At 41.2% G+C, this 72,089-nt stretch overlaps 2 protein-coding genes across 2 annotated transcripts in view; both read right to left on the reverse strand.

Moving 5' to 3' along the window:
- Positions 1 to 204: 204 nt before the first annotated feature.
- Asah1 (N-acylsphingosine amidohydrolase 1) lies at positions 205 to 36,096 on the reverse strand. The gene is made up of 14 exons (XM_052752118.1): positions 35,644 to 36,096; positions 20,034 to 20,080; positions 15,428 to 15,518; positions 14,416 to 14,502; positions 11,119 to 11,197; positions 8,624 to 8,698; positions 7,777 to 7,822; positions 6,611 to 6,755; positions 5,550 to 5,604; positions 5,359 to 5,440; positions 2,988 to 3,119; positions 2,777 to 2,900; positions 2,298 to 2,354; positions 205 to 1,276 (listed from the first exon to the last, which is right to left on the reverse strand). Exons 1-14 carry the CDS (start codon positions 35,944 to 35,946, stop codon positions 1,187 to 1,189), a joined length of 1,413 nt encoding a protein of 470 aa, XP_052608078.1. The 5' UTR covers positions 35,947 to 36,096; the 3' UTR covers positions 205 to 1,186.
- A 29,004-nt stretch (positions 36,097 to 65,100) lies between these two features.
- Frg1 (FSHD region gene 1) overlaps positions 65,101 to 72,089 on the reverse strand; it is a 21,437-nt gene continuing 14,448 nt past the window's right edge. The window contains exons 6-9 of the mRNA XM_052752119.1: positions 68,233 to 68,337; positions 66,947 to 67,038; positions 66,382 to 66,492; positions 65,101 to 65,229 (exon numbers count right to left, since the gene is read on the reverse strand). Coding sequence (XP_052608079.1) covers positions 65,193 to 65,229; positions 66,382 to 66,492; positions 66,947 to 67,038; positions 68,233 to 68,337 — 345 coding nt within the window. The 3' untranslated portion in view covers positions 65,101 to 65,192. The remainder of the gene's footprint in view (positions 65,230 to 66,381; positions 66,493 to 66,946; positions 67,039 to 68,232; positions 68,338 to 72,089) is intronic.

Consider the following 72,089-nt stretch of genomic DNA (forward strand, 5'->3'; position numbering starts at 1 on the left):
GAAAAGGTGCCTTTGCATACCTGCAAACTGGGTCGACACTACTAGGTTAAGAGGTAAATATTAGTCATGACAGATTGTGACCATTTAAGTCATATGTTTAGTAACCTCCTTGCATCACCCTTGTTGTTTAATCTAGATATCATGCTCTGCTTGTATCTCTTGATAATGACCCCCACCCTCAAAGCAACACAGGCACACACCCTGTCAGCATGCATGAGTGCTGACCTGACTGCCAGCCATTGTTTATTGAGCGTCATGATACAACTGACAGGGTACAAAATTAAATGGCTACCGTCTGGTACCAACCGCATACATTTCACTATCAATTGTTAGAAAGGTGAGTAAAAAAAAAAAGTTAGAAAGGTGAGTAAGTTCTGTTAGTATTTTTTATAAATAGATTGATTTCTGAAAAATATTGTTAATGACTATATTTACTGTATGAAAAGTTAAAAAAATATGTTGATTAGAAGGAAAAATGAAAAAAAACCCTATTAAATGGATTATACATACAAGAATTTAAAATGATGAGTTTGTGCTGAGTTCTTGAACTCAAGGTTTTGAAGCTAGAAACTTCCTGGGGTTACTGGAAGGTAGACTAATTAGGAAAAAGAGAACACTTCTATTCTTTAAAAAAACACTGTTTATATAATAATTATTTTGTAACCATCCCAAATACTATTTCCAGAGTCAAAGGTCTGTCTATTAAAATAAGTATCAATTGTTCATCTCAGAAACCCCAGCCAAGCACAGTGAAATCACACTGCTGTCACTAACAGCAAAGGTGAATAGCATGCTGATTCCAATCAAGGACCAGGAGAAAAATACTGGTAGACAGACAAATATAAACATGTCTATCAAAAAGAAAAGGTGAATGAACGCATATATTAATCACACAGGGCACTGGATTTAACACCAGCAAAGAACCTTGATATATTCCATAGAGGTCAGGGTTACCCCTTCCAGAATGTCCAAGTGAAATGAACTGGCAAATTCTACATGGCGTGCGTCCCGTAAAGAATTTACCCGCAAAGAGCAGTGGTAACGATCAAAACAAGAGAACAGTCTGTGAACTTCGGACACACTGAGGACAATCTCATGACGGAAAGACAACAATTCTGTGGAAGGAGAGTAGCCACGCCAGAGGAAACATCTCCAGGTCTCAGTATGTCCTGTAGGCCATGCCTGCTCACCAGCCTATACAAGGGTCTGGACAGTCCCGCAGGTAACTTTCATATTGACCTTTGGCGACATCAATCAAGGTTGTGAATACAGTCAGCTGAAAAGAAAAAGTTATTTTCATTTTAACGATACTTTCAAGTCTAAGATCTTGTACATTTAGCATCTGTATCCCCCAAAGAATTGGCTTTTCTAGTGATATTTAATAGTAATCAATGAACCTTTATGACTCACTTAACCCTCTCCTGTGTATAAGTGGCACACATACAAAGCCCAAGGGTACACTATGGCACAGAACAGCTTGGCTTTGGCCGTGCTTCCCCTCAATTCAGTCCCATTGCAGTAAGGAAACTGTAGGCACACAGAGGACCGAGCACACACCCAAACAAACCCTCCAGAGCATGCAGACCGTGTCATGCACCCCACCGTGAAGCCACAAGGAGATACTGTGCCAAGGAGAAAGATGGTAGTTGGACTGAGACAAGCCAAGGAGGGCCGTCCCTGGTGAGTTCCAAACGCTAAAGGGAAGGAGGACTGTTCTGGCACAGGTGATGCAGGCTGTTTATTTTAGGGAGGCTGGACAAAACCAAAGAAATGGGCAATAGATCCAGAATGCACCTCTGTACATAAAATGACTACGCAAATGGGACGGGTAGGTTTCTTGGTTGCGGTGCAGGGTGAGGGTGAGGGGAGCTAAAGCTGAAACAACTTTGACGGTGCTGCCAAGTGAGCAGCGTCCTTCATTCTTAAAGTTGTGGTTTCCGGCACACAACAATAGTTTTCAAAAATCAGAACTTAAAGATGATTGGGCAGTGCCTGTCTGTAATCCCAGAACTCAGGGGGCTAAGGCAGAAGGACTGTGCACACCTGACGCCAGCCTGGGCTACAAAGTGAGTTCCAGGCTAGCCTGGGACACAGACAGACACTGCTCAAAAAAATGAATGAATAATAAACCTGAAGTTGGACATAACTAACATACTCAAAATGATGTAAGGTAACAGAGAAAGACAAAACACAGAAGCACATTCTTCCCCGAAAGCAGTACGTGTGTGTGTGTGTGTGTGTGTGTGTGTGTGTGTGTGTGTGTGTGTGTGTGTGTGTGTGTGTGTGTCTATAAATACCTTGTTGAGGACGGGTTTTGTTGATAGGACATCATATATGGTTGCAAACGAGAGATTCTAGACACAAAAACAATTGTATTCAGTAGATGAAATACAGGCCTTCAGTTGCATTTACCCATACAAATGGGCCATCAAAAACTATTTGTCAGTCTTCCTAAGGCATCTTCCTTTGAGTCACCACTAGAAACAAAGGTGACAATTCTCACGTATCACTTTTTTCTCTCTCCTCCTCCCCTTTTGTAATTTATTATTTCAAAATTTGTTTTTGAATTTGTTATTTAACTTTACAGGATTAGTGGAAGGAAGGAAAATTACAGCAAGAATTTGTTCCTTAAGTTCAACAGCAAAAGCTCCAAGAGGTGTGTCTAGAGATACTCAGTAGTAGGTTTACAAATTCTTCAAGGTCAAAGGAAAACACCAGAACTAAGATCACCCACAACGGGGTCAGTGTCTTTCTGTGAGTGACAACGCAAATGTACCTTCTGTGTCGTGCGATTTAGACACGTCTTGGCAGGTGTTCTGCGGTCATCAAGGAACAAGGTGTTTTTCCACCGGTCATAGTTGGTTTGGACCACATACCATCTGCCATGCTGAGGATCGAGTCTAGATACAAAAAGAAAGCTTCCCTCTTAGGGTTCCTGTTTGCTGGGCTCCTGTTTTTACTTACTTTGCTCCATCAAATGTACTCACTCGTATACGTCCAAAGACCCTTTTCTCTCTCGTGTTATCACACAGCCTTCTCCAGACTGGTTGCCTCCCAGGATAAAATACGCTGGGGCCATTATCTTGGTCTTGGTCAGTGTGTTCTTGGCTTCTTCATAACTATATAGAAACATTTTTAAAGATTTATTTATTTATTATGTATACAGTATTCTGCCTGCATGTGTCCCTGCAGGCCAGAAGAGGGCACCAGATCTCATTATAGATGGTTGTGAGCCACCATGTGGTTGCTGGGAATTGAACTCAGGACCTCTGGAAGAGCAGTCGGTGCTCTTAACCACTGAGCCATCTCTCCAGCCCATAGAAACATTTTTAAAAGTAAGAATTTTCAGTTGACTTGGAATGATGTGTTTCAGTTGTGGGAACTAAAGGGAAACAGGTCTCTTAATGGAGTTACTTAACTGAAAGTGGACACACAGTTGGCAACAGTGAAAGCTTTCTGAATGTGCAGTGACCAAGCATTCATTCTAAATCCCATAAATGTGAACTGAGGCCGAGGCGTTGCTGGAGGTGCTCTCTGGAGCTGCAGGTGCAACTTCCCTGCAGCCCTGCTTCTGAATGTGCGCTTCGCACTGCTCCAACTGCCCCACCACACAAGGCCAATGGGTGCTGCCTCAAATACCTCCGCTCACACCCAGGGCAGCAGCTGCAAGTAAAGCCCTGTTACAAACTGAAGTGTTTTACTACCCATCCTAGGTTTTCTGCTCACACAGAAATAATGGTTTAATTAAGGGAACAAAACCTTTTAATAATCTTCTGCTATTATTCCTCAGCTTTAAGTATAAAACTAATTTATTTTGGGGTGGAATTGTGTTAGATTGTTTAGTTTTTTAAAATATTTATTATCATGTGTGTGTGCCTGAGTGTGTGTATGTGCACCACATGTGTGCAGCAGCCATGAAAGAGGGCATCAGAGCCCACAGAACTGGAGTGCCAAATGGTTGTGAGCTGCCATGTGGGCGGTGGGAACCAAAGTCAGGACCTCTGCAAGAACAGCAAGTTCTCTTAACCACTGAGCCATCTCTCCAGCCTTGAGAACAACTCATTTTAAATGCCCCTAAATATATTTCTGCCTTTTTATACAATGTCAAGTGGCATTCTGAATGCTGACAATCAACTCTGAAAAATGAAGATGCTTTATGTCCTGTGGTAACAAATATTCATCTTCATATAAACAAGTACATCCCATGTAGTTAGTATGTACATTTGCTTGTCTTTAATGAATGGTAAAATCCTATCTATACCAAAGAATTGTTTTAAAGTTAATTTATATATAGTAAATGTTTGATTTTTATACTACAGTAAAGGTTTGATCTGTATACATATTTTATATACCTATATCCTTGGCATCAAATAAGGCATTTTTAGACAAAAAGGAGCTGAATGGGAAAAGGTGAGGAAGCCTCCAGTTAAGGAGCATGCTGTCTTGACATGGGTGGTGAGCAACCATCCTGGAGGACCAATGATCTTTACGTGGGAATTTTAGGAGAACCCCAAATCTGAAGGAGCTCTCAAGCTCTATGCCTTTTGTTCAACAAAAGAAAGGGAACTATAACCACAGTGCTGGGAAGAGGCAGAGTCCTGGGCAGCATGCACTCACAGCACCATAGAAACTGGGCACAGTGGTGCCTGTCACTCCTAGCACCAGAAAGTAGAGGCCAGAGCACCAGGAGTCCAAGGTCATCATTCGTTACATAGTGAGTTTGAGACCAGCTCAGAATAATTAGACTCTGCCTCAAGAAAACAGCAAAAGCACACATACACACAAAACCCTACCAGACTTGGGGAATAGAAAGCAACTTTGACAATGAGGACTATTAAGAATGGGAGTTGATAATCAAGAAAGACAACCAACTTCTCTTCCCTGGAGAGTGTTAAATGGAAGATCGATGCTCATTTTCTCCAAGTCATGTGGACAGAGTATGTGCTAAAGACAATTTGGTATTATTTTACCACTACAACAGACCATAACTTCTAGGTTAATATGTATTACAACTTATGTATTTTTCCTGTGGCTAGAAACTGAATGTATTGCCATTTAGATAAAGATTTTACTGTCTAGCATTGCCTATACCCATGGTATGATTTTTTTTTATATAACAAAAACTTAGATATCTTTCCTAGTGTCAATATCTCTAATACTGATACTAATAATTGAATTCATTGCTTTGTATGACAGCACAGAACACACAGAAAACAGGAATAATTCCACGAGAATGTCAAAGAATCACCTAAGAAATACAACAACAGTTCCTCAGTGGCTGTAAAGCTGGGGCTTGGCAAACATTTCTATATTTTAATATGAGTTATTTAACAGATATTTGATAATAAAGCAACAAACCTTGTACTATTTTCTAGAACTGATCTAGTGATAAACCCCACCCATTCGGCATCTTTCCTTCCCAACATCCATTCTAGGATACCTGGAAGAGATGAAATGCAGACAGTGTCACGGGACCAAGAGGAGGTTGGATGACTGCCCTCCCTTCCAAAGACCGAGATCCCCATTGTATCTCCAGACAGTCCACTCACCCAGAAAACCACCATTCAGACTGAAACGTTCATTTAGTGTCAGACTAAACAGTCCCTGAGAAAAAGACAAAACAATACAGTCAGAAATATCATCGTGCTCTTTGAACGATGCTCTGAACTGGGTACTGGAAGAATGCAAAGAGAAATCAAAACCACAGTAACATTACCAAGACTCTTCTTTTTTTTTTTTTTGGTTTGTTTGTTTGGTTTGGTTTTTTCGAGATAGGGTTCCTCTGTGTAGTTTTGGTGCCTGTCCTGGATCTCACTCTGTAGACCAGACTGGTCTCGAACTCGCAGAGATCCACCTGGCTCTGCCTCCCGAGTGCTGGTATTAAAGGCGTGCGCCACCACCACCCGGCAACAAAAACTGTTCTAAGTTGAAAACATTTTCACATGCACTGTGTGAGGTGAGTTAGGTGGGAAATCACTGGCCACATGGTTTGTAAATGAAGAGCAAAGAGTCCATGCCTTGAACTCGTCAAGAGACCCAGGCCCGACCCCCACTTTTACTTGGAGACTTTGACAGTCAGCCACATGCTCTTTATGTTCAATGGGCACAGAGATCATCTCCTTTCTTTTTTTGTGCTGTGGAGTCTCGTACTGACAAAAGTGATAAGGACAGTCGGGCGGTGGTGGCGCAGGCCTTTAATCCCAGCACTCGGGAGGCAGAGGCAGGCGGATCTCTGTGAGTTCGAGGCCAGCCTGGGCTACAGCGCGAGATCCAGGAAAGGCGAAAAGCTACACAGAGAAACCCTGTCTCGAAAAACCAAAGGAAAAAAAAAAAAAAAGTGATAAGGACAAGGGACTAAAATAGGGCTTCACATTCTTTTTGTCTGTCTATCTGAGACAGGGTATCACTATGCGGTCAGTCCTCGCTGGCCTGGAATTTACTATATAGACCAGACTGGCCTTGAACTCACCAACATCTGCCTCCTTGGGATTGAAGGAGTGTGTCATCATGCCTACCTTCATATTCTTTATACGCCCTCAGTTTCTTAGACTCCCACACAGTAAAACCAGGACACAAAACTACTTAGAACATTGTATAACATGTTTCTTACTGGTTTGAATCCTGTCAACATGCCCACATAGCCGACAAAGCTTGTAGCCTTGAAAACAGTCTTATTGTTTCTTTGGAAGTCCAAATTCACTGATAAAGGCTTTAATTCTTCCGTAACGACCCAAGTGTTATTATTTATATTCCACCTAAAAAAGACAAATGTTGGTGACAGTAAAGATGGAGATGAAGGTGAGAGGCAGGCATTATTACATAGATGCTGTATGTTTGTGGCTGAGTCTTGCTTTGGAATCCAAGACAACTTCAAACTTGCAATCCTCCTGCCTCGACCTTCCAAGGGCTGGAATTACAGGCCTGAGATTCCATGTCTGGCTTACAGGTGCATTTTCTGCCTGATCACTGAGGATAAGCTTTAACAAGATCTCTATAATGAGTGTGCCATGGTTTGGATCTGAAGTGTCCCTCCAAGGCTTATGGGCTAACGGCCCCATCCCTAATAAACCGCTGTTCAGAGGTGAGGAGGCTTCGGGAAGTGATAAGAGTAATCCACTGATGGGGTAACAATCTGTGAGATTACTGGGAGATGATACAAACTTAGAAGGAAGCAGGGCCCCGGAGGTACACCCCTGGGGGCTATATTTTTTCTTTAATGCATTCCTCACTTTGGGAGGTGAGCAGCCTCCTCTGATATCTCCTCCCACCAAGAGGATACTCTGCCTTACCAGCCTTAAAAACAGAAGAGCCAGTTGACCAAGGATTGAAATTTCTGAACTGTGAGCCAGAATAAACATTTCTTCATCCAAAACAGGGCAGTTCCATTCCTTTTCCAGGTGGTAAAATGAGGCTCAGAAAAGTTGATTAACTCTAGTTACATAAATAGTGAGACCCAGACTCAAATGAAGACCTCTAATTACAAGGCCATTATTTTTTCATAAAGGTCAGGATGACAGATTTCTCTAAGCAATAAATGAAAACAAGCACCCGTGCCCTTCATGCACGGTCCCAACTTCTACTCACTCGATGCAATTTCTGAGATACAACCCCTAAGCAACTGAGAGGCCCCCCAGTGTGCCTGCCTTTCCACCACTAAGGAATCCAGTCATCTTCATTCATGGCCATCTTCTGCACAGACCAGGGGCTTACTTTTCATCAAGGTAAGACTACAGTCCACACTTCTTACAGAGTAAAAGTATGTCGTTACTTACTCACCCAAGAAATATTCCAAAATCCATGTTTCTTCCATGTAGTAAGTGACCTATTAGGAAGGAAGGAAGAGACACGTATCCAGTTAAAATACAACGGTGTCTTAATCACGGATGGACAGATAGATGTGAAGATTTGTTCGCAACTGTGCCACCTAGCAATATATAATAATTAAGAAGCCTGACAGTTAGAATAAGGCTTAACAAGTTCAAACTAGTATTTCTATCACATTGGGACATTATCTAACATCGGAGATCTGGGGCTCTGGATAAGATCAGCTATGGAAGCAAATCCTTATTTCTTGGACAACTACAGTTCTACCAGGACATAAATATCTTCACCTCTAGTAACGTGACTTACCTAATTCCTTAATTACCACTTATAGATGGCGATCTCAAGTATTAGATGTAGGTCAAAAGTCAGAGTGAATGAAGGGCAAGTCACCTTGTGCCATATATCTTAGGGACCAGCCAGGAAAACATTAGAAAAGTAAGGGTCCCATACACAGTGCTTGTTGGCTGGGAAATTATGAGAGGATGTTGGTTCTGGGTCTCCAGGAAAATATCTGTCACTGCCTGTGGTGGTGTGAATAAAAATGGCCCCCATAGGCCCATATATTTGGATGCTTAGTCTTTAGGGAGTGGCACATGTCTGATTTAAAGTTTAATACGCATTCTAGTTGTCTTAAGACTAATTTTCAGTGTGTTTATAAAAATTTACAGGATATGCTCAACTGTACACAACATACACATAATTTAAATAGCAAGCCCCATTAATAAAGGTTCTAATTCTCCTCTAAGAAAGCTTTATTTTATACTGTATTCTGCATGCCATGTTCCTTAGCAAAGGTTACCTTTATTGTCTTCAGTTATTATTGATGTACACATGGTGAACAATTCATAGAAGATGTTGAATGAAATAATCTCTCCTGTGAAAAAAAGGAAGTTTTTTGTTAAAAACCATGGCAGCATAAGGAAAATGCCATTCCACTTTTAGCCTAAAGATATGTAGCATGTTTTTCTCTGTCTTGTTAAATGCTGACATGCTGGGCTTAACATGCATTTTTACCCCAATATATTTTATTTTCAGTTAATTTATGTTAATACATTTTTCTTTAAAGATATTTACCCAGCACTCGGGAGGCAGAGCCAGGCGGATCTCTGTGAGTTCGAGGCCAGCCTGGACTACCAAGTGAGTTCCAGGAAAGGCACAAAGCTACACAGAGAAACCCTGTCTCGAAAAACCAAAAAAAAAAAAAAAAAAAAAAAAAAAAAGATATTTATATTTGTTAATTACTTGTGAGAGCTCTTTCTATATTAAGACTTTCTTATCATGTAAATGGCGAGTATATATTTCCAGTATGTTATCTTTTAAAATTATTTTTCAGTTAGAATTTTTTTTTTTGGAGACTTACTCTGTAGACCAGGCTGGTCTTGAACTCAGAGACCCACCTGCCTCTGCCTCCTGAGTGCTGGGATTAAAGACTTGCACCACCACTGCCTGATAAAATATTCTTATATTTATTTATATGTGCACTTATTTACGTGTGCATCTACATGATGTGTGCACAGGTTTGTCACTGTGTGCGTAAGTGTGCCGTGGTGCACGTGTGGAGATGAGAAAACAACATGGGAGTTGATTCTCTCCTTCCACCATGTCAACCCCAGGAATCCAGAACGCCGTCATCGGGTTCAACAACAAGCCCCTTTACTTGCCGATCAGTGTTACCGGCCCTTTAAAAATCACGTAGTGAAGGGAAGGAAACAAAAGCACGAGCCAGCTTCACTGAGGAACTACAGAGATGTTCAATCAATTCTCTTGTGAAGAGTACCACCGGTTACATAAAACGGTGACTCCGTACCTTTGATTGCTTCTAGGTTAGTGAGAAAAACCTTTTTCAATAAATGATACAAACTGAAAGCTGAAACTAAAAACTTCAGAAGCTGGACAAGGCTGCACATGCCCAGAATCCCATCACCCTTCAGGGGGAGAAGGAGGACCCTGAAACTGGGGCCAGCATGGCTACATAGCAGTGAATGTTTGTCTTAAAAAGGGAAAAACAAAAACAAGAAGACAGAAATTAGTTGCCCAAAATATCACTGCCTAAGAATAGTCTCATGAGTAATATATAAGACCTTTTCTCCCCAAAGTAAAAGGAAAAATGCCTTTGAGGAATCAATACCTAAACAAAGGCTAACGTTCAACTATATTCAAGGATATGTTAACTTCATTCGAGCCATCGATAGACTGTCAAGGTGGCAGGCTGATTATACAGCATATGGGGATGCAGAAGAACAACATGGATAAGACAGTGCTGGAGGAAGCCCGGGCAAGGATTACACTGTTAAAATGTACCTACTGTAAAGCTTTAGTAACTGAGACAGCATGAGACCGACACAAGACAAAGACAATGAAACAGGAGAAAGTTCACCAACAGAACCGGATACAGAGTCACCTGCCTTACATCCAAGACACCACTAGGATGTACAGAGGAAGAGAGCCTCAGTTTTAGTAAATGGTGCTTCATCTGGAGAAATGTCTGAAGAGACCTTGACTAGTGTTGTGCCTTTCCCCAAAATGGAGGAATAAAGAAAAGTCAAACTGAAAAAAAAAGTCAGTAACTCACCAGGGAAATGCAGTGTCAACAAGAGAAAACTAAATTTCTCATGCTATGCTTGTCAACAGGTCTGTTCATTGTAGGAATTGTCTTGCAGAATTTACAAGGCTAAGTACATTGGTAGCTACCCAATGACTCAAAAGTTCAGTTAAAGAGAAATTAGTGTATATATCCATTAAAAAATATATGCAAGAATGCATGCAAACACATACATCAAATCTGAAAACAACCCAGATGGTCAACAACCTATATTGACAGGATTAAGAAAGAACAGCAAGCCGGGCGGTGGTGGCGCACGCCTTTAATTCCAGCACTCGGGAGGCAGAGGCAGGCGGATCTCTGTGAGTTTGAGGCCAGACTGGTCTCCAAAGCGAGTTCCAGGAAAGACGCAAAGCTACACAGGGAAACCCTGTCTCAAAAAACCAAAAAAAAAAAAAAAAAAAAAGAAAGAAAGAAAGAAAGAACAGCAATTCAAATGCTCAATTCTATTTTTAAAATAAAGGTGAAGGCAGAACAGGGCTATTGTATGTAAAGGGGCAGATGAAACATTTTGAAGGACTAGAATTCCTTCACCTTTTATGAGTGAGATGTGCATTCCTGGATACTTATGTAAACCTTCCATGAGCTGCTTAAACCTAGGATTTGTGCGTTTCGTTGTATATAGCACATCAGACTTCAAATACGTCGCAGTGTTTTATCAAATGTTGTAAGCATTGCAAGGTGAAATTTACCTAAAGGAATCCCAGTAACATCTGCAATTCCCTTCATTTCCTCTTCAAAAGGGCCAGGCATCTTGCCAAGTAAACCAGGCTGAAAAGAAAGAAACTAATGATCATTGAACTTAAACCCATGCTTTGCGATCTGATTTTCTGACTACAGCTCTTTCAGATACTGTTATTGCAATAGGAGGTATGTTATTTTTAAAGCATTTAATATCATGCATTTCTAAAAGATTAGAATCTAATACAATGCTTGATGTTGGACTCCTATGGAAACTGTGATTCTCAGATTCTGTTTTCTTACTGATATCTTTGGCCCAGTCCCAGAGAGAAGGGCACTGGAATCAGTTTACCTACATGACTTAAAGTGACCCACTATCTAGATCAACAGGAGCAAAACTCTGCTCATTCCTTCTTTAGAGACTGGCAATCCTTAGCAACTAACACATAGTTTTACCACTTCCCAAAACTGTCTGTCAGGGTTAACGGCTGGTCCTGACCTAAACTGCATCAATGGCATTCAATTAGCAAACAACAGCTACACAATTCAGTGACGGACATCATATCTTATTCTCAACCTCAGCTAAGCATAAATACAGAGAGCACGGCTTATATTCCCCGGCTAAGACAGTGTGTTTAAAGTTCACAAGTCCTGTATTTACTTTTTTTGTTTTACAATTGCTTATTTATTTTGTGTACAGGGTATGTGCACACACATGCCACAAGGCACATGTGGAGGTCAAAGGACAACTTGCAGGTGTTGGTTTGCTCCTTCAACTGTGAAGGTTCTGGTGATGGAACTCAGGTCATCAGGCTTGGCCATCTCCCTGCCCCAGCATCCAATTTTCACCATCTGCATAAGATGACCTAACTAAGCATAGTATTTGTTTCCCTGTGAGTTCAAGGCATTGGGAATGAAATGTCCCAGCTAATTTAACCAAGACGACTTAATGAATACGTGTTGAGCATGACACTGTACATAGAGTGATACGCCATTTAGTCCTTACAGTCACCATATGAAATATGTACTGTTAGTAAATGCTATCCTTCCAAATCAGAAAACTAAAGTTTCATAGGTGCATGACAGCCTTAAAAGGCATAACACTGGACTCCAAACCATGGCATCGATGCTGCCTCCCTACGGACATTCAGAACAGAGGCAGGAATTAGGTACTGGGGCATGTGAGGACTCATTCTGCTTTTGTTTCTACCAACTTTTATTCTGGGTACATCTGGTACGTTTACTATATGATAACCCTGGTGAAGAGGTGAGAACATACGTGACCCTACAGGCTTGCTGGCTGGCGAGTTCAAGGGTCATATGGAAGGAGGAAGCGCTTTGATCATCCAGTCCCTAGGACTAGGGCAGTTCTGTCCTGGAGGAGATGACAATGTCTCCTTAAAGTTTTGGTTGTTACAACTGAAGAAGAAAGCGGTGGGTAGCTGGGTGTGGTGACTCACACCCTTAATCCCAGCACCCAGGAGGCAGAGACAGGTGGGTCTCTGTGAGTTTGAAGCCAGTCTGGTCTACACAGTGAGTTCCAGGACAGCCAGAGCTACATAGTGAGACCCTGTTTCAAACAACAACAAAGAAAGCAGTGGATAGAGGCCAGACTTGCAACTTAATACCCTAAAATACCAGGCCAGCCCCCACGGCAAAAAGTATTTGATCCTAAAGTCATTAGTTCCCCAAATCTGCTCTAGAACCTTCCAGCTTCGCCATGACCTGCACTTTGCAGCAGCATCTGAAAAATGATAAGGATACCTTAAGGGTCTGGGGGTTCCAGTCGCTAAATGATGAGGATCCCTGGTTTGAGGGCCAGTCCCTAGATGATGAGGATACCTTGAGGATTTGAGGGCCAGTACCTAGATGATGAGGATCCCTGGTTTGAGGGCCAGTCCCTAGATGATGAGGATACCTTGAGGATTTGGGGGGCCAGTCCCTAGATGATGAGGATCCCTGGTTTGAGGGCCAGTCTCTAGATGATGAGGATACCTTGGGGATTTGGGGGGCCAGTCCCTAGATGATGAGGATCCCTGGTTTGAGGGCCAGTCCCTAAAAGATGAGGATACCTTGGGGGTTTGGGGGGCCAGTCCCTAGATGATGAGGATCCCTGGTTTGAGGGCCAGTCCCTAAAAGATGAGGATACCTTGGGGGTTTGGGGGGCTAGTCCCTAGATGATGAGGATACCTTAGGGGTTCTGGGGATCAGTCCCTAGATGATGTTTCATTGGCACCACCTAAATTTAAAAGTATTGTGAAATCTTCCTGCATGGCTGGAGGTCAGGGAAGGAAATAGTTCGGTGATTGCCTAGCCACAAGAAACATTCAATACAATGGAGTTTCAAGGGTCACAGGTACCAGTGGACTCCATAGAATACACAGTTAGGATGAACATGGCATTTTATCTTTATTTAGAGAAATCTCTTGAGTTTCTTGTAGAAAGTGCTTCTAAAACATGAACTTTTTCTTTCTCATTTTGGGATCAAATCTGGGGCTTCCAACATGCTACCCATGGTGCTCTACCACTGAGCTGTTCTTGGGGGTAGAGGGGGAGTTTAACTAGGTTTTCAGTAGTATACTTGTATACCTAACTATAAAAACAAGAAATCCCATACTCCTGATGAAATCTGTGTATTTTCCTATATGCTTCCTAACTGCCCACAAATCAAGGAGCCATTAAGTACTAAAACCTGCCATGCTTTGTATCCTGTGACTCTAATAATCCAATCTCAAGTTGGACAGTGCTTAAAAATAAATATAAATATCCCTAAAGTTCTTGAGAAAAGGTCAGTGAATTATTTCTTATTTATACAAATCTCATGCACAATTTTTTTCTTTTATTGACAATTGATTCTTTTTTTTATACAATATATCCTGATTACAGTTTCCCCTCCCTCTACTCCTCCCAGTTCCTCCCCACCTCTCCTCTCATCCAGATCCATTCCCTTCTGTCTCTCCTTACAAAAGAACAGGCTTCTAAGAGCTAACAACCAAAGATGACAGGAGAAAATATGGTAAGATGGAGCAAAAACTACTGTACTGAAGTTGGACACGGCAGCTCAACAGGAAGAAAAGAGCCCCAAGAGCAGAAACAAGAGTAAGAGACCCACTCATTCTCACAGTCAGGAGTTCCCTAAAAATACTGAGCTAATAGCTATACTATATACACAGAGGACCTGGCGCAGACCCTTGTAGGCCCCGTGCTTGCTGCTTCAGTCTCTCTGCACCCAAGCATAACTTTTTAACTCTCTGTGTATGTGTGTTTATATGTATGTCCTTAAAATTAACTACAGGAAATATTCTTACCAACTTTTGGTCCACCATCTGCATTATTTTTCCACTCGGCACAAAAGCGTTTACTAAATTCTTGAGGGAATTCACTATAGTCTTCACCTGAAAAAATAAATAAAACAATAAAAAGACATAAAGTTAACTACTGAGATTTAAGATGAATATTGTTGTCATGAAAACCAACGTAGACCTTCTGACTTATTCAAAATAGATAACAAGCCGGGTGGTGGTGGCGCACACCTTTAATCCCAGCACTTGGGAGGCAGAAGCAGGCAGATCTCTCTGAGTTCCAGACCAGCCTGGTCTACAAGCTCCTAGAGAGCCAGAACTGTTACACAGAAAAACCCTGTCTTGAAAAACCAAAAAAAAAAAAAAAAAAAAAAAAAAAAAAGAAAGAAGTAACAAAGCAGTTCAATTTGAAAGTATTTTCAAAGACTATACAAACAGCTTTCTCTTTAAAGTAGCATTGCTTCTTAATCATTTAGATGGAGGGAGACAGTACAGAGGGAAGGAGAAACTTTTACCCCCCAAAAGCTACAGGAAATGACATATTTTCCTCTATCAATTACTATACATGGCAGAAGACTATCAAAAACATACCTTTAAACTTATTAATTTTATTCATGTGTATGAGTATTAGCATTTATGGATAGGTACCACATGCGCGCCTGGTGCCCAACAAGGCCAAGAGGGCATCAAAGTCCCTGGAACCAGAGTCACAGGTGATTGTGAGCCACGATATGGTGCTGTGAACTGATCTTGAGTGCCCTAAGTGCTCAATTGATAAGCCATCTCTCTCGCCCCTTTGGTAGTATTTTTGAGATAGGGTCTCACTATAGCCAAGATTGCCTTGGAACTCATTATGGCCTCTTGGACCAGGCTGGCCTCTACACCTCACACTTGTCCTGCCACAGTCTCCCAGCTGCTTGAAGGATGGCTGTGGGCTTCCATACCCAACTTATAAAGGACTTCTTAAACAGCAGAATTATATTCTATAATATCATAAGATTTAAGACTTACAACATACCATTGGTGCCTTGTGAGCTGCTAATTCTTGCCATCTTTTGTAGGGTGGTAAATCAAGATTTATGGTGTACCACGGAACTGGTCCTCTATATCTGCAATGAGAAAGCATCATCTTAAAATTCGGAAAGTGACCTTCAGGAGGAGGTTATAGAGCTGAAAGGATGGACTAGACACATATCCATAGCAACAGTATAGAAGTTGGTTACTCAGGCAAAATCTGCAAAGGAAGTTGAGTTTGCACCCAGTGCCTCGGCCCTCTTTCGCATATACAATCTGAAGTAGACTCAGGGATCAAAGAATAGATTTATACATTCTGAGCCAGCCATAGTAATCCCAGTACTCGGGATGCAGGGCTACATCATGAGCCCTGGCTCAAAGAATAATCATACAAATAAACAATTGTACCTACTGGGTCTGGAAGGTTAATATGACTTGGTAATATGTGAATCAATTGTGGCTCAAGAGCTACAACTTCAAATACTTAAAATACTGCTGACAGAAAATGCCTACTTTTGTTTTTTTCCTAACTATAACAATTTAGTCTAGGCCTGGGCCACTAGACCCTTCTAGACATTAGGACACTTCACCACTTGGTTTTCCAGTCTGGAATGCTTTGTCAGTCAGCCTAACACTATTGTCAAATCACTGTCTCATATGATGGCTTCAGCGAGGTCACCTTATAAGCCCACAGTGGCAACAAACACAGGCCTCCCATGATCGACTCTCTGATTCTCCCTATGCCTGTGGACTCCTCTTATCTGCCTTGAGCAAGTCCAAGCCCAAGCACCATTCTGTCACATACATTCTCAATTTCCTGCTCTTACCCACAGCAATCTCTGCTATGAGGATATAGCAATGTCCACCCCTTCTTAATGGAGCTGGGCCATTTTTCTGGTGGACAAACTCTACAATTACTCCCACTAATAAAGCAACTAGGGTTGGGGATTTAGCTCAGTGGTAGAGTGCTTGTCTAGCAAGCGCAAAGTCCTGGGTTTGGTCCTCATCTCCGGGAAAAAAAAAATACAGCAACTCCATTTTCTCACCCATTTGGGGAGCAGGGATTGAGACAAGGTCTCACGTATCTCAGGCTGGCCTTCATCTTGCTGTGTAGTTAAGGATGGCCTTGAATTCAGGAACCTCCACTCCTTCTGGCTCCCCCCACCAAGCACTGGGATCCCTCCCATGTGTCACCACACTCGCGTTACCACACTAGCTCTTCTCTAGTAATTTTAAACAAATTGAAATAGCTTTCGAGGGTGTGGCTTTCAGTGATTTATCAGATTAAAACTAAACCTAAAAACATCCATCACTTGAGCCATGTATTACTGTAAGAAAAGGGTAGGGTACATACTGGTGTGTGGCGCAATGCTACCAGGCTCTTACCAGATCATCTAGCCTTATATTTACAGCCAGAGATAGGTTATTTCCTGAAAGTCATTTACTGGGTCTCTGTGTAGACTTTACTACCATGAATATCTGGATCTCTAAATGTTGCTGAGCTTGGGACCCAGGTATATGTGTAAGATTTTATGGAACTGTTACCCAGTACCCATTCATGTGGTGATACAGATGTGGAGAGAAGTGTACTCAATTTTAGAAATATACATTTAAACAAAATTACAATGACTTAATTATAATTTTGTTTAAATGTGTATTTATTGTATGTATACTTATCATGTATATAAAATATATAATTAATTTGTTGTTCTTTTCAAATTCCTCAGTTCCTTAGAAGCTGATACCTACATGAATACTGCATACTTAATATTTGTATACTTAAATATTTTGGGGAAAAACTCTTTTCACTATGAAAATTCTAATTTTCCTCTTCTTTTTGACTAACCATGCTAAATCGTGTCCCATGGTTTAGTAATCTGTTACCCCGTTTATGGGCTGATGGTACTTAACCTTTCCTTCCTCCAGGCTGAGCATCTGGATTTCCCTGGCTAGATGCAATAACTAAGTGTTGCGCTCCTGGAGCTATGCACATTGGTGGCCGGTGTTCTACCTGTGAATTCCAACCAGCTGCTCCCTTCTAAGCATCCACCAGAGTCAGCACATCCCTAGCACCTTCCATAAATTCCTGAGTCTTCTTCAGCTGAGTCTCAGATAGGCCCAAGCATTTGACAGAGGAAATGGAGAGAAAAGAAGCTCACTATCAGAGAGGATCAGTGTTTTGTGGAAAGAGAGAGACCTGGGAAACCTTGATAATAAAACCTCAAGTTATTTTCATAATTTAAGCTTAATTTTGTATTTTATCTCACATTAAACATTTCTCTAAGGTATTTTTTTTTTCAAGACAGGGTTTCTCTGTGTAGCTTTGGAGCCTATCGTGGCACTCGCTCTATAGACCAGGCTGGCCTCAAACTCACAGAGATCGCCTGCCTCTGCTTCCCGAGCGCTGGGATTAAAGGCGTGTGCCACCACCACCTCCCGGCTGGTATTCTTCTATTTAACAACTGCACCTACCTTATGAGGGTAGTGAAGATTGCATGAAAGATGTAGAAAGAAAGCACTTAGCATTAGTGATCAATGGATACTCCACAGTATGTTTTGCTACTCTACCTTAAACAGTGTAAATGTCATGTGAGTTTTTGAGATTCAGCGTTTGCTATCCCAGTCACTGCACTATCAGTCATAAATATCTGAACCCAGCTGCCTTCCTAGGTGGCTTGCAAACTCACCCAAGTGACACAATGCATACATATACAAATAAGAGCAGGTGCAAAGCAGCTAATGAGCAGCAGAAAAGAAATGTTTAGTGGAATTCCAATGGACGTCGGGTGATGTGGCTGTCAGTCCCTTGATAGCTGCATTGATGAGACTGGTCCGGCCAGACAGACAGGTGTCCCTTTCCTCCCTCACTGTCAGTTGCTTCTTTCCTCCCTCACATTTGCTGGTGTATCCTACCTAGATTCATGCACTTGATTGAAAAGGATGATCTCATAGGACTACGAAGATACTCATCAATTAAAGGTACGTGAATGTCACCCTTATCTCCCAAATGCCAAGAGCTACTGCTGTACAGTTCAGAAAAGAAAGGTTAAGAATAGGGCAGAGGATTTCAGTGTTGAAGAATGGGACAGTGAAACCGGACAAAATACAGCAGAAATAGCAAATAGCAAGCAAGGAGAGAAAATACACACAGCATATAGGTATGGACGTAATACACACACACACACACACACACACACACACACACACACACACACACACACGGTAACAAGTTGTGTTATGTCTAATCAGGAAAGGTTTACAGTTTGTAAAAAATATATCCCTAGTTATATGTAAAATACATTTAAAAGAGGGTAGATTTTTTTTTTTTTTTAAAAAGGCCCTTAGTATAGAAATTACTTGCTAAATTGTTCAGTGAATCGGGCAGTAAGACCAGTTAAGAGACACAATCAGGAAGGCAGTGAAGGCCAAGATGGCACCAGTCATGATGGAAAAAAAGACCTTCCCTGGGGTGAGCTGGAACAGCATTGGCTGGAGAATACTACTGCAGCTGGTTACTCTTAAATCTTTCCATAAAGGTAGGTGAATCAAGGCAAGTTGGGTGACCACAGTTCCTCTCAACCAACAGTAACTGATGCTCCATCAGCAGTAACGACCTTAGCGTATTCTTCCACTTTACTACAAACAGTATCATTTCATCCTTTGAAGCGGTATTCCCTCTGCCCAGAACATTCCATAATCATACCCGCCAATGTGGCTCACGGGTGGTTTGCAATCTAATCCAAAGGACAGAACACCCTCAAGGACAAACAAGACAACAGATACTAAGGACTTCATGAGCAGCAGAAATGCTCAAAAGGGTGGGCACAGGGTGACACTCCAGTGTCCCAAGGATACTGCGACAGAGTACAATCTAGGAAGGGGGCCGGTTAGCCCTTATAATAAAACTGAAAGTCTCAATTGTACTCTGCTCCCCCGCCCCCGCCCGCCCTCCAGCAGTCTACCGAATCAGGAGAGAAGGACAAGGGGCAAAGAGGACCACTCCCCTACACCGTCCCTTCACCCTGCATCCTGTTCCCTCCATGCCCCTCGGCTACACTTGCCTGTTTCTCAGGCTCATTTCATCACTAAGATTTGGAAAGACAAAAATGTGAACTAAAAAAACGTTACACTAAAATAAAACTTCAGTCCTTGTCTTACAGTTTTTTTTTTAATCTTGTTTTGCCTGAAAGCTTTATCAAGTTAGAATTTATTTCTTGACTCTTTCATATACAGACTCCTTATACTTTCAATGCAGTCTGAGGGCTTTCACCCAGGCACCACAGAGCATTGGAGCTCAGGGGGTATACATGCCTCCATTTGTTAGCAGAAAAATGCTTGCTAGGACATAGAGTAGTTTGGTGATGGCAGGAATCCTTTGCTTTCCTACTAGTTTCATGGACAGGAAATGGACATTTTAATCATATATCTTCATATCCGCCTGAGTCATACACACGAGGAAACCAAAGCTTGTCTCCAGGTGAAAGACACGACTTAGGTTTCCTTTACTACTGTTATTTCTAGAAGATCATTACAGATCTTTACACATCCATACAGAGATCATTACATGATCTGTGCACAGGACAATGGTTTGATCATCTGAGGTCACTCACGTTGGTCCAGAAGGAGGATAAGTTGATTTTCTGCAATCTTCTGTCCACTAAAAAACAAAGGAAATGAACATTTTAGAAAATTACAAATGCTTACCAGTTGAAGCAACCTTTTAAAAAGTATTATTTACTAAGACAAAACCATCTTTTTAGACCATTTCACTATCTTTGTTTGAGATAGGGTCTCCCTCCCTAGGTCATTCAGGCTGGCTTCAAATTTATTATTATGTTGCTCACCCATGCTTACCTCAAACTCATAATCCTCCTGCCTGAGCTGAGTGAGCACTGAGATTACAGGTATGCACCACAACACTTGGAATTCAATACCTTTTTAAAAAAGATTTATATGTTTTTATTTTATATATAGGCATTTTGCACATGTGCACCAGAAGGTGTTGGAATGGCCTGGAACTGGAGCTATAGTTGGTTGTGAGCCACCATATGGTACTGAGAACAGTATGCACTCTTTTTTTTTTTTTTTTGGTTTTTCGAGACAGGGTTTCTCTGTGTAGCTTTGCGCCTTTTCCTGGAACTCACTTGGTAGCCCAGGCTGGCCTCGAACTCACAGAGATCCGCCTGGCTCTGCCTCCCGAGTGCTGGGATTAAAGGCGTGCGCCACCACCGCCCGGCAACAGTATGCACTCTTAACTTCTGTACTATCCTTCCAGTACCAGCATTCAATAAAGATAAAAGTCTTGCCCCTCAAATCCCCCAAACCATTAATGTTTCAACTCAGTTTACACAAAGACTAGGTATTATAATCTGGCTTTTTAAAATGATTATATTGAGTAAAGAAATGTAGAAAAGGAGATGGAAAATATTTCTATGTGTTGGGATAGCATGTCAATGGCTTAATAGGATGTAGCTTTACCTCAATTTTTGAGGCAACTCTATTGTATCCTGACCTGAGATTTGCATCTCAAACCAGATTTGCAGGGCACAATGCATACAGTATTTAATAATCTGGCCACAACCTACCATCCTAGTCTTGTTCCGGACACACCTCCGAGTAGCATGGGTACAAGCAAACACTTCCTAAACCTCCTACACTTCCATTCTGTGTATGCGCTGTGTCCTCTGCCCAGAATGCCTACTCTCTGACCTGGGGAACTTCTAAAACCCAATCCAGACACTCACTTCTCCCGCTTCCCCACCACCTCTCTCTGTGAAGTCTCATCTCCCGCCAATATAAACACAGTCATCTCCTTTTAGATATTCTGTATTTGTGCACATCTCCACTACAATACCACATCGTACTATAATTGGCTGTGTCTTCTCAATGCCATACCGTGTTCCCTGATAGGAAGGCAGCCCCAACATTGAGGTCACTGCTGGAGGCAAAGAATAAATAAGACTGCTTCAGGGGTAACTGTTCACACTTAGTGGCAAAATTGAATTTTCTCCCAACACAAAATCAGGCAAAAGAAGTTCATGTAGATTTATGACTCTTGTTACTTCTTCTTCCATGTAGCAAGTATGTTTATCTCCTCACCTACAGTGACCTAATACTGTGAAAGTAAAATAAAAAGCACAAATCTGCACTAAGAAGAGGTCGAGTGGGGAGGAAACTACTGAAATTATATGGGAGCTCAGACTATCTGGCTGAACTCTTGTGTAGGAATGGAAATCTCAAAATGAACTATTGATAGCATGGTGAGTAGTTAGAGTCATTTCACTCTTGCCAAAATGGCCTTACCATTAGAGAGAGGTTTCTTGTTTAAGCATGTTGCAAGTGAACTCCTTAACACACAATATTAAGTCTATAGCAAAAAGTAGTTTGTGTTAAATAATATTGATTGTAAAAAGTTCTCACTCAAAAATGCCTCAACCTCAGCTTGGACCTCAAAAAAAAAAAAAAAAAAAAAAAAGAACAAAACTTTAGTGTAACCCAGCTGTTGGGTGCTGTCATGTTGAAATGCCAGGCTCTCTGCTTCAATGTCTAGCAAAAGTTCACAGAAACTGTGATGACTATGTCCAGGTGAGGCTCACAGTCTACAGGGCTGACAGTGAAAACTCAAGTAACAACTATAACTTTTGTTTAATACAGTGCAGTTTGTTTGAAACAGAATCTGACGGTGTGGCCACAGCTAGTCTGTGACTCACTAAAGTTTTATAAATGTTCCTAAATAAACTTTTTTGCTCAGAAATTTCATTTTTACATTTATTTATTGTTAGTGTATATGTATGGGACATGTAAAAATGGCATTGAGAAATAAATGGTGCAAATATTAACCTGGTGATAATTCCAACAGGAAATCAGTAGATTTTAGGAAGAATAAAAATGTATGTTAAGAAAACGAACCAGGAACCTCAAAACATAGAACAGATACAGGGGTGACATTAGCTTGGTTCTTCTAGCATAAGAAAAAGGAAGAAAGCAATTAAAAACTCCAGGGGACAGGCCTACAAAGGTAAGGTACAAAATAAATACGAATAAAACTCAAGAGCTGCTGGGGACATAGAGCAGTGACAATAGCATGCTTATTCAGCTCTGGGCTCAATACCAATAATGCTACAAACAAACAAAACTGCATGATTTTGGACAGCTGGTAGAGGACTTCAGAACTATAGGTAAATAAATAAAATCAAGGCATATTGGACAATGACCAATATTGACAAGTAAAACACTGTTTACCATTTCCATTTTCACTGTTCTAAAATGAAACACGTAACAACGTTCGGAAGGGGATATTATTACCACTGCAATGATTCTATCAAAATTTACTAAGCAAGAGCGAAAACAAAACAAAAAAGTAGAACTGAAAAATGAAGGAGAAGAACCCAGGGCAGACAATGATGTCTGGGGTGCTAGTCAAGGCAATGAGGCAAGAAAAGAGCATCTGAAATGGAAAAGAGGTAATGTTTAATGTTGAATACAAAACTCCAAAGGAATCCATTAAAAACTTACTAGAAATACTAAGCATAAGTCTGCAAGACTCCAGATCAATCTACCAAATTAGCAATCATATATCTATAATGTGAAAAGCTAAAATAAGGGGAAACTATCCCATTTACAAAAGCATCCAAGGAATGCCTATGGACAAAGTACACATGTACAATCCCATTCCATTACTCCATGCTGAGGCAGGAGGATCATCAGCTCAAGCCAGTCTGAGCTATAAGGGAGAATGTCTCAAACACAAACACAAAACAAAAGAGTATTTAGAAATAAACCTCGCCAAGGAAATTCAAAATTTGTACACCTAAAACTACAAAACACTGCCCAACAAAATAAAAGATAACATAGGTAAATAAAAGCTGTCAGATTCATGGAGTGGAAGACTTAATTCTGTTAACATTCCTAAAATTAATCCACAGGTTTCAGCATTAAGAATGGCTAAAATAATCTTGGAAAAGAACGAATTTTTAAATTTTGTTTTAAAACTTTTTAGTAAGTTTTAAAACTTCCTATAAGAAATGGGACTATGTGGGAAAGGAAGGGGTCTGCAGGAAGAAGGGAACACAGGAGATGGAAGGGGAAAGAGAAAGGTAGGTATCGTGAGTCTCGTTGAATCTCTCTCTCTCTCTGTCTCTGTCTCTGTCTCTCTCTCTCTCTCTCAGACAGACAGACAGACAGACAGACACACACACACACACACACACACACACACACACACACACACACACCACGAAAGCAGAAGGGGACTTTTGGGGTGCAAAGGGACCAGTGGAAGGGAGAAACAAGGGAAGGTACTGGGGTACAAACACGAGAAAAGAACAATGTTACACATGCATGAAAACGTCATAAGGAAACCTACTATTTTGTGTGCTTGCTAAAAACATTAATTAAAATGAAGCTAAAAATTTACTACAATAGTAAGTGTAAGTGTAAGTAAGTTACTATATGATCTTTCCACACTTAAATGAGAAAGTAGAAATCTTATGGCAATCATATTAACAATAAGTCTTGACCACACTGGCTGACAGTGGGTGCTATCATGGGTATAAATACATAAAACAATGGAATAGAACCAGGAGTCCAGAAGTAAGTCCACATTTACAATGCTGCATATTGTATACCTGACAATATACACCTATAACATATTAAAAACATCTTACAATTCAGTAATAAAAAGGCAGCTTAATTTTTAAAACAGACAAAAGATGCAAGTAGACATTTTTTTCAGGGAGATATGCAAATGGCCCATAAGCACAGAAGAGACGCCCAGCATCATCTCCGCCTACTGTGATGAGAAACAGTAACAGCGTATGTTGCTAAGGGCATGAAGAAACTGGGATCACTTGGGCTGAGAGCAAGATACAAAACAGCAGCTGCTTTACCAAACCATCTGGCGGTTCCTCAGTCAGGTAAACATGCCATAAAACCCAGCACTCCTGATTCCAAGTCTATCCCAAGAGATAAGAAGACATAAGCTCCCACAAAAACATGTTTGTGGAATTTACAGGAGTGTTACTCATACTGGCCAAAAAGTGGGAGAGCCCAAATGTCCAGCAACTGCAGGATAGACAAACAAAATGAGGTATGTCTTAGGATGGAATATTACTTGGCAAGAAGAAATGAAGAACTGATACATGCTACAAGAAGGATGAGCCATAAACAACTATCCCATGTAGTAGATGCCTGTCACAAAGGACCATACACTGTATAGTGCCCTCCGAAATATACAGAACAGGCAAATCCACAGTGAGGTTGCTTAGGGCTGGGAGTTGGAAACTAATGGGTAAATGAGGAGGGTTCCCTCTTGGGGGGTAAATTGTCCTAAACTAAATGCAACAATGACTGCACAATTCTGTGTCGATGCTGAAGCTATTTTAGTATGTGTGAGTGTGTGTAATACACACATGTGCATCTGTGCGTCACACACACACACACACACACACACACACACACACACACACACACACACACACACACACTCATCCACTGTAAAGGCCAGAGGAGGACACTATGTGTCCTGCCCTATCACCCTCTGCCTTATTCTTTTGAGAAAAAGTCTTTTTTAATGAATCTGGAAATCTGTGTTTTGGCTGGGCTGGCTTGGTTAGCCATTCCCAGCAATCCTCCTGTCTCTACCCTGATGGGATTGTGGGAGGACATGGTCACAACTGGCACATGTAGAGGCCTGAGGCAGATGTCTGGAATCACACTCATTGCTCTTCCACCTATTGACTGAGTCAGGGCTATTAATCAAACTCAGAGTTCACAGATATAGCTAATCTTGCTGGCCAGCTTGCTCTGGGGATCCCTTTTCTCCACCTTCTGAGCCTAAGAACTGCAGGCTGGTTATCTCACCCAAATGGCATTTACATGGATTTCTGGAGTCTTGAACTCTGGTCTTTGTAGCAGGCTTTCTTTGAGCAGCCAACCAGCTCCCAAGTCAAGACACAGAGATTTCTTGTTAGTTATGAACGGCATTAGCTTAGGTTCATTTCTTGCTAGCTCTTATAACTTAATTTAACCTGTTTCCCTTCATCTACATTTTATCTAGGGGACTTTTACCCTTCTTTCATTCTGTATGTCCTACTCTGTGTCTGTCTGTCTGGCCCTGGGAGTCTCCTTCTGTTTCTCACTTGTTCTCTCCCCTTCTCTCCTCCTTGAGCCTAGATTCCTCCTCCTATTTATTCCCTCTGCCCGCCAGCCCTGCCTATCCCTCTACTGCCTAGCTATTGGCCATTCAGCTTTTCATTGGACCAATCAGGTGCCTTAGGCAGGCAAGGTAAAACAATAACACATCCTTACATAATGTGACAAATGCAGCATAAACAAATATAACACACCTTTGCCTAGTTAAACAAATGCAACATAAACAAATGCAACACACCTTTACATGCTAAAGTAATATTCCGCAACAGGTCCTCACAGTTGCATGGCAAGTGCTTACCCACTGAGCCATTGCCTCTGTCCTTCTAACTGTATATTTTTAATGGTGAACTGTATTTCATGAGCGCTATCTCCACAAAGCAATCAGAAGAGCAGTGACAGTGGGAAGGGTGTTTAAAATAAGCTCTTTATCCATCATTGCCCATGAGATAGGCGACACCTGGACCTAATTAATTCTGCCATATATAGTACAGCCACATCATCAGTATCGATATGTACAAAGATAACTTATTAATTTTGAGTGCCCCACATATCACGGCAGCAAGCAATCAAAGGAGCTCAGCTGTAAAAACTAGTGTGCCAGGAGACACCTGCTCTGGATGAACTGATACTGAGCAGGTGATTACCTCGTCAGCTAAGAAACAACTGAAGGCGGCTGTTCTCAGGAGGGGACTGGAGGAGAAAAAATGGACTAGGAGACTAACTTTTCCTAAGTCTATCCATGTTATCCCACTCTCTTTACCCATGTACACCTGATATATATTTCCAAATATTAATTCTTGGACTTGTGTGGTTTTACTTTACATTATATGGGGAATTTTTCAGAGAATTATTCTCCGACATTTTTAAATGTTTGAAACTATCGTTATCTGAAGTTATTGTAAAGCAATAAAAGTTCCCGCAAGCATGGCAAGATGGTGCACCCAGTACTCCCAGCATTTGGGAGGCCTAGGCAGGAAGATCATGGGTCCAAGGTCATCTTCGGCACATACTGAGTTTAAAGCCAGCTGGCTAGTTGAGTCCCTGTCTCAAATAACAGAAAGAAGGAAGGGGAGCCTGGGAGATACCTCGGTGAATAAAAGCACCAGCTGGGAAAATAACTGTGAGGACCTGAGTAAGAATTCTGAGAACCCTATAAAAGCATAGCACGGAGCACAAGAGGCTGTAACCCCAGCACTCCTACAGGGAGATGGGAGACAAAGACGGGAGAATGCCCGGAAGCTGGCGAGCTGCTAGCATGGCATATGAAAATAAAATGGCCCTGTCTCAAACAAGGTGTAAGGCAAAGACCAACAACCGAGGTTGTCCTCTGGCCTCCACATGAGTGGTGGCATGTGTGTGCCTGCATTTAAACATACAAACGTGTACACACACACACACACACACACACACACACACACACACACACGCACACAGAGAGAGAGAGAGAGAGAAAGGCTAGTCCTTGTTTAATAAACTTTAGGATGGTCACCATAAAAGTAGTACTCTATTAAAGAAAGTCTTCAAATACAAATACAAATTTTCAAAACATCATTTAGTGGGGGCTAGAGGAATGGCTCAGTAGTGAAGAGCACTGGCTGCTTTTCTAGAGGACCCAACTTCCCCGCACCCACATGGTAGCTCACAACCATCCGTAACTCAAGTTCCAGGGGATCTGACACCCTCTTCTGGCTTCTTTGGGTACTGCACACATGTGGTACACAGACATATATGCAGACAAACTACCCATACACATAAAATAATCAAATAAAAATAAAAGCTATTCTTTTAATAAGGTGAATAATTACTAACTTTATAAATGCAATTCTGATTTATATTAACATGAGCAACATAAAATTCTTCTAAATATCCATACTTTTAGTTAGGTTTATAGTGGACCTGAGCACTAGATGGCTCAGGAGTTAAGCATGCACAATGCCCTTGTAAAAGACCCACATTTAGTTCCCAGGACCCATGTTAGATGGCTCACAACCACCTGTAGCTGAACCTCCAGGGAATCTGAGGCCCTCTTCTGGCTCCTGAGAGCATCCCCACTTATACGGCACACACTCATACAAACACATAAATAAAAATAAGTATTAAGAAATCTGACTCGATTTATAAACATGCCATTTCTGCCCTTTCACTCAGTTCCAGATGACTGGGGACTGTATAGTCACGTTCAGAATGCTGGGCTCAGCTCCACTAGCCATGACACACTGGTGACAGATCAGAGCCCAGGGCTTCTCCTGCTCTACCACAGCTTCCTACAGCATAACAATAAAATCAGTGCTTCCAGGACTGGGAAGACAGCTCAGTGAGTGGATAAAATGCTTGCTGCTCAAGCATGAGAGCTGCGTTTAAATCCCCAGCTCACATAAAGAAAACCAGGCATGGTGGCACACACCCCAGAGCCCAGGGTACATAGAAGCAGGATAGACCTAAGGACTTCCTGGCCAGCCAATGCAGCTAAAATGGTTCAGGGTAAGAACTTGTCTCAAATAAGGTAGAGATCAATATAGATGAGGCATAATGTTACCTTTTGGCCTCCGTATGTGCACACAGAGGAGTGCAAAACACACACACACACACACACACACACACACACACACACACACACACACACACACACACACAGTGCTTCAGCTTGATTCCTAACAGAGAATAAACTGCATATAATCCAGATCTTTTCATGATAACCAGACTAAATTAAGCAAATAAATAATGAAACATACTATCCCTTCCTCATTATATTTGCATGTCATAGGATCTAAAGCTAATATAAAAATCAAATTACAGGCACATCTCTTATTGGACATCTGTGAGGGAAACTGAAAGTGGGCAGTCAGGTCTTTAGGAATGAAGCTGACCTGCCCAAGTGGTAAGAACTGAAAAACAGCTGGGTGGTAGTGGCACACACCTTTAATTCCCAGCACTCAGGAGGCAGAGACAGGTGGATATGAGTTCGAGACCAGCCTGGTGTACAGAGCAAGATCCAGGATAGCCAGGGCTGCACAGAGAAACCTTGTTTCAAAAAACAGACAGACAAAAAACATATATATGTGTGTGTGTGTGTGTGTGTGTGTGTGTGTGTATATATATATATATATATGATCTGATGGAAATAGCTAGAGAGACGTCTAGAAGATGAGCCAGGATATGGGGGTCTAGGAATAATAAGAACATTTGAATCCATTGGAGCAGACAAGCTCTTCTACAGAGTATAAATGAGAAAAGGAGAAATAGTCAAAAGCCTAGTGAGTTTCCCATGTGTGCCAAGTAAAGAAGAGCCCAGCGAAGTTAACACAGCAGCCCAAATGGGAGAGTTTAGTGTGACAGGACAGGCAAGGAAAGGGAAGGAAATGGGTTACTTCTTTTAAATACCATTGAGAACAAAATGCCCACTTTGCTTGGCGACTAGAGGTTACTGGTCATCTTATTCTGCATAGTATAGGGACAGAAAATAAATGACAGCAGGGTGAGGAGTGATTAGAAGGAAACAAACTGGGGTGAGAGAAATGACTGTTCTCAGTAATAAATTCGAGCAGATCTGGAAGATGTACAACAGTGAGCATATGATTGTGTAATGAATTGCTAAAATGAGCTACAATTTCATGTGTGTGGTGAAACTGTTGGCATTAGCAGTGATGATCACAAAGCTTCTATTAATCTCTTAAGCCCTAGATGGTTTTGTCCCTGTTACTGTCCTACAAAGGAAAGAATGCACAGGTCTAATTTGTTCTCTTAGTGCTCTGCCAGAGTCCTTCCTGAACACTAGCATTGAGTCAGCCAACATGATAGACTAGGCTACTGCCCTCTTAAGTGGTTGATTCATCTACTGTTTATTTAAATATCAGTAGCTTACTAGGGTGCATTCAGTTAAAGCCCAGAAGGCATGACAGCAACCATGTTTCTCTCCATCTGAATTATGTTTGTTAAGAAACATGCCCTTTCATTCTCCCGAGTGCTGGGATTAAAGGCGTGTGCCACCACTGCCCAGCTCATCACATCATATCTTAGTGGACTCTTCATAGATGCAATGGTGAGGAATAACTTAAGATGACCTTCGGTTACCTATACTGAAAACAGCCTCAAACACAAGACTTTTAAAAAGCCCAGCTGATGTTCCACACCAAATAACTCATTTGTCTTTTAAAACTAGCCCTCATCCATATTCATACGTTTTGAAATATATTTAGTCATTTTGAAATATATTAGTGACCAGCCAAAATACATTTGGCTAGACTCTAATATATAGTTTATCGTTTATATAATGATTCAAACTAAACAAACAAGACAACAAAACCTGAAAAGCAACTGCCTCCCATTCTGTCAGAGAATAAAGTTATCAATCTTCCAGGTAGTTCTGAAGGGCCTTTTGAAAACTAGGTCCCAATATCTTCAAGATCAGTGAAATTTTTTAATAGTGCCTCATCACAAAAAGCTCCCAATTTTCAATCTATAAGTGAAGATTTTAAAACAAAATTAAGTCCCCTCCACATAACATCTGTCTTTTTCTTTATTTTAATGAGAACAGTTCAATGACAATAAAATGGCCATAAACCAGACTACAAAGAAAATTACTGATTTTTGTTTTACACTTATTTTTCTTATTCACAGAAGACCTGTGAAAACACTTCTCCAATTAGATCCTAGTAGACTGACTAAACGTTGATATTCATTATTCTGCATTGTGGGATATTTGTACACTGTGTGAAGATGTATTGTGGTGATTGGTGTAATAAAAATCTCAATGGCCAAAAGCTAGGCAGGAAGTATAGGCAGGACTTCCAGGAAGAGAAAGGAAAAGGAGGAGGAATCTAGAGGGTGGAGTCACCAGACAGACAGAGAGGAAACAGGAGGTGCAAGATGAAAAAGAGGTAATGCCATGTGACAGATGTAGATGAAATAAACATGTTAATTTAAGTTATAAGAGCTAGTTGAGACAAGCCTAAGTTAAAGGCCAAACTTTCAAAATTAATAAGATGTCTCTGTCGTTATTTGTGAGCTGGCAGCCAAAAGAAAAATCCACCTACAGTTGGCGCCCAACGTGGGGAGCTGGCAGCCAAAAGAAAAATCCACCTACAGTTGGCGCCCAATGTGGGGCATGTAAATCCACATAGGGTCTGAGAAAACTGGAAAAAAAAAAGTTCTGAGTAGGCTCTGTGCTTGCAGCATACATGGGTACAGTTCTTTTAAGAGGCCCTGCTACCAAGCACTTGAATGGCATTTATGAGCACCTGGCAGGACAGGTGGCAGGAGACTAGGCAGAAATGCATGGACAGAAACTTCCCAGAGCTTGGGCGGATAAGACCAGCTCCAGGCCGGGACCTGCAGGCATGAGGCTCCACTCTCACCAACCAAAAGGGAGCAGAACCAGCTGCCAGGCCATGTGTTAAATGGAGGCATGTGGCAGACAGTTTAGCTGTTGCTTAGCAGTTTAAGGTTTGGCTCACTCGATCAGAGAACACTGTAGATGCACAGAAAGTCAGGTCTAGACTGAGAAAACCTCTGAACAGATACAGTATACTTTAAAATGTGCTGAGATACTAAAGAAAAAAAAATGGGTATAGACAGTTATAAAAAAATAAATAGTTTAAAAATAATAAAGTCTTTAAAGTAACATAACAGGAAAAAGCCACATAAAGATGGGAAAGACACAGGGCATCTGGATCCTGTATGGTGCTTTGTTGACTTTGAATTTTTTAAATGCTAGTGTACAAAAAAAAAAATAGCTGCTGAGAACCACTAGATTATAGAAATTGCTAAATTAAGCCAACATATATATTTTAAGAATGTCTTCACTACAGAATGGAAGTCAAAAAGTATGTTATGGCTTTGTTCTCACAGGAAACAAAAAGTTATGGTTCTTTTCAAAATTAATGAAGATCAGATTTGACTGGGGGCGACCTCCTGAAAATCTTGACTACAGACATTAAAAAAAAGAAACCAAGAAATACTATAAGACAGGTTACCTATATGCTGATCCTTCTACACGGGAACAGCTCTGAGACTAGATGAAACATGATAAATCTTGCTGGCTACAGAGTTCCCATGAATTATTATTACATGTCATCCTTTCATACGACACAGATAGTGGTTTAGTTACACAGTCCAAATGGACTTATAAGTTGACAGATGCCTTTTACCTGCTCAAATATAAAACAAAAAATTATCTTTAGCTGATTTGTATACACCACACATTCCATATTTGTATTAATATAGATATATATGTTACCTTTAAAAGTTTGTGTGTTTCCAGAAAAAAAGGACCAGACATCAATAAAGACAAGTAGCCCAGGTAATCTCAGAATGCCTCTGTTGCAGTTTCCTCAAAATTCTACATCTAGAACAACTTCAAAGCTGCTAGCTGAGATGGTCCAGTCTCAGACTATCCAGCCAGAACTTCAGATAAGCCCTGCACTTTCCCATCACACTGAGACTGGACAACAGCTAGCTCTCCCAGGACTTGACCATTATCTCAATTTTCTCAGGGTCCCCTAAAGCTGCCATTACTCCTAGACAACAGGCAGCAGTCTAGAGAACATGACACCCACATTCCCAAGAGGTAGGGTGGGTGGGTTTTGGTCATTTGGTGAGTTATGGATGTTTGTCATCATTTAGAGGTGTTGGTTATAAGTTGTTATTGGTAACGGCCAGGAAAAAAGGTGAACAGAGGAGATTAGATTCAGGGATCTCTTTATGGAGGGAAAAAAGGGGGATATAGAATGCTGGGATAAAAGGTTAGATTGTTGAATCTACTTTTGAACACCCACTAGTGTCAAATATTTTATATTAGTATGGATTTTTGTATATTAATACTCTTTTTTTCTACTCTTGTTTAAGGTATTGTACATATGCAGCTCATTTAAAAAAGTAATGTAAAGTTCTAATCCTTAAAAGGTATTATTATAAACCATTTAGGATAATTAGGAAACCAAGCTAGTAGTTAGTCATCTCTAACAACTGCAGTAGTGTTATGGATGTTTTCAAGGCCATACAGAAAATATATTTTAGATAGATAGATAGTCCTCAAACACTTCAAAGACCTACAGATTATGTCATTTAAAATGTTTTAATAACACAAGGCTTTTCATGACAGTGAGACATGTTTGTTCCTGGCAGCACCAATATAATTGAAAAAAGGATGATGGGCATCAAAGAACCTGCATATGGAGTTTCCTTTTATTGTGGCAAAGCTAGCCATTTAGGTAAAAAAAAAAAAACCAACTGCCCTTGCCTTGACTACCGAAAGTATGCTCTACAAAATGGACAAGCAGGACACAAAAGAAAGCGACTACTGAACTTTGCCAAGACAAAGTAGGACAGTCCTTCAAAATTCCTGCTTCACAGAAAAGTCTGTCAGGTAGTCTAGGCCTATAGGCCAAAGATGGATGCCCCAATGTTACAGAGGAACCTTGTATGACTATCCAGGCAGCCAGATGTCTCTGTCATTTCTATAATTTTGGAAGTTGTTTATTCTGCACTCCCTGTTTACTCAGGTAATAGATCCTTCTCTGGTCTTTGATGGAGTAGAAGACCAGACAGTTATAGTTACAGTGCTCCTTACAAAATTCAGAAAAAAAAAAAAAACTTACATAAGAGATGTAAAGTTTATAATGTTGAGAAACATAAAAGCTTACATTGTTTATTTAAGATGTTTTAAGGTCTAAAAGGATATAATAGAAAATAGTTTAGATATAAAACTTTGGACTCACTATGCTAGGCTAGATAATACAGTATTTTCTCTGAATTTGCCAAATACAAATCATACAAATCGACTGGACATTATGAGTGTAATTCTTGCCTGATAATTGTTCTTGTTATATATAGTTTTACTATGCTAGAGTTAAAAACTTTCCCTTTTATTTAGATAGAAAGGGGGAAATGTTGTGGGATATTTGTACACTGTGTGAAGGTGTATTGCTGTGATTGGTGTAATAAAAAGCTCAATGGACAATAGCTAGGCAGGAGATATAAGCGAGACTTCCAGGGAGGGAAAGGAAGAGGAGGAGGATCTAGGAGGGTGGGGTCAACAGACAGAGGAAACAGGAGGTGCAAGATGGAAGAGAGGTAAAAAGCCACGTGACAGAATGTCGATTAATATAAACAGGTTAATTTAAGTCATAAGAGCTAGTTGAGACAAGCCTAAGCTAAAGGCCAAGCTTTCATAATTAATAAGTTTCCATGTCATTATTTGTGTGCCGGCGGCCAAAAGAAAAATCCGCCTACAGTTTTGGGTAAAACTATTAAGTCAATTGAAGTGCTATTGATTTTTCGAATTTTGAAAACAACTAAATATTTTTCGTGGGCTAGGGATGTAGCTTGTGTTAAGAGCTTGTCTGGTGTGTGCAAGGTCCTGGGTGAGCACTCTAGTACTGAAAGAATAAATAAGGAAACAAACAATAAGATATCTTTGCTTAAAAACAAAGTATTAAGAAATAAAAATAATAACCTGCGACCAGTACATGAAACTACTCTGCGGTTTCCAACCAACATCACTTAACACCAGACAGGCATGTAGGACCCCGGGGGATTTATGCTTTGTTCTTGGACACAAACACACTCAGAGAACTAAGTTCCTCAGAGACATTAGAATGAGATACGGCAAGCTTACGTCATGATTTTGTCCACAGGTTGATAAAGAGCACCACTGTAGCTCAAAACACAACCCTTCTGCTGCCAAGAGAATACTTGTTACCCAATCTAGAACAAATCCTGGATTAAGTTCAAATTCTCTAACAAGTTGTTTTGTTTTGTTTTGTTTTGAAAGTTGTTGTTTAACCCGTGGGTGGTTGAAAAGGTATTTTCTCAATCCTTCACTTCGACACTAAACCTAATTTGCTCAACTATTAGTATGTCCCTTTGGTAATCTTTGGATAAAAGGAACTGGCTATCAAAATACCAAATCCTTTCACAATTCTCACAATCCCAACCTAGCTCAGAAAATGAATTCTCCATCTGCACTAGAGCAAACATTTGGTTCTTCCTTATGATATTTCAATCGTCTGTACATAATATGTTTTGGTCACTGAAATTACTCGACAGTTTTCTGCATTCTACTTCTATCTGCTAAGTGTTTACTCTGGTGACTGATAATATCCTGCCTTTTCTTTTCTTTCTTCTTCTTTTTTTTTTTTTTTTAACTCAGAAAGCATTTCTCCTTCTAGGAATAATAAACTCCTGCTATCCCCACTTTCGATGTCCTGCCGTTTCCACAAGTCATCTGGCTCGGGTAAGGTACATCCAGGTTCCTAGATATCAAAATATGCTGGTACCAAAACAAAGCAAAATAAACAGCCTTAGGTCTATAGCTTGTTTAAAAAAAAGAAATAAAGAAAGGAAAAAAATCAATTCATGAAGTGTCGGTGTCGGACTGTGGCCAAAAGCCTGAATTTATAAATGTTTCTGTGAATAATGATGTGACCTCTGGCTACATTTTCACTCTAGGGCTACTTCCTATTGTATTAAATGCAAGAGTCACGCTAGTCCCTCGCTGTCTCTTGCGGTTTTATAAAAATAAAGTCCCGTGGCCTTGCGACTTGGTCGCGCAGCACCACGGGACAGGCATTCCAAGACTGGGCGTGAAGGCCACAGCCAGTGCAGCTTGCTGGGGGCTGGCGGGGGGCCGGGGGGGGGTTCCCACTATCTGGACAAAGACTGCATGTGATCCACAGCTTCCTGCGTGGGCTTCTTCAGGAGAAAGCACTCGGTAACCGGGCAGAATATGCCAAAGTCACGGGGCAATCGGTAGCTTTTCCTCTAGAGAGTTCTGCCTACAGCTGGTAGTTCAAACATTAACACCAAGATTGGAGAATGATTGAACCCTACCCAGTCGTTCATGGAGGCTAGAGCTTCCCTAAAACGTGCTCCCTTTCCAGAGGGCACCAAAGCGACTTCGCCCGGGTTTGCATCCAAGCTCCGCGGGACCGAACGTTAGGTCCCCGCCAGATGCAGCGGGCGAGCAGGTGTGTCCCTTGCTCCCCACCGCCCCGGCACAGCTGCGCCCCCGCCTCCCCATCTGTGCCTGCACCTGCACCCCCATCTGCGCCTCGGCTGGAGCTCACCCACCGGCGGCACTTGCTGAGCCCGGGCGCAGGTGACAGTCGCCGCCAGGAGGACCCAGGTGAAGAGACTCGGGCCCAGCATCTTCCCAGCTGCCGGCGCTGCTCGGAGGGACTCCCTCAGCCGCCGCCGCGGGGACCACCTCGGCCTGCAGCAGGCCGCGCCCCCGACGCGTGACCAGCTACCCCGAGCCACACCATCCACGGCGGGGGACACGCCAGGAGCCGCGGGCCCCAGAGTGCAGTCCACGCACAAGGCCAGAGAGGGGCTGCGCCCCCGGCACTCCGGGCAGTGGTTTCGTCCAGCCATAGCCACGCCCCCCAAGGGCGGGGCTTCTAGCTTTCCGCAGGACTTCACCCTCTTGGATTGCCCCGGCTGGGGCTGGGCCCCGGGTGCTGGAGGATCGATCCCTCTGGGCCGGACCCCACGGACTCGGGAGAGGTCGGCTCCTAGGCGTCGTGGTTCCTAAGCCCACCAAACGGACCCAGAGTCTCAGAGCATAACGTCTGACCCAGTTTGTCCTCCGGGGAAGGCTGGCCCCAAGTGAGTCACCCTATATATCCTACCCGAGGGGCATCACTGCCTTGAGGGGCAGGTGTCTGGGCCAGGACCGGGAAGTTTCATCACTCGGGGTGCTCTAGGCTGTGAATTACCTGCCTGGGATTTCATGGCACTGCTCAAAGCTAAGATTTGGACTTTGATTTTTTTTGCTCTTATGTCCGGGGTTGGAGAGGTCGAAGGGTGGGACCTTCAACGACGTATTTGTTCAGTTATTCAACTAAAGTGTTTTCGTTTAGCTCATGAGACTTCAGGTTAGCCGACCTGACCTAAACCTAGGACAGGTTTCTTCACAGTCTACTTCTGAAAAGCAGATCGACAGAAGTATAATACTTGCTTGGCTTTCCCATCATCCTTGGACAAGGCTCGCCGTAATAGGGTGAGTTACCTAGAATCCAACAGGAAAATTTGCCTTCTGGATTTACATTTTCTGCTTCAACGACAGACATCTCACGAAGTTTTGGGGTTTTGTTTTGTTTTGGCGGGGGTGGAGTGGGGGGAAGTTTAATGCTGCATTAAAACTCATTCAGAACCATTAAAATCTGATTTCATCCCCACCCCACCCCAGTGCTGGGGGATCCGTGTATTTCTCCTTTCTTTTTCGTGTGTGTGTGTGTGTGTGTGTGTGTGTGTGTGTGTCTGTGTGTGTGTGTGTGTCTGTCTGTCTGTCTGTCTGTGCCTGTCTGTGTCTGTGTCTGTGTGTGTTGTAATAGTTTTGCCAGTTATATTGCTTCCTTAGAAAACGCAAACAAGGCCGGGTGGCAGTGGCTCATGCCTTTGATCCCAGCACTCAGGTAAGTGGGGAGCGGGAAGGGGGGCACAGAGCCAGGCGGATCTCTGTGAGTTCAAGGCCAGCCTGGTCTACAGAGTGAGATCCAGGACAGGCACAAAACTACACGGAGAAACCCGGTCTCGAAAAACAAAAAAAAACAAAACGAAAGAAAGAAAGAAAGAGAGGGAGGGAGGGAGGGAGGGAGGGAGGGAGGGAGGGAGGGAGGGAGGGAGGGAGGGAGGGAGGGAGGGAGGGAGGGAGGAAGGAAAGAAAGAAAGAAAGAAAGAAAGAAAGAAAGAAAGAAAGAAAGAAAGAAAGAAAGAAAGAAAGAAAGAAAGAAAAGAAAATGCAAACAATCCTTGTTGAAGGTTGGGAAATGAGAAATTGATGTGGTTTTCACCACCCTAAATTTGGAGGCATATGATAAACAAGTTGTTTTCTTTGAGGAAGTTTAAGTGTTGAAACACAGCACAGGACTGACACACACTTGGGTTCCTGCTTAGGTAAGCAAGATCAGAACTTTTTGAAGGGGAACACCGAGCCCAGCCGTAGGCCCCAAACTCAGGATCCCGAGGCAGAAGGATACTTTCAGTCACTGACTGTGGTCTCAAACTAGTCTAGACCACATAGCAGGACTTCATCTCCAAAACAAAGACAACAGACTACTGCTACACACAGTTCCCTTCTGATACTAGATGTGAGGAAGCAACAAAGAGACATGAAGTTCTTCCCTTATGAAGCTTACTAGATGGGAAATAGACTGTAAACACCATGCATATGAGCATAGTCCAGACTTTTAACATAACATTTGGTTTAAAGAAATAATGTTATGCCGGGCAGTGGTGGCGCTCGCCTTTAATCCCAGCACTCAGGAGACAGAACCAGGCGGATCTCTGTGAGTTCAGGGCCAGCCTGGTCTACAGAGCAAGATCCAGGACAGGCACCAAAACTACACAGAGAAACCCTGTCTCAACAAAAAAACAAACAAACAAAAAAATTATAGTGCTAAGTTTAACTACTTCAGGACTTCCAAGCTCATTTCTTCACGCTAACCAAAACTGAGGAAATAATGTATATTCATATAAATGCTTTCAAAATAAAGGCATTTTCAGGCGCCAGGCTGAGCTCTCCCATCCAATCGATGACAGAGAGGAGGGATTCTGCAGATGAGGGACGTCAAGATCATGATGGGAAGAAGTGCAGAGATGACCGGCCACACTAGTGGAAGCCCATGGACTGTAGACTAGTGGCTGTGAAGCCCCCGGGGGACTGGACTAGGCCCTCTGGATAAGGAAGATGGTTCTTTGGCTCGAACTGTTTGGGGAACACCCAGGCAAGGGGATTGAGATCTGTCCTTTGGGAATCCGGTGCCTGTGGTATGACGCCTTGTGCAGCAGCCTTGGTACAGCGGGAAGGGGCTTGGACCTGCCTGGGCTCAGTGGGCCGGGCTCTGCTGACTCCCCATGGGAGACCTTGATTTGGGGGATGCAGGGATGTGGGGTGGCTTGGGAGGGAGGGCTGGGAGATGGGAGGAGGGAGGAGGTGGGATCTATGGATGGTATGTAGAGTTAGTAGAAAATTTCTTAATAAAGAAAAAAATGTAAAAAAAAATAAAGGCATTTCATGGAACAAAAACAAAACAAACAAAAACAAGGACATCAGGCAGAAACTAAAGAAATCTGGAGACATGATTGTTAGTTAATGTTTTTAAAGCGTCCAGCATATTCAGCCAGTGTGGCTTGAGCAGAGGAATGAGGGAGAAATAAATTAAGTCAGAGGTAAAAGAAAGGAAAACAGATCAAAGAAAAGAGCTATTATAAAGACTGGCACTTCCCTCTGGGGATTTTTATAGTGCTGAATACACATGTTCATTGTTGAATCTGCCTAATTACCATGAAGTTTAAAGTAAGTCTATCAAAAGTAGAGAATCCCGTTTTTAAGTAGCTATTACCAAACCAAATGGCTACTTGATTAGTTCACCTTAATTACCACTGAGAGTAACTTCAGCATGTCACCAGACCTATCTTTTACGTATGAAATAGTATTTGGTAGTTAGGTGATCTAACGAACTTAAGATGCTTTATAAGGAAAATTCACATAAATTGACATGATAACTGTATGCACAATCTTCATATAAACAATTTTCAAAGTCTACCTTATACTATTGACTTTTCTTTTCAGATAAATTAAATTTAAATCGTCTTCCTTGAGAGTACATCATGTTATGTATGTTTCCCCTCACCACACACACACACACACACACACACACACACACAGACACTAACATCTTTTTTGAGTGCGGTGCTGGGCCTTGAACCCAGGGTTTTGCAACTGCTAAATGAAGCTTGTATCACTGACTTCTATATCTGGACCCCTTTTTACTTTTTGAGTCAAGGCTTCACCAGGCTGGATTAGAGAACTCAGGATTTTCAAGTCACTAATATTACAGGTGTCTAATCTTTTTAAAAATCTCTATTCCCAATGCTAAAAATGTACAGAAAGTCAGAGCAAAATATGACTATAAGAAACTTTATAGTGATTTAAGCATACTGATGTAACTATAGAGATGATATTGAAATGAATATGTGAATGATTATGTATGTAGAAAAGGTGATTCAAACTCTCCAGAGAAGTATCAAGTCTGAGAATTGGATAACCTGTTTAATATGCAAAAGTCAGTGTAAGTATTTAAATTGCTTATACAAATAGCTGAAGTTCTACATAACCCATAGACAACTGAATCTCCTATGAAACATGCCTAGGTTCCCCAGTTGGAGCTTTGATTTAAAATAATTGTAACCTAATCTCCTCAACCTAAATGAAATACAGCACTTACCCAGAAAGTATGACTCAATTTAATAAATACTGAGTATATAACAGTTTCTACTAGAAGGTAAGAAATATGGAGATAATATTTCAGTTTGAAAAATAAGTGTTTTAACAGAATAATTTACCAAATTTAAATATACATGTTTTTACAAGCAAAAAGAAAAAAAGCTTAGAGGGGCTGGGTATGTTTTTAGACACCTGTAACCTAGAACTTCAGTAAGCCTGTGAGATCTGCCATGATCTCAAATAAATTATATATATTTAATTTTTTTTCTAGTTTTTCAAGACAGGGTTTCTCTGTGTCATGGCCCTGGCTGTCCTGGAACTAACTCTGTAGACCAGGCTGGTTTTGAACTCACAATGATCTGTCCGCCTCTGCCTCCCGAGTGCTGGAATTAAAGGCGTGCTCCACCACCACTCAGCAATTATATTTAATTTTAAAAGGCCTGGTACATTTAAAATGTTAATATGTATTTTAAGAGAAATTTTTGTCTGTCTTCCAGGATGGTAAGAGGTGAAAAATAGAAAATCAGAGTCGTATAGAATCAGCACATTTTCTTTCTTCTGGTTGCTTTACCATGCCATGGGTTACTTGTTTTTTCTATTCACTATTAGTTTTTTAAAAATATGAAATACTACCTCAGCTTGAGATAAAGTGATCCTTTTTTTTCCTGTTACAATGCTAACAATTTAGAGCTCACATTTAATCTAATTGTCCCTCTATAAATGTCAAAATAAAGGTTATAATGATTATCTTTCCATTTGTCCTAAGTCCTTATTTCTTTGTGAAGCGTTGTGAAGTGTTACTGAATCAATGACAATTTAAATGTGTTATATTTGAAGAGCCACTTTTTAAAAAATCCTGTCCTGCCGGGCGGTGGTGGCGCACGCCTTTAATCCTAGCACTCGGGAGGCAGAGTCAGGTGGATCTCTGTGAGTTCGAGGCCAGCCTGGTCTACAAAGCGAGTTCCAGGAAAGGCGCAAAGCTACACAGAGAAACCCTGTCTCAAAGAACTAAAAATCCTGTCCTGTTTGACATTTTCCTTAATGAGACTTACTTCTGACCAGGATATTACTCATTTATTTTTTTTCATATGTGCCAGAGCCTTGTACATTCTAAACATGGACTTCACCTATAATTGAGCTACAGCCCTGGCCCTGAAGCTTATTTTCAACTTAAATCCTGCTAAATTGTTCTAACTTTATATATCTCCTACTTTACATAAATGATTATAATTAGCGATTTAATGCTTCAACAAATTGTTTCTAGTGTGTAATAAATTTGTTCTCTCAAAAAAGATTGAACACTTAATACTGGTGCTAGGAAAATTTAGTGAATAAATGATTATTGTGATTATTGTCCTCTGGAGGTTTCAGCCTCCCAACAGAGAAAAGTAGAAATGGAAGGCAAAGTATAAATCCAAAGAATATCATGAAAAGTTTCAATATAACTAGCCCATTAGGCCAGAATCGACTCTCTGGCTTATACTGTGGATGTTTCACAGATCTCTATTCCAATCTTGTCATGTAGCAGCTACAGGATTGGAATGAGATGTAACCTTATCCCTCTGTGTGTGGGGGGGTAGCGGGGTGTGGGGGTGGGTAGCGGGGGTGGGGTGGGGTGGGGTGGGCCCTGACTGGCCTACAACATTTAAAATTACTCTGTTTCTCTTGCCGAAATGCTTGGCTTAGGTCTTACTCAGATGCTTGTATCCAACAAACTGATTTGAAGCCAGGACTCGTGCTAGATAGTCAAAGCAGTTGCCTTCTCTCTTCTGGCAGAGAAGAGGAAGTTTGCAGTCCAAAGCAGCTGGCATTCGTGCCACAGACTTGAAGGGAGCCACTTAAGATGAAGGAGATACAGTGGACAGCGTGGTGGAACGATCCGAAGAAACTGGGTCATTGGTGACATTGTTAGGCTGTTAGGTCAATCAGTCCTACAGCCTGTCTGACAGCTGGACTCTGTTTCCATGAGCCATTGCACTGTACTGCTGAAGCCTTAGTATAAAGCATGTTGCTCCTTATTACAAACCTCAAGTTGCTTTGCTTGCCAGGGGAACTGTGGTGGAGAGCAACCTCCCCGATACACACAGAAAACTGCGATCACCTTCTAAATGGCGGAAGAGGATTACAGTAAAGCTATGGAACTTCCTCCTCCATTCCTTTACCAATTCGGGAACCTTTCTTGTCTTCTAAATTTTATGCTTCTAGTTTTGGGTTCTTTTCCTCAGAAAGAAACACCCAAATTATATGAGCTTCAGGCCTCCCAAAACCAAGACCTCCATCAGATACTTTGAGGAAGAGAACTTGACCTTTCTCTCCGAGTTCTTCCATTGATGTTTCTCTAAGGGAGGAGGAGTGCCTTGCCTAATTGGTAGATAGCTGTAAGAGTCATAGCATGTGTATGACCCGATCTTTCCTTGGCTCTCTCATTCACATCTGCCTTCCAGAGCAACATGCTCACTGCACAGAACCCTAGATGATAAGATCCGAAGTAGAAGTAGTTGCTGCCTTTGAACGTGTTTTCCCAGATAGGCCAATCTCCGAGGGACTCTTAAAAACACAGTTGTAGCAAGATGGCTTGTAAATTCCAGAAAGAGCACCTTGAAAGGAGAGCTTCGGAAGACATGTGGAGGAAGCCGTCAGCTTTGGAAGACACAGAGGGAGAACAGCCAAGGAGGGAAGCTTTTCCAAGTCCTTGCCACCAGACAGCTAGTGATGCAGATTCTGTCCCAGCCCCAGCGGCACCCTGCACTCATCATACCCTCTTATCTTAGCAACTGGCTGTGTGCCCAGGAGGCAATTTGTGTTTGTCAGTTAACTGGATGTTCGGATCCACTCCAGAGGAGAAGATGAAATCTCATTTTGACGTGAGGTCTAAGCTGTTCTGTCTGCTGCACTACAGTCAGCAAACCAGGTTAATCTTTAATTCTGTCTAACATCCGTGTATATTTCTCAGCTGTTTCTCAGAAAAGCGAGAAGTATGACGGCCCCCTTCAATGACAAGTGAAACCAGTTACAACAGTTGTGGCACTGGTCTACGTATAAAATGGTGTAAGTGACTATATGTACGAGCTGGACAGTCGGCGCTATCAAAGCTACACACACCAGTAACACACTAATGCCCAACCTCAAGTTTACAACTGAAGAGAAAATAACGCATACTCAACTCCCACTGGAATATTTTATACATTTGGAGGTAGGGTCTTTAGGAGGTGATTTCACGGCGGCTGCCCCTCAGGTGCAGGATTGGAGCCTGAATAAAAGAGGCTCTTCATGCCATCTTTGGCCTCTCCTGTCCTTTGCCTTCGGCTATGTGAGGGTCCAGTAAGGAGGCTTTTATGAGAGGCTTGAGTTCTGATAGCGGACTTTTCAGTTCTAAATGGGAGGCAATTTTAAAATTCATGTATATGTATATATTAGTATATATATATATATATATATATATATATATACTTTAGTATACATATATCACTGTGTGTGTGTGTGTGTGTGTGTGTGTGTGTGTGTGTGTGTGTGTGTGTGTGTGTGTGTGTGTGTTGAGACAGGGTCTTGGACTGACCTAGAACTTGCTATAGCGAACAGGCGTGACTTAACTGGCGGTAGCTTACCCAGCTCTGCCTGTCTAGTGCTCGGGTTACAGATCTGCGCTGCAATGCTGAGCTACATTAACCAGCCCTAAGCAGCTGTTCTTGTTGTTGCAGCACAAATAAACCATGACATGACACACTATCACTTCTTCAGTTTTCTGTTAGGAAACAGCCTTTCAGTTTTTCCTCTTTTGCTTAGGACAAAAATCTTTTGGTCATCTTTGACTTTTATCTGTCTCGATACACACTCACCACCCCAGCAAATCTTTCTGGATTTACCGTCAACCCGTATGGTATCCAGAATCTAACATTTCTGTACATTCCCATTGCCTTTGTCCATGTTATGCTTACCTGGATTATTCCTGCTGTCACCCATCAACTGTATAATCTCTGTAAAGATCACGTCTTTCTCTCCTCCAAACCACCCAATTACTTACCTGTTATTCAAAATAAAGGCCAGCGCTCTACCATGGGCTAGAAAACCATTCTGGTCTGACTAGCCCCCTGCTACTTCTCTGATCTCTCATCCTACCACTTTGTCCCTTTTCTCATGGTATCTCAGCCTTCTTTATGAGCTTCAGGCATGCTAGGGATGGCCCATATGAGGAACTTACACTCACTGTTCAGTCTTGAGGCATGTTCTCTCCTAGATATACATGTGGCTCACTCAAACATTTGAATAACTCCTCTTAATGGATTATTCCACCCAGAGTCATGTATAAGATAGCAATCACCCTATAGATAGTCATTAGGTTCCCAGCACTGATAGACCTAACTCTAAATGTTATCACCATCGACTGTTTTCCTCTTTATTTGACCAATGTCTGTCTGCCTCTAGCCAGAATGTAAGATCCATGAAGTCATAGACTTTTTTAAAATTGTTATATTCTCAGTACTTAATACAATGTTTGGCATGGTTTATGAACAGTTATTTAATAAATGAATTCATTAAAATAATTGTAGCCGGGCGCTGGTGGCATACGCCTTTAATCCCAGCACTCAGGAGGCAGAGCCAGGCAGATCTCTGTGAGTTCGAGACCAGCCTGGTCTATAGAGCAAGATCCAGGAAAGGCACCAAAACTACACAGAGAAACCCTGTCTCAAAATAAATAAATAAATAAATAAATAAATAAATAGATAAATAAATAAATAAATAAATAAAATAATTGTATTCAGATTATATACCAAGTGATAGCTACGATAATATAAAGAATAATAGGTCACTAATAGATGGTATTCTAGATTTTAAGTTGGCTTGGAGATCAATATAGATATGAAGTAAGTACTGTAGTCCCCATTTTTTTTTTTTTTTTTTTTTTTTTTTTGGTTTTTTGAGACAGGGTTTCTCTGTGGGACTGTCCTAGCTGTTCTGGAACTCACTTTGTAGACAAGGCTAGCCTCGAACTGTAGTCTCCATCTTATAGGGAGAAATCTGTTTTGTATTCTGAGTAGTTATGCCTAATTTTTCAAATTCTGAGGCATGTACACTTAGCCACTACACTAAATTGCCAGGCCAGATCATAAAAAAACTTACATTTTATGTCAACTAGAGTCATGTGGATGAGGGCCTACCAGTTGAGATGATGTTTCCAGAAGATTTGCCTGTGGGCAAACCTGTGGTGGATTTTCTCTGTGATGTCTGTTGTGGGAGGGCCCAGCTCACTGTGGGCGATGCCAATTCTGGGTTGGTGGTCCTTCAAGCTATAAGAAAGCAGGCTGAGCAAACCATGGGAAGCAAGCCAGTAAGCAGTGATCCTCTATGGCTTCCACATCAGTTCCTCCCTCCAGGTTATCTCATTGCTGGCCGTCTCTCCTGTGTCCAGATTCTCTAACTATTCTCGCAAAATGCCATTTTATCTAACTAACAACAAGGCAAAACTGAACCCATCAGTTTTTTTTTTTTCCCACTTTCCAAATCTTCTACTAAATCAAATGCTAATGCTGGGGGTTTAGGAGTTGCCCTGGCTCATGTTTCCTTGATCTCTTGCATTTACTCTTAAGGATTAAGACAATTTGTCGTATTTAACCATTCCCATTGCTTCTTATTGCCAACACTGTAGTCCAGGCTGCCCTAATTTCTGGCCTCTACCACTGTGATGAATTCCTACATGAACTCATCATTTAAGATAATGAGATTGGGCACATCTGGGGCAGTATGCCGCAGACTCTAAAATGCCATCAGAATAACTTCTCTTTTTGTGTTTGCTTACTTCCTTTCATGAGACAGGGTCTCACTATGTCGCCCTGGCTGTCCTGGAATTCCCCATGTAGACCAGGCTGGCCTGGGACTCAGAGAGATCTGCTTGCCTTTGCTTTTCAGGTGCTAAGATTCTCTCCCTAATGTGCACCACTTTACCTGGTCAGAATAATCTTTTAAAAAGGAAAATCTGATACCCCTTCCTGACTTTCAATAGTCTCCTAATAACATCCCAGTCAAGTCCAAAATTTTCAGCGTGTCTGGGAAGACTCATGTCAGAAGCTCCATTGCCCCTGCCTTGTCTTTTTACTGCCCCTGACTCCTTCTCTCCGAGTCAAAAAGCAATTCAATTAAAAACACTGCTCCATCCTCTCTCAGTGTTCTGAATGCTCACGAGGTTCCTCCTATGTATGGCATATTGTCTCCTGTGCCAGCCATTATGTGTGTGATTTCTACTCATCCCTCGGAGTTCATCTTAACCTATGTCCTCATGGGAGGTTTCCCTGACCTACATCTCTCTACCTCTTGTGAATTCTCAAATATCCTGTACTTTTCCTTACTAGTGCTTTGCACACTTTAATTATTGAATAATCACTTAATTATTTGTCTAATGGTTGCATCATATCTGCAACATCAGGCATAATGCCTGGCATAGTGAAGATGCATAGTAGCCACATGACTAATTGACTGACTACTTACAGAGCTGAAGAACCTCAACTGTCTAAACAACAAGGATTCGTGGGCAAATGAGGTCCAGCTCTAACCTGGATTCTGTATACCTATCCTCTTCATTCTCATCAACCATACTTGCTTCGTTTTTTACTTTCTGTGTCTTATTTTCCCCATATGGGTAGGCACGATGAAGACACTATTCAACCAATATTTGGAAACTCTTCCATTTGTGTTAGACCTTGGGAGAACTATAGATTATGTATAATACCCTGGGCATCTCAGGAAATAACTGACAAGTTTTTCTCTGTTCTCTAGGCTCTAACATGATGTTTTTAGAGGTTGTTTTTGGATTTCTAATAGACACATGAACATGACCAAACCAACCACAACTGTATATGTCACTTGATCAGAATCATGTCAGAAAACACAAAATCCATCCTTAGACACTGATGGTGAGTGTATATCTTAAACACAACGACCTCAAGGAAGCAAATATACAAATTGTGAAATACTCCCATAGTTAGCCAAAGTGAGTCCCTCTACTTCAAAAGCAGATAAAAGTTCCTATGGTTTGTGTTCTTGCTAGCACTATGTTGATTTGGTTTTTAATTCTCATCAGTCTGCTGGCTGAAATGCTATTTCATGAAAGTTTTATTTTGCAGTTCTCTGGTTAGAAATGTGGTGGGCTGTTGGAATCTGCTCTCATGAGTCAGTTGTGTTCAATGGCATCACAGGGGCACCTTGATTAATCTGTGATATTCATCCTACAGAAATACTACAAGCCAGAGCTTTCCTTCTGGGAGAGACAGTTGTTAAACATTATAAGTCCACCATTGTTGGTAAGTCTGATATACTTGTAGGCTTTTATATTTACTTTCTTTTTTTTGGTTTTTCGAGACAGGATTTCTCTGTGTAGCTTTGCACCTTTCCTGGAACTCACTCTGTAGCCCAGGCTTGCTGTGGATATCCCTCGGTATGCTGTGAATGTGTTACTCTGTTTGGTTAATAATTAAAGTGCTGATTGGCCAGTAGCCAGGCAGGAAGTATAGGCGGGACAAAGAGAGAGGAGAATTCTGGGAACAGGAAGACTGAGTCAGGAGTTGCCATCCAGACACAGAGGAAGCAAGATGTGAAGGCAGAACTGAGAAAAGGTACCAAGCCATGTGGCTAAATATAAATAACAATTATGGGTTAGTTTAAATATAAGAGCTAGTCAGTGGTAGGCCTGAGCTAATGGCCGAGCAGTTTTAATTAATATAAGCTTCTGAGTGATTATTTTATAAGTGGGCTGTGGGGCTGCAGGGCTGTGGGGGCTTGGTAGGACCAGAGAGAAACTTTCCAGCTACACAGGCTGGCCTCAAACTCACAGAGATCCACCTGCCTCTGCCTCCACCTCCCAAGTGCTGGGATTAAAGGTATGCACCACCACTGCCTGGCTATATTTTCTTTAAAATATTACTTTTTGGCTTTTGTCTGCTTAGTAAAAAATGAGCTTTTTGAAAACTTCTTGATTATTATTTTCTGTGTGTCATAAATGCTATTTCTTACCCATTGATATGTTGTTATGGTTGGCATATGGTTTGAGTGTGCCCTCCCCAAAGGGTTCATTATATTATGATAATGTTCAGAGTTGATAGGACATTTAAAGGATAAGTACCAGGTAGGAGGTCACTAGGTCATTAGGGACCTTCCCTCAGAAGGGATTAACATAGCTGTCATGGTACTCCGGTCTCTGTGGCTTCTGGAATAACCACATGTTCTTTCCTCTTTGCACACACGCTTAACCACTGTGATGCCATTCACACTTCCATCATCTGAGCCAAGCACATTTTTTTCAAACCTTCCAGAACTCAAAGCTAAAGAGACCTTGGAACACTCAGTCCTAAATGGGAGGTCTCCATTGTGGTGACATATTGTGTACCCTAATCAAATTTGCATGAAGATCAGAGAATAGAACAAGCCACTAGATTAAACATAGATGCCAGGCAGTGGTGGCACACACCTTTAATCCTAGCACTCAGGAAGCAGAGATCAATCTGGATCTCTGAGTTCAAAGCCACCCTGGACTACATGAGATTGACTCAGTCTAGTAGAGAAACAGAGCCAGGCAGTGGTGGCACACAACTTTAATCCCAGCACTTGAGATCTCATGCCTTTGCTTGGGAAGCACACATGCCTTTCTTTAATCCCAGCCCTAAGAAGGAAGTGATGGCTGGGCAGAGAAAGTTATATAAGGTGTGAGGAGATAGGAACTGAAGGCTTTTCAGGCTGAAGAGTCCCAGAGGTAAGATGTGGCAGTGGCTTGTTCCTTTGTCTCTCTGATCTTTCAGCATTTACTTGTGGTGGTATTTTACTTGTACTGAAATGTGATTTTAATTGTATGTTAATAAATAAAGTTGTCTGGGGGTCAGAGCTATTAGAGTCATAGCAAGTGCATGGCGGCGGTGGCGCACGCCTTTAAGGACCTGGAGGGCGGTACATTCAGGCAGTGGCGAGGCAGTCACATGTTTGGGTTTACAACCAATGAGAAGGCAGAACAGGAAGACTTTAAAGACAGACACACAGGAAGTAGGTCTTTTCGGAGAGCTCTCTTGGCTGGAGAGGATCCCTGAATCAGGAAGGGTGAGGCTCTTAGCTCTGACCTCTTGGCTTTCTTCTCTGAATTGGCTCTGTGTTTCTTATTTTATAAGACCGTTGGTTACATCTACATTTGGCGCCCAACGTGACAAGAATCCATTAAAAACCGCTTAACTTGGCTTGTCGGCAGGTCCGGTCTCCCGCCAATGCGGCCGGCAGGTCCCGTTTCCCACCAGGGCAGCCGGCTCCCTAGCCCGGGCCCAGGTCGGCTTGGCCTCAGGCCGGACTAACTTTGAGCTACTTGCTTAAAGCCGGTGCTACAGACAATTCAGGCCTGCCCTGCCGAACAGGGCCCCTGCCTGTAAAGCCAACACACATGGTTGGAGCTTAAGGTAGCCAGAGCCAAGGCTTGCCTAGGCTCAAGCGGGAACACGTGGCTGGATTCAAGTTCTTAGGCAGAACTTGTGGCTACGGTTCTTGCGTGTTCTCTCTCTCTCTCTCTCTCTCTCTCTCTCTCTCTCTCTCTCTCTCTCTCTGGATTCACACCTCGGACACTAGGAGGCTGTTTTGAAATTCCCTTGGATTGGTACTGTTCTACGAGGACTTGGTAAGTCACTTAACATATCGAATATTTTAAAGGAAACTATTTAAAAGAGAAATTTTTTTCCACATTTAAAAAAAAATGGGTTTTCTGTGTTCATTGGAAGAAAATTGGGCTTTGTTACTATGCTTATTCTCATTTTACTATTTAAAAAGATAGTCAATTTAAGTGCCAGGATGACAGCTTTAGAAAAACTTGATAAACCTGTAAAAACTCAGACAGAAGAAACTAACGGTGAAGTTGCTTCAAGATTGGATCATAGGGTTACAGAAAGAAAGCCTGTTTTCACACAGTCACCCTTAGTTTGTCCAGTAACCGTACAGCAGTTGCCTGATCAAATGACTACACAAAATATTTGGGCTCCAATTGAAATGTTAGATTTACGAAGGTTTAAGGAGGCAATAGTATCTTATGGCATGCATTCCCCGTATGTAAAGCAAATGTTAAACTCTTCGTCAACATATAATAGGATTGTACCACAGGATTGGCGGGAGCTGGCACAAGCTGTTCTTGAACCCAGTCAAAGGCTTCAGTGGCTAACTTGGTTCAAGGATGAAGCTAAAAACATAGAAAAACAGTGGAGGAAAAACAGAGTGAAATGGCGTATGGGTATATATTATCTAAAAATTTTTTATGTCTTCCTAAATGTTTGTTTCTGCTTTTCTCTAAAAATTTAACACTATTGGTCTTCTAATAGTCCCAGTTCAATTAAAATTTAAAGCTGACTTTAGAGTTGGAGAATGGCTCTCTCCTTCTTTAAACTCAAGCATGTTGTTAAAAGGAAAATGCAAACCCCCTGTATCATGCCAGAATAAAAGAGCCATCTTCTGCTATGGGACAGGAGAAAAGCCAAATTAACTAAGGGACTATTCTATTACTAATCTCAACTCTTTGATTCTATTCTGATTCTTTAAAACTTTTCTTAAAGTATAAATTTTATATCAAAATTTACAAGATTAATATATAGATATATAGATATATATACATTTTAACCTTTGTTAAGATATGAATGGTCATATAGAGTATTAATTAATTCTAGAAAAAAGGCTTCAATTAGCTGCATATATATGTCTTTGTGTTCGAGTCTCTTATCAGTTTTCTGCAGGAAATCACGGCCAGGCCTAACATCAACTGAAGTCTCCAGGAAGAAGTTGGGGCCCCACAACAACAACAATTCCACGTGGACAATAATAACATCATTAAGCTGACAAACATCATCTACAGATCAGCTTTGAACTACAAGGTGCTCATAGCAATTTTGAGATGACTAGCTGAGATGATCCAGTCTCAAAGACTACTTGAATAAAGACTTGAGATAAACCCTGAACTTTGGCATTATACACAGACTGGATAATGAAGGATATGGTTACCTTTCCTAGAATTTGACAATTAACCCAAAATTTTTCTTTCAGGATAAAGATAACTTCGCCCATACCCAGCAGGAAGCAATTTTAAGAATACGACACCCACATTCCCAAAGAGGTGGTGTGGGGCGGGTGGTTTTTTGGTCTTTTTAATGGGTTTTGGATCTGGGATAATTTTCATTGTTTAGGGGAGTTGGTTACAAGTTGTTGTCAAGGGTTAGGAAAAAGGCTAAGCAAAGGAGATTAGATTTAAGGTTCTTGTTTAAAAAAAAAAAGAGAAAGAAAGAAGAAGAAAAAGACAATTACTAGTTTTAAATACTTTACATTGGATTGGATTGTTTTATATTGTATACAAATTATATATATTGAAATTGATATTGTTAGAAAATGCTATATATATTTCTAATTGTACTTATACCGTTCATTTAACAATGCAATTTTCTGATCCTTGAATGTTATTATTACCAACTATTAGGATATAAAGAAATGAAAGTTAGTAGTTAGACATTACAATAGAACTTGTAGTCATATTAGATATGTTTTAAAAATTGAGCAGATATATTTTAGACAGGTCATCTTCAAACCCTTCAGAGATCTACAGAATATGGCATTTAAAATGTTTTAATAACTTAGAAAATTTTTCTTTTTTATTATGATTATGAGACATGTCGGCTCCTGGCAGTACCAATCTACTTCAGGGAAAATATGGGCATTGAAGAAACTGTGTATGGAGTTAACTTTCATTGTGGCAAAAGTTAGCCACTGGACAACAAAGTATCCTTGAATAAACTGCTGACAAAATGGACAGACAGGACATGAAACAAAGGACTACTGATTCTTGCCAAAACAAGTGTGGTTATGGCTTTATCAAAAGGCATCTTCTGAGGCCAGGACAATATGGCACCATCCCTGAAGTGGCCTTCGCAATTTGGAAAAGGTACAGTGCCCTTTTCTTCGAAGGCAGCTGAACAGGCAGTGGGCCGATGGCTTCTGATGTGCAATGGAACAGCAGCTGAAACAGTTATTCTTGAAGAGTAACTAAGCTCACGCCTCGCAATAGTAAACTGGCATTTGACAGAGGGATGTGGAGAAGAACGGGATGCTAAGATGAAGCCATATATACACAGCCAAGAAGAATGGACAGCTGAATTAAAAAATCAACAACAATTTCCAGAATTTAAAATCCTGAATCATGACATGACACTAGTGGAATTCAGGTGTTTCTGGTACATGGACTGCTCTCACCCAATGTGAGGTTGAACTGTTGACCTTGTGTACATCCTACTTCACAAATGAGTCTGTCAGATATGCTAAGCCCCAACACTGTGGAGAAACCTCAGGTGACTGTCCAGGCAGCTGGCTGTTTCTGTCAACTCACAAATTTTTTGGAAGTTGCTTGCATGCACTTTCTGTTTTTATTTTTGTTAGCTAATATTATTTCCTTCTTGGGTCTCTGAGGGAGTTGAAGATTAGTTAGTTATAGTTGAAGGTTAGTTAGTTATAGTTGAAGATTAATTAGGATAGAAAGTGAATTAGATACATTTTGGACTTAACAAAATAGGATAGATAATGAAATTATTTTCTCTGAATTTGTCAAATACAAATGGACTAGACATTGTTTAGACATTTATTACTTGTATATATTGTATATAGTCATTGTACTTTTGTATATAGTTTTTCTTTTGTTAGTTATAACCTTTTTCTTTTTTTTCCTTTTTATTAAAATAGAAGAGGGGAAATGTGGTGGTATTTTACTTGTACTGAAATGTGATTTTAATTGTATGTTAATAAATAAAGTTGTCTGGGGGTCAGAGCTATTAGAGTCATAGCAAGTGCATGGCGGCGGTGGCGCACGCCTTTAAGGACCTGGAGGGCGGTACATTCAGGCAGTGGCGAGGCAGTCACATGTTTGGGTTTACAACCAATGAGAAGGCAGAACAGGAAGACTTTAAAGACAGACACACAGGAAGTAGGTCTTTTCGGAGAGCTCTCTTGGCTGGAGAGGATCCCTGAATCAGGAAGGGTGAGGCTCTTAGCTCTGACCTCTTGGCTTTCTTCTCTGAATTGGCTCTGTGTTTCTTATTTTATAAGACCGTTGGTTACATCTACATTTACTCCAATATCTGACTCTGGGTTTTTTGTTTGTTTGTTATTTATTAAAAGACCATTTAGCAATTCGTGTTATACTCTATCACATCCCTGCTCTCAGAGCTCAGGAAACTGTGGAAGCAGAGGTGAAAATACTGTAAAAGCCAGAAGGGATGAAGGACGCCAAAGGAACAAGACTTAAGCACAGCAGGACTAATGCATATAGGAACTCACAGGGATGGGGCAGCATACACAAGCCCTGCACAGGTCTGGGCCTAATGGGGTTCCTGTTAGTTATTTAGCAGTACTCTTACCCTGTGAGGAAATGTCAGGAAACACGACAGATCCACTAACGAGAGTTTTATTAAGATAAGAGAAAAGGACAGACAAGTGCTCAGGCCTGCAGAAGAGACACCTGTGTGGAGGAGGAGGAGGGGAAGGGGGGGGGAGGAGGAGGAGGAGGCTGGGTGGCACATGCATAAACAGACTCCACGCATGCGCAGATTACATGGTTGCGTTGTGGGCTCTTACGCAACCATGCAAAGCCACGGGGTCCTGGTCACGTGATACGCCTTGGCCCGGAAATGGCTATTTTGACCCGGAACTGGCTAGGCGGAAGTGTCTAGGTCCGCCGGACCTGCACAACCGCGGGGGTGTGTTGTGGGCCTATCAGTTCCAGTGCTGCGAGGGGAAGTGGACATATACCCACACTCCTAACCTAGAAGATATCTCCAATTGATAACTGATCACATGGGAAAAATTAGTTTTCTCCAAGGGAGTCTCACTGGATATACAAACTACTCTTAAGGGCAGTAGATGACCAACACAAAATGAACTCAATGGCATTTTTGGAGGTTCTTTGTCTCATAATGATTTGTAAGAGCTTAGATTTTTCTTACAGGTCCTTTGCATATAAATTACTTATTTTTAAACTATGTGTATGTGAGTGTGGGTCTGTGCACCTGAGTAGTGCCTGCAGGGACCAGAAGAGGACGTGGAATCCCCTGAAGCTGGAGTTACAGGCAGTTTGCAAACTGCCTGATGTGGGTTTTAGGAGTCAAACTGGGTTCCTGTGTAAGAGCAGCAAATGGTTTTTTGTTTTGTTTTATTTTTGTTTTCTTCTTTTTTTATTATTAAAAAATTTCCTATTAATTTTATATACCAACCACAGATCCCCCCTCTCCTCCTGCCTTCCTCCTCCCAGCCCCCCAGCCTTCCTCCCATTCCCACCTCCTCCAAGGCAAGGTCTCCCACGGGGAGTCAGCGGCTGTGTAAAGTGCCCCACCACAGGCACTAGGCTCCAAAAAGCCCACTTATGCAGCAGAGATGGGTCCTGATCCCACTGCTAGGGGCCCCTTAAACAAGTCAAGCTAAACAACTTGCTTATGCAGAGGGTCTAGTCCAATCCTATGGAGGCCCCACAGCTGTTGGTCCATAGTTCATGAGTTCCCACTAGCTTGGTTTGGTTGTCTCTGTACATTTCCCCATCATGATTTTGATACCCCTTGCTCATAGAATCCCTCTTCTCTCTCTTTTCAACTGGATTCCTGGAGCTTGGCCTGATGCTTGGCTGTGGATCTCTGCATCTGCTTCCATCAGTTACTAAATGAAGGCTCTATGATTGTGAGCCTCAAGAATATGTTATAAGGAGTCCAGCTGTGTACTAAAGCTATACCTTGACCAGACCAAGGATCAGTTAAGTGTGAAGCCATCTAGCTTGGACTATTTGGTGTTACACCGCTTAATATTCAGCTGTGCCTTGTTATGAATTTCTTGTGCTCACAATTTCCATAGAATGTGTGTGTGAACTTCCTGCTCAGGCCAGTATTTGGATAAATCAGTAGGCAAAGCCAAGCCTGTGGTAGATGTATAGCTTTGTTTCTTTGTAAATGAAGCTCAAACCATCCCCTTGCCTTGAGGCCTAGTGGCTCTCCAGAGCAACTGACTGAGAACAAAAGAGGTTTTTACATATCAAGGTGGAAGGTAGGGTGGAGCAACATTCCTGAGGAGGCAGAGAACCATGTGGCCAGGGGAAGAAAAGACAGGCGTTTTCTGTACAGGCAGACAGAATGGTATGACTGGGGAGAAGGGAAGAACACAGAGGTTTCATAGATGGTAAGGTAGAACTCTTGTAGAGTTCATCAGAGCCAGGAGTAGAGAACAAGTAGAGATGGAGGGTGAAGAAATAGAGGATGAAGATGAGGCTGGAAGTATAAGAGCTTAGTCATTAGCAGGACTATGAGAGGGCAGTAAAAGAGGGAATAAAGAGGAACGTGAGTGTCAGGACGGATCTGAAGCTATGTAGACAGAATTTCATCCCAGAGAAATAAAGTAGACAGACAAAGAGCTTAATGTTTCTAGATTTATTCCTGCCCTGAATGCCTGACAGAGCTGTAGCTGTATTGATAGATTTTTGCCTTACAGAAATAAAGTTAACAGACATAAGAGCATAGTGTACAGAGACTTTTTTTTCCCTCAGATATTCCACACCGGACATAGCGTCTTCCCTGGACACTGGGAAACCCATATCTGGTGCCTTGAACAGGATACTCATAGGATCAAGGGAATAGGTAACCAAATGCATCCCAGGAGAGATGTTGCTTAGCAGAGGCTGTCCAGAGGCAGGCAGTTTCCCAGGGGGTCATAGAGGTGATCATCATTCCCATGTGGCTGGTAGTGTCTCTTCTGGGCCCCCTGGGATAGTATAATATTAAGGCTGGACCTATAATATTATACAAAACCTGGTGCCCTTGGGTACCCAGATCCCAGAAGGGTAATCAACCCTCTCCACTATTGCTAGTAGTCTAAGGTGGGCTCATCTTTGTGGATTCCTGGGAACTTCCTGTTTCTCCCAACCCCCTGCTGTCTCCCTCTATCATGGTATCTCTTTCCTTGCTCTCCCACTCTGTCCCTGTTCCAGCTCAACCATCCATATGTTCTTATCCCCCATCCCCTACCCTCCATTATCCCCTGCTTAACCCCAGTTTACTCATGGAGACCTCATCTATTTCCCCTTCCTAGAACAATCCATATGTCCCTCTTAGGGTTCTCCTTGTTAGGTAGCTTCTCTAGAGCTGTGGGTTGTAGTCTGGTTATCCTTTGCTTTACACCTAGTATCCACTTATGAGTGAGTACATACTATGTTTGTCCTTCTGAGTCTGGGTTACCTCACTCAGAATGATATTTTCTAGTTCCATCCATTGCAGCAAATGGTTTTAATCCTGTCAGCCACCTCTGTTGTCCCACCAGCTGGTAATTTATGGACAAGACCATGGCCATTTTAAAAGACCAAGTCTAACGCAAGAAGGGGCTGGCAGCTATGCCCACAAGTGCTGTGATTTCTAAAACTGCCTTGTCTCTAACTGTACATAATTGATGGGCATCATTACTACTTCGTTGAATAAAGACATCAAAATATAAGAACAGATTGCCTTTTACAGTATTCTAAGCTGCTCTAAGTCCCTTTGGGTCTTGGGTAATTATGGTCGGGGGGCGTTAATGAGGTTAGTGATCTTGGCATGAACTCCTTAAGGACCACCGCGTCCCACCTTGGAAGTGAAGGCCTCCCGCTTGCTCTCCCTCCTCAGGCAGCTGTGGTGTGGGAACTGTGCTCTGGACGGAGGGGGGAAGGGAAAGTGGTGGGCATTTCCCTTTTGCTGCAGCAACTGTAGGTATGTTGTGGCCTTGACACCTCCCCTGCCATTTTCACTTCCTCCGTTCTGAGTCGGGTAGCTCTTGTTTGATTTTCTTAATTGTTCTGGGCAAGGCTAGTGCTACGCTGAATACAAGTGGTGAGCGTAAACGTTTTCTGGGCCTTTGAGTGAGCTGTTACCCGTGGGGCTGTCATACACGACCTGCTGTCGAGAGAGTTCCTGTTTGCTGAGCATTTTCATCATGAGAAGGTGCTTGTCAAATGCTTTTTTTAAGCCGGGCAGTGGTGGCGCACGCCTTTAATCCCAGCACTCAGGAGGCAGAGACAAGCAGATCTCTGTGAGTTCGAGGCCAGCCTGGTCTATAGAGCAAGATCCAGGACAGGCACCAAAACTATATGGAGAAACCCTGTCTTGAAAAAAAACAAAAACAACAACAAAAAAAGCTTTTTTAATACATTGGATTATGATGTAATCTTTATTCATTTTAACTCATTTTTGATATAGATATGCACTTGCATATTGAAGCATTCTTTCATCTTATGCATAAATCCTCCTTGGTTATTATGTGCACATCTTTTAATACACTGTTAAAATTTGATTTGATATTATTTTGATAATTTTTGAATCTATGTTTATTAGGGATATTGGTCTGCAGTTTTCTTGTATCTTTGTCCAGTTTTCAATTGAGTGATACTGCCTAGTAAATCTGTCAGTGGTTTTTTTTTTTTTTTCAATTCTTTAGGTAAAGCATTGAATTTTTGTGGGGGGATGCATGTGTACATACTGGTGCACATACATGTGTGCACATGCATGTAGAAACCATGGGACAACCTGGAGTGTCATTCCTCAGATGCCATTTTGAGACAGGGTCTCCATTGGCCGGGTACCCAACAAGTAGGCTAGTCTGGTTCATCAGGGAGCCCCAAGGACCTGCCTGTCTCCACACCCCAAGCCCTGGAATCATGAGTCCACCCCATCATGCCTAACTGTTCTCATGAGGGTTCTGAGAAATCCTAATCTTACAAAGCAAGTACTTTACAAGCTTATTTTATTATACAGTATGTGTTAAAACCCTTCGATAAATGAAGTATTATTATTCTGTTATATCTAATCAATTTTGCTTAGCTTTACCATTATTTTAAAAGGATCTTAACCTGTCTTTTTTTTTTCTCCCATCTCTGACCTCACCTCTGGGATCATTTTCTTTCTGCCTAGACTTTATTTATAATTTCTTCTCTCTTTTCTTTTTGGAATTTTGAGACGGGGTTTTGCTATGTAACAGCTGACCCAGAACTCATAATGTGGGTCTGGCTGGTCTTCTGCTCACAATCTCCCTAGCTTTGCCCAACCCCCAGCACACTCCTAAGCCATAACTTAATTGATGATTGATAATGAATTGAATTTTTCTTTGCTTTAACTCTTTTGGTCTTGAAATGACTAAGATAACGGCATCCTGTCCCAGCGTTATTTTGTGCTTGCCCGATCATTTCTCAGTCTTCCACCCTAACAGCCACCATCACCTTGACAACACATCTGGGACTTTCCATGGTCTTGACCATGGTCCAAACATATTATGTTGTGTCTGGAAGATACCACTGAGCCTTGCAAAGAAAGCAGATGTTACCTGGCAACTCCAAATCCCCACTATGGACCGCCCACAAGCACTGATGCAATTATGGTTTTGTCCTTAAAAACACCGTACCCCTGAGCTTGGGCACGGAGAGACTTTCCTGAGGTGTGAGCCTGCTCTTGGTCTGGCCATTAACAAAGGACTCAGAAGTTTAATCAGTGTGGTTGTCAGGAGCCATCTCATGTCAGCCTCACAGAGAATGTTGTGTTGGACTGATGATTGTTTCCTCTCAGCTAACAGAAGACAGCTCTTTGCTGTCTTTTGGATTCATGGTTCTTGGTAAAAATCCAGCAATCACCTAAAGTACTGAATTTTCCTAGATTATCACTTTTCTGGCTTTAAAAAAAAAATCAATTAAATAGTTTCTCTTTAATGTGTGTATGTGATGTTCATATTTGGATTTCTCTGGTATGCCAAGATTTATTGTCTGAAAAATTTTTAGTTGCTGTCTCTGTTGTTTCTTTTAGTCATCTTATCACCTCATACTTTAACTGGGTGCATACTAGGCATTCTCATGCTCTCCATACTTCTTTGACTTGGAATTCATCACATCCTCCTTGTCTCTTTTGGATGCATGTGGGGTCATATATTCATGTATCTTCTGGTTTATTAATTTTTTCTCTTAAGTGCTTGGAATGGAACCTTGGGCTTTGCACATGCTGTACCACTGAGCCATATTCCTAGCTCAAGCCAGGAAATTAAATTTCTCTCTCTCTCTCTCTCTCTCTCTCTCTCTCTCTCTCTCTCTCTCTCTCTCTCTCCCTCCCTCCCTTTTTTTTAAAGACTGTATCACTATGTTGCTCAGGCTCATGTTGTAGTTCATGAACTCTTTCTGCCTCAGTCTCTCAAGTACTGGGACTATATATTTTTAAAATACATAGTAAAAATAGCCTGGCTATTTTTCATATTTGAATTTCTCAGGATTCCTATTGCAGTTTATGTCCTATTCACTGTTTCCCAGAAATGTAGCCATTGTACTCACAGACTCTCTTTTGAAATAACTCTGGTATTTTTTTGAAGCGTCAAGTCTCCTAGCTTTGGTAGAGGCTTTCAGGTGTGACCTAGCTTTGATTCACCCATCCCTAAGGGTTCCTGCTTTCTCTTTGGCTTCTTTGCATTCTATGCTTTGGGGCCAGATAGATTTAAACACTTCATCCAATAGTTGTTTCAATAAAGAGTGTGTCTTAGTTAGGGTTATCATTGCTATGATGAAACATCATGACCTTTTCCTTGGGAAGGAAAAGGTTCATTTGGCTTATAGCTCCTCATCATTGTTCATCACTGAAGAAAGTCAGGACAGGAACTCAAACACAGCAGGAACTGGAGGCAGGAGCTGATGCAGAGGCCATGGAGGGGTGCTGCTTACTGGCTTGGTAAGACTGCTTTTCTTTTCTTTTTCTTCTTTCCTTCCTTCCTTCCTTCCTTCCTTCCTTCCTTCCTTCCTTCCTTCCTTTCTTTCTCTTTCTCTCTCTCTTTTTCTCTTTCTTTCTCTTTTCTTCTGGTTTTTTTTTTTTTTTTTTTTTTTTTTGGTTTTTTGAGACAGGAACTGGAGCTCACTCTGTAGACCAGCCTGGTCTCAAACTCAGAGATCCTCCTGCCCCTGCTTCCTGAGTGCTGGGATTAAAGGCGTGTGCCACTACTACCTGGCTTTAGCCTGCTTTCTTATAGAACCTAGGACCACCAGCCCAAGGGTGGCATCACCCACACTGGGATGGGCACTCCCCCATAAATCACTAATTAAGAAAATGCCTTACAGCTGAATCTTACAGAGGCATTTACTCAATCAAGTTTCCCTCCTTTCCAGAATCAAGTTGACATATAACTAGCTAAAACAGTGTCATACATGGTATAAAATCTACCACATTGCTAGGAATTGAAGAATTGGTTGTGAAACGTTATCTCTAGAGTTTGATTTGACATGAGAATCCCAGAAAAGAAAATGTCACTGTAGTTTTTGACACTACAGATAGATATGATTTCTCTTGGTTCCTGAGTACAGTCACAGCAGGGTGGGGGCAGAGCTGCAGAAGAAAGAATAAATATGCTCTTAGATCTCTAATGCCAGCTACATGGAAAACAGGCAGGGGGAACCCTTTATCTCCAGGAGTTCAAAGCTAGCCCAGGGAACAAATTGAAAGTTACAAATTTCCAAAAGAAATACTTGAATGTCCCCTTTGATTTTTTTTTTTTTCCAGTGGGAGCTCAACTTTCTTTCCTATGTACTCAAAGTTGGAGATTCATGTAGGATGCCAGATACTAGTTTTGAAATGCCCTACTGTCCCTGTCTATCAGGATGGATACCATCCAGACTTGTCAACACAGCATCTCTGCAATGATCTTCAACAGCACCTCAGACCAACCGGAACTCTAATTCTTTTCCTTCTCACTAGCTCACATCTTCAGTTTGGGTGACTTCATTTTCTACATAACTGTGATTTTAATACTTAGATGCTGTAAGCCAGGCATGGTGGCATACACTTGCAATCCCAGTACTTGGAAAGTGGAAGCAGGAAGATCAGGAGTTGAAGAGCAGCCTCAGCCACATAGCAAGTTTGAGGCCAGCCTGAGCTACTTGAGACCTTGTCAAAAAACAAAGAAACAAACAAAACAAAAAACAAAAAAAAACCCTCAAAGGTTAAAAATAAAAACAATCCTGATAAGTTACTAACTTTTTTGTTGGTTTGGTTTTGTTTAAGAGTATCAGGTAACCTAGACTGAATTCCTGAGCCTCCTGGCTCCACCTCTCAAGTCCTGGGATTATAGGTATGCACCACTGTACCTGGCAAGTTATTAATTTTTAAAAATGTGGTATTTATTAGTTGTAAAGATTTCAGAGTACATAAAATATTATTTTCAATGGAAACATTATATATGTAGATGTACAATCTTATTAAATAAGAAACATAGAGCCAATTGCAGAGTTAAAAGCCCAAGAGGTCAGAGCAATAGCTAAGAGCTAAAAACCTTACCCTTCACTGCCACTGCTGTCCTCCTCAGCAAGAGACCTACTTCCTGTGTGCTTATCTTTCTGTTTTTCTATTTATTGACTTTCTGTTCTGCCTTCTCGATGGTTGTAAGCCAAACCACATGACCTCCTCATCACTGCCTGTCTGTACAGACCTCCAGGTCTTCTATGGTTGGTATTGAGATTAAAGGCGTGTGTCTCCATGCTGGTGGTATCCTTGAACACACAGAGATCTGCCTCTCATGTGATCAGGATTAAGGGCGTGCGCCACCTCTGCCCGGCTTCTGCTATGGCTTGCTATTAGCTCTGACCCCCAGGCAACTTTATTTATTAACATACAAATAAAATCACATTTCAGTACAAATAAAATATCACCATAATTATAAATATAGTTCCTCTAAGAAATAAGTCAATATACCCTAATGAACTTTTATACAGTTAGACATGACCTAATCTGAAAAATGTGGGCACTTTTTCTCAGGTCAGTGTTGTTTTTATCTTGTATAATTTTATTTTTTGTAAGTCTACTAGATTGCTACATCAGGGCAACACGTAGTCAGGGATTTCTGTAATGCTTTAAACAGGATTCCTCACAATAACCTGAGATATGAGATGTAAAGAGGGGAACATTTAGAAGCCTTTATTCCATATCACCACATAGGGGTTGAATCCCAGGCCTTGGGCATGATAGACTACTGCTCTATGACACTTGACTTAACCCCTGCCACTCTCCCAGACTGACTTTGATATTCTAGTGGCATTGATGTAGATAACTGGGCAGACCTGTTATCTACATTTATCGTCCACCTTCATTTACTCCATAATACAATACAGAGTTTTATCTTCTCAGAACCTGCAATTAGGTCTACTTATTTTACAGGGCAGGAAATTAGAGAATATGAGGCAGTCAAAGACCCAGCCCATCTCCCTTTTGGTCTCTTTCTCCTGTTTCAATGATACACCCCCTCAAAATATAAACCCATATAATTCTAAATTAAATTCAGAATTGTAAAACATGTGGTACTTCTGAGTCTTGTCCATTTCCACACTTAATGACTTCCAGTTGGATCCATGTTCTTGCAAATGTAATGACTGCACTTTCCTGTAGGCTGTTTAAATTTCCATAGTGTTTTTGCACTACATTTATCTATTGATCTGTAGATGAGTACATAGGCTGGTTCAGTTTCCTGGCTATTGTGAATAGTGAAGCAATGAGCAGGGGTGGGAAGGTATCTCTGTGGCATGTTGCTTAGTTGTTGGTGTATATACTCAGGTATGGTTAAATCATATGGCAGTTCTATTTTCAATGTTTTGAGGAACCTCCATACTGGTTTTTTTTTTTTGGTTTTTCGAGACAGGGTTTCTCTGTGTAGCTTTGCGCCTTTCCTGGGACTCACTTGGTAGCCCAGGCTGGTCTCGAACTCACAGAGATCTGCCTGGCTCTGCCTCCCGAGTGCTGGGATTAAAGGCGTGCGCCACCACCGCCCGGCCCATACTGGTTTTTATAACAGGTTTATTATTACTATTATTGGTTTTTTGAGACAGCGTTTCTCTCTGTGGCATTGAATGTCCTGTAACTTACTCTGTAAACCAGGATGGCATCGAACTCAGAGATTCACCAGCCTCTGCATTTGCTGGCATTAAAGGTGTGTGCCACCACACCTGGCATGGTGTGTCTTTATGTGTATGGGTGTTTTGTTTGCAGGTCTGTATATAGGTGTGTGCAGTGGCCAGAGGCCAGATGTCAGATCTTCTGTCACTGGAGTTACAGATTGTTGTTAGTCAACATGTGTCTGCTGGAAACTAAACCCAGATCCTCCGCAAGGGCAACAAGTGCGTTTAACCACTGATCCCTCTCCAGCCCCTCCGTGAGACTTATTGAAGTGGTTGTATCAGTCTGCATTCCCATTGGCAGTGAATAAGGGTTCCTCTTTCTTCACATCTTCTGTAGCATGCTTTCTTAATGATAAGCTCTACTGGAGGTGATGGAATCTCAAAGTAGTTTTAATTTGCATTTTCCTATTAGCTCAGGATGTTGAATGTTTTCCAAGTACTTACTGGCCACTTACATGTCTTCTTCAGAGAACTGTCTATTTAGACCATCATTCCATTTACTGAATATATGTCTTGTATAATTTTTGAAGTATATTGATCTAGGTATTCATCCTGTCTGATGTGTAATGGGCTGTTTTGTTTTTTTTTTTTTTTTTTTTTTTTTTTTTTTTTTTTTTTTTGGTTTTTCGAGACAGGGTTTCTCTGTGTAGCTTTGCGCCTTTCCTGGAACTCACTTGGTAGCCCAGGCTGGCCTCGAACTCACAGAGATCCGCCTGGCTCTGCCTCCCGAGTGCTGGGATTAAAGGCGTGCGCCACCACCGCCCGGCTGTTTTGTTTTTTTATTTCCCCTCATATTTCCCCTCATTCAGTAGACTTTCTCTTCACTGGTGACTGTTCCTTTGCTGTGCAAAATTTTATGTTTCATGGAATCCCATTATCAATTCTTAGGATTATCTCCTGTGATACTGGAATCCTTTTCAGAAAATCCTTTAACTTGCTTCCCCTAGTGGTTTCAGTTTCAGGTCTTACACTGTGATCTTAATTCATTTTGATCTTTATGCAAGATGAATGATGTGAATCTAATTTCATTCTCATGTATGTGGAGATCCTGTTGTTGGACAAAATACTGGCATTTTAGGTTAGATGATTTCAGGTCGTGGCAGACTGCTGCTGTGTAGAAGTATGTTTACTAGTACCCCTACCCTTTTCCTGCGGAGCCACTGAAATATGTCCCATACAAAGCTCAACAGCCTGGACCGAGATTAAGAATTAGGTTTCCAGTCCAAGGCTCAGATGCTGGAGAACAGTGTAATGCAAGAGCTTCTAGGTAATGCAGACACTAGGACTGTGCTTACAGATGGGACACTAAGACTCGATCTGGAGAGGCATGGAACATAAACTCCAAAAGTAGGCAGGGTTTGACAGGTTAGCAAAGTTTTTTCTTTTTTATTACAGTTGATTTTAGTGTCAACTTGCCACAAATTATAACCAGCTAAGTAAGTAGAGAGCCTCACCTGAAGAACTGTCCCAATTTCCTAGATGTGGGAAGGCCCACCCTGACTGTTGGCTGTCTCCTTTGTCACTTGGCTTTCCCTCTTGTGTTGAGCTGATTCACACTGCTAGTTCTTCACTACTAGCAGAAGCAGCATTTCCAAGTCTTCAATGTAGAACAGGGACCACAGGCTCTATGGGCATTTCCTGGGCTTCCAGTGCCCGATCTGGGGACTACTGAGGTACCCCAACCGATGAAATGAGTAACTGTGGGTCATCATCCCCATAGTGAAAGACAGCTATTCTCGGCTATTCTGGGACTATTCCAACTATTTCAGTATCCAGTCTCAAGAACTGAGTACTGGGTTCTTAGTGTCTCAGGTGTGATATGGCTATCATTATTTTAAAGCCCACCTCTCCCCCCTCCCCCTGCCGCCCCCTTGAGACAGGGTCTCATGCAACCCAGGCTGGCCTTGAAATGTCCTTCTACACAACAGGACAATCCCTATTCTGTTAATGGACCACAAAACAAACAGGCAAACAATCAAACAAACAAAAAAAACCCAACCAACCAACAACAACAATGAAAAAACAAAAGGAGAAAGAAAAGGAAGGGAAGAGTATCAAAGCTTTACTTACAGTTACTTACTATCTAAATCCCTCTCAATGTGCAGCTCAAGCCTGGACCAAGATATAGAGAGGCAGTACAGTAACGGAAAGAGTCACAGCGGCAGGGACCTGCTTTCGGTGTAACGTGACAGGGAATTCAGTGTAGGAAGCGCTATAGTCCTGTAAGTGGGTACACTTGTCTGAAAAGTAAATCCCATGAAGGACCTGGGTTCAACTTGATCAATCTTGGTCAAATTAGATACTAAATTAAGCAGTAATTTCAAAAGGACTCAAGAACTCTGTAAAAGCAGAGTTGTACTGAATATTTTTATTCAGGATAAAAATAGACAGACCACTCCCACCCCCCAACAACATAAAAACCAAAGCAACACAAAAACATCTCCATCACTTGCAGTATCGATCAGCTTTCAATTTGGCTCTCCTGTTTAAGACACAAAGAAGGATCAATGTAAAACATACCATATAGAGTCAATTGCTACTAAATAGAAAACTCATGCTTGGAAATTGTTCTATTTTCATTACTCTATTAAATATTCATATTAAAAAGATTTTATTAAAACTTTACCTTTCAACTTTCTTTTTATGTAAAATGGATTCTGGTCTTATGAAACTTGCTTTGTAATATTTAACAGAGGTGGCTTAAGAGCTTTTTCAGGTCACAAGGGGAATGTTAGTCACTCATGAGTTTAAGCCTGCCCTAAGTTTCTACTGGGCGACAACGGTGTATTCTTTTTTAAAACTGGTTTTAAAGTTGCTAGACAAACAGCTTATTCTATTTCAGAGTTCACAGTCTGACTATATTTTATGTCCTTTTCTGACTTCTCAGAACCATACACATACATTAATTTTCTGGGTTGAAAAAAATTCTCCCGTTAACTGATTTATCAGATAGTGGGAAGGATTAAGAGTGATTTACAGCACTCTTACTTATGACTGACAGGAGATTATCAGATTCTTTTTCAGTTTGGTGCTAACTGTAGGCTGTTACTTATTTAAATAAAAATGAATTGGAACAATATCAATAATGTGTTATGATAAATATTTTGCATACTGCTGCATCAAACCTTTCTAAAACAGGTTCAATTTCCCTCACTGAACTTTTTTAATCTGGATCCAAATTCATAATTTTTATCTCAGTTTTAGGAACCTCTACTACTCAAACAGAACACACAGACTCTTGATGCTACTCAAGCAAATTTCTAGCTCTGTTCCTAATTCTTAAGGGAAGATGATGGGAAGCAAATTTATGAGAGGCAAACATGGTAACTGCTGCACCATGGAAATGGCCTGGCGGTTGCATGGTAACTGCTGCACCATGGAAATGGCCTGGTGGTTATATGGTAATCGCTACACCATGGAAATGACCTGGTGGTTCAGAAAAATTATGAAATTGTTTCAATCAAACCATTCTGGTTATAATTTAGAAGTTTGTTTTTAGCATGTTTTCCCCTGACTTATGTCTTCTTTGATAATATTACCACATAGATTAAAGAAGACAAAAACCCTAAAACAACAGTAATTTAAGAACACACTACTTTTGAAAACTGCTGTAATTATGTAAATATACAATTACCTGTCCAGAAGTGTCTCATGCAAAAATCCATCTTTCCGAGCCTTTTTAAGAATTTTACTATCTTCTTTGCTTATTTTGAGTTTGTGGTCTTGGAAGCTCTGAAATTTCTTTCTGTTAAGAAAGATTTCTCATTGAAATAAACAAATCTCTAACTTTTATTGTGTTCTCTTACCAAATTCCAAATACTATTAAAAGTTTTTCCCACCCATTCATTTAACAAACCTAATTTTATTTCTTTAAAAATTGACAGTTTTTCTACTACAAGGGTTATTTCTTATCCATCAAGAGGGCTGTCGCTTGGGTAGCCCTGCAAAGCCTCCTTCTAGGGATGTTGGCTGGCTGCAATCCTCATGTCTGGAACATGAATAGCCTCTGAGTGACGAGATAGCAACTCTGCTAAAGAAAGGGAGAGCTGACTAACCCAAGGTCTTTAGCTTTACGCACTCAGCTCATGGCTCTGTCCTTGAGTTCCCATTGTAGGCCCTTCTGGTCCTTCAGGTACTTTCCTAGCAGGTGTCCTGAGAAACCCTCCCATCACAATGGAGTCTGAAGGGAGAACACATACACATAGTTGATTTCACACTGCTTCACATTCCCTTTGTCTTCTTCTGGGATGTCATCTTTCTTCTTGGTTTCTCTTTCAGCACAGGATCTAATCTGGACATTGATGAGAACCCAACAGGTTACACATTTATCTTCCTTTCCCCACTTGCTAAACAAGAGCACTCTACGTGACTACTTATGCAAGCCAAGAAAACAGTAACTCAGCAATAAGATTTACGAAGACAAGCTCAAGGTATGTGATGTGTTTTTGATTTCGTACATGTTTCTGTATCATTTACAGAAACAGCTGGAATTATATGTAAGTTGAAATAAGACTTCATCAGATTCCAGTTGATGATCATCCACCTGATGATCCTGGGAGTTTATTGAGAATTTTAGTGTGATATAAAGGTACCTGTATAACATTTATAATGAAGTAAAAGCAAAGAGCAGTATTAGGGAACTCTGCCTGGAAGAAGGAGCCTTCCCTTCCAGTTAGTGACTTGCATCAAGGTAAAACACACAATCGCTTTATGGGCTGCATGTGTATTCCCAAAGAGAACAAACTCCAAGGGCCACAGACCAAAAGCTCTAAGACGTTTGCATTTATTTAGTGACCACCATCACGGGTGCTAAAGTAGCTGTGGACAAGAGGACAGCCTTCCTGCCAGGCAAGTTCACAGTAGCTAGCAAAATCACACAGGCCCTATAATTTTGATTTTGCAGATTCAGGCATGTGTTGCAGCAATGTTTCTAAGGACAAAAGCCAGGAAACAATCTACATTTCAGTTTATACAAGACTAACTGAATAAAGGTAGGGACATCCCTAAAAAGGAACACTATGTAGGTGATAAAAAGGAGGAAGAAGACTTTTGATATAGATTTACAAGGACAGGGATCTCCAAGATACAAGAGCAAAGCAAAGTGAGAAAGGGGTTTATATAAGACAATAAAGCAAGCAAGCAACAGCAAAACCAAGTCAAGCAAAAGACAGAGGACAGGCAGGGCGGGATGGGAACTGGGTAAGCAGTGCAGGTGGGAGACACAAGCCTTGGAGGCTTTTACTTAGAAACTTTCATGCTTTCGAACACATTATCTATCTTAAAAATGACTTATTAGCAGAGCAGCAGAGAAGCTTTGAGCAGTAATTTCTCGATTATATTGAACAACTAAGACGTGATCACTGGACTTGTGACAGTTAAAACACATGTGGATCATTAAAGCACAGAAGAGGGTGTTAGGTCTGGAAAGACGGTCAGCGGCTGCCCAACGTTTCTCAGATGTCACTACTAGCCTGTAGGTGTTTACCTTTATCATCTCTTCTTCTCCTGCTGTTTTATTCTTTGCTTCTATATCGCCTGCTTCATTACATCTAATAAAGCAGCTATTTGAGGCTAATAAAGCCATTTTCCCCTAAATAAAACAAAGAGAAAAGAAAAAAAATCAAGCTATGAACACTTGTAGAAATCTTAAGTCATTATGCTAATTTAAAATTTTCTCCCCAATTCTAAAATCAAAAAGAATTTAGAGAAATCCTGGAAAATACAAAAGCATATAGAAGGGAAACCAAAGTCACCCCAAATCTTGATATTCAACATTATCACAATAAACATTTTTAGTGTGTCTTTCTATTGGGTTGGAGACTAGCTCAGTGGTAGAGCACTTACATCGTCTTGATACTCAACATTATCACAATAAACGTTGTTAGTGTGTCTTTCTATTGGGTTGGAGACTAGCTCAGTGGTAGAGCACTTACATCGTCTTTTACTTTCTTCCCCCAGGACAGCATTCTACCTACACAAAATTAATTTCGTTCTTTAATTCCTATCTCTGAAGATACAACTCATAAGTTAAAAATTATCTTTAAAGAAAATAAAACTAATGGATAATATGCAATAATCTCTGTGAGTTTGAGGCCAGCCTGGTCTACAGAGTGAGTTCTAGGACAGGCTCCAAAGCTACACAGAGAAGCCCTGCCTCGAAAAAATTAAAACAAAACAAAACAACAAACAAAAAAACCTAACCAACCAAACAAAAAAGCTGGCCTTTGACCTAGAGGGAATTTTATGTAGAATGGCATACTTTTAGGGGTTGAATGTTTATGATTATACTGATTTGTATTAAATAAAACCTCTAGAACAAAAAGAAGAAATGATACCCAAAAGGAGTAGATGCAAGAAACAATCAAACTCAGAGCTGACATCAACCAACCAACCAACCAACAGCAAAAACAAACCTGGGCCAGATGGTTTTAATTCAGAATTCTACCAGTCAAAGACGAGTCAATACCAGTATCCCTCAAATCATTCCACAAAATAGAAACAAAAGAAACACTGTCCCATTCTTTTTATGAGGTCACAGTTTACCGTGAGCCTAAACAACATAAAGACTCAACAAAAAGAGTTACAGACCAATTTCCCTTATGAACACAGATGTAAAAATTCTCAACCAAATACTTGCAAACCAAATCCAAGAACACAGCAAACAGATCATGCATCATGATCAAGTAGGCACCATCTGAGAGATGCAGGGATGGTTCAACAAAAGTAAATTGATAAATGGAATCTACCATATAAACAGACTGAAAAACAAGCCACATGATCATCTCATTAGATGCAGAAAAGGACTTTGACAAAATCTAAACCCTTTCATGATAAAAGTCATGGAGAGATTGGGGATACAAGGGACATGCTTTAAAATAATAAAGGCAGTTTACAGCAAGCCCACAGACAACATCAACCTAATGGAGAGAAACTCAAAGCATTTCTACTAAAATGACAAGATAAGGTTGCCCATGCTCTCCAATCTATTAAATGTACTTGAAATCTTAGCTAGAGCAATAAGATGATTAAAGGAGACCAAGCGGATACAAACAGCAAGGGAAGAAGTCAAAGTATTATTATTTGCAGATGATATGATAGTATATTTAAGTGGCCCTAAAAATTCCGACAGGAAACTCCTACAACTGGTAAACACTTTCAGCAAAGTAGCAGGATACAAAATTCAGGAAAATCAGTAGCCCTATTTACAAATGACAGTGTGAGAAAGAAATCAGGGAAAGAATGCCTTTCACAATAGCCTCAAATAATATAAAATATCTTGGGGGAGTGTAACCAAGTAAAGCAAGTAAAGACTTGTATGAAAAAAACTTTAATAAGACACTGAAGAAAAAAACTGAAGATGATACTGGAAGATGGAAAGATCTCCCATGTTCACAGATCCACATGACTTCATGTGGAAACACCAAAACCCAAGATAGTGAAAACAATCCTGAATAATAAAGGAACTCCTGAAAGTAGTACCATCCTGATCGCAAATTGTATTACAGACCTATGTAATAAAAACAGCATGATACTGGCACAAAAACAGATTTGTTCATCAAAATAACAGAACTGAATTCTCAGACTTAATCTACATATCTATGGACACCTGATTTTTCATTAAAAAAAGCCAGAATTACAAACTGGAAAAAAAAAAAAAGCACATTTTCAACAAACAGTGCTGGTCAAACTGGACAGCTGCATGTAGAGGAATCCAAATAGATCCATATTTATCACCCTGCACAAAACTCAAGTCCAAGTGGATCAAACACCTCAACATAAAACCAGATACACTGAGTCTGACAGAGGAGAAACTGGAGAATAGCTTAGAACTCACTGGCAGAGAAGACTTTCTGAATAGAACACCATTAGCACAGGCACCAAGATTAACAGTTAATAAATGATACCTCATGAAACTGAAAAGCTTCTGTAAGGCAAAGGACACCATCATTTGGACAAAGTGGCAGCTGACAGAATAGGAAAAGATTTTTACCAACTAGATATCTGATAGAGAGCTAATGTCTAAAATATATAAAGAACTCAAGAATCTGGTCATCAAGAAAACAACTCAATTAAAAAATGGGGTACAGATCTAAACAGAAAATTCTCAATAAAAGAAACTTAAATGGCTGAGGAGCACTTAGAAGAAATGTTCAGCATCCTTAGTCATCAGGAAAATGCAAATCAAAACTCCTTTGAGATTTCATCTTACACCAGTCAGAATGGCTAAGATCAGTAAAACAAATGACAGCTCATGCTGGGGAGGATGTGGAGTAAGGGAAACACCCATTGCTGGTAGGAATGCAAACTTGTATAGCCACTATGGAAATCAGTGTGGCAGTTCTTCAGGAAGGTAGAAATCAATCTAACTTAAGATCAAGCTGGATCATTGTTGGGTACAAACCCAAAGGGATGCTTCATCCTACTACAGACACACTTATTTAACCATGTTCATTGCTGTTCTATTTACAACAGTCAGAAATTGAAAACAGTCTAGATGCCCCTCAACAGAACGTGGTACATTTATACAACAGGATATTACTCAGCCATTAAAAAAATGAAATCATGAAATTTGCAGGTAAATGGATGGAACTAGAAAAAAATCATCCTGAGTGAGGTAACTCGGACCTAGAAAGAAAAATACAGTATTCACTTAAATGTGGATGTTAGCTATTAATTCACTGATAAGCAAGCTACGATCCATGTAACCCCAGGGGTTAGGTATAGAGTAAGGGACTGGGAGGAGAGACAGATCTCCCCAGGGAGGATAGTTATAAACTCTAAGAACAGAATAATTAGTTCTGAGGGGTGGGAGACTAGAATGGCGAACAGGAGGGAACACAGGGAGAAACAGCTAAAACTAAGGGCCATTTGAGGGGTCATACGGAGGCCCACTACAGTAGAAGCTTCCTAAAATATACACATATATGAAGGTGACCTAAACGAAATCACCAAAAACAGGGGAGGCAGAACCCCAACTGGACATCTTTCATCATCAAAGAGAGCTTCCAGGACTGGGAATGGGTTATATATAATAAAGGTGTTGGCCAATAACAACTCAGGCTAGCACCAGGGTTATTGGTTGCTCTTGACAAAATGATGGCAAGGCCTTTATTACTGAAGACAACACCTACATAACTCACTGAACACGGAGGAGTCGAGCTGGTTCCTATCTAGAGCTTCATCTCCCGTGGGTCAGTGTTCATGGTACTGGAAGGTAGTCTGCATGCTATCAAAGGAGAAAAGTAAACACCAACCCAGCTACAAATCCTTTATCTGATGATGACCTGCTTGCGAGATACACCTGTGTAACTGTGGCACAAAGCCTGAGGGAGAAGCAAGCAA

This window comes from Peromyscus californicus, unplaced genomic scaffold (assembly GCF_007827085.1).
Source record: "Peromyscus californicus insignis strain IS unplaced genomic scaffold, ASM782708v3 Scaffold_23__1_contigs__length_62951481, whole genome shotgun sequence".
Lineage (NCBI taxonomy): Eukaryota > Metazoa > Chordata > Mammalia > Rodentia > Cricetidae > Peromyscus > Peromyscus californicus.

Coding starts and splice junctions, on each gene's coding strand:
- Asah1 (XM_052752118.1), bottom strand. CDS start 35,946: ATGGCTGGACGAAACCACTGCCCGGAGTGCCGGGGGCGCAGCCCCTCT. Junction 14,503..15,427: donor CAGCTCACAAGGCACCAATG/GTATGTTGTAAG, acceptor TTATTTTTTCAG/GTGAAGACTATAGTGAATTC. Junction 8,699..11,118: donor TGTTACTGGGATTCCTTTAG/GTAAATTTCACC, acceptor TTTTTTTCACAG/GAGAGATTATTTCATTCAAC.